This window comes from Bos indicus, chromosome 6 (genome assembly GCF_029378745.1).
Source record: "Bos indicus isolate NIAB-ARS_2022 breed Sahiwal x Tharparkar chromosome 6, NIAB-ARS_B.indTharparkar_mat_pri_1.0, whole genome shotgun sequence".
Classification (NCBI taxonomy): domain Eukaryota; kingdom Metazoa; phylum Chordata; class Mammalia; order Artiodactyla; family Bovidae; genus Bos; species Bos indicus.
In genome coordinates, this window is record NC_091765.1 from 56,803,870 (window position 1) to 56,875,958 (window position 72,089).

Genomic DNA, 72,089 nt, shown 5'->3' on the forward strand with positions numbered 1-72,089 from the left:
TATTATAATACTTTCATACTTTTAAAAAGAATAAAGAAAAAAGCATAAAAAAAAAAACCAATAAATATACCTTTTAAAGTCCTGGATTTAAAAAAAAAAAAAGAGTCTTCTCCAACACACAGTTCAAAAGCATCAATTCTTTGGCACTCAACTTTCTTTGTAATCCAACTCTCACACCCATACATGACTACTGGAAAAACCATTGCTTTGACTAGACAGATCTTTGTTGGTAAAGTGATGTCTCTGCTTTCTAATATGCTGTCTAGCTTGGTCATAACTTTTTTTCCAAGAAGTAAACGTCTTTTAATTTCATGGCTGCAGTCACCATCTGCAGTGATTTTGGAGCCCCCAAAAATAAAGTCAGTCACTATTTCCATTGTTTCCCCATCTATTTGCCATGATTTTAGTTTTCTGAATGTTGAGTTTTAAGCCAAGTTTTTCACTCTCTTTTACTTTCATCAAGAGGCTCTTTAATCGGGTTAATTCAGGCCAGACTGCCTGGGTTCATTGTCTGATCTCTCCACTTTCTAGCTGTATGGCCTGTGGCAAAAAAAGAAATGTTAAATTTGTCATCTATAAAATGAGGCTTATGGATACCTACCTCCATCAGTTCAGTTCAGTTCAGTTCAGTCGCTCAGTCATGTCCGACTCTTTGTGACCCCATGAATTGCAGCACGCCAGGCCTCCCTGTCCATCACCAACACCCAGAGTTCACCCAAACTCATGTCCATTGAGTCAGTGATGCCATCCAGCCATCTCATCCTTGGTTGTCCCCTTCTCCTCCTGCCCCCAAACCCTCCCAGCATCAGAATCTTTTCCAATGAGTAAACTCTTCACATGAGGTGGCCAAAGTATTGGAGTTTCAGCTTTAGCATCATTCCTTCCAAAGAACACCCAGAACTGATCTCCTTTAGAATGGACTGGTTGGATCTCCTTGCAGTCCAAGGAACTCTCAAGAGTCTTCTCCAACACCACAGTTCAAAAACATCAATTCTTCGGTGCTCAGCTTTCTTCACAGTCCAACTCTCACATCCATACATGACTACTGGAAAAAGCATAGCCTTGACTAGACGGACCTTTGTTGGCAAAGTAATGTCTCTGCTTTTGAATATGCTATCTAGGTTGGTCATAACCTTCCTTCCAAGGAGTAAGCATCTTTTAATTTCATGGCTGCAGTCACCATCTGCATGATTTTGGAGCCCAAAAAGATAAAGTCTGACACTGTTTCCACTGTTTCCCCATCTATTTCCCATGAAGTGATGGGACCAGATGCCATGATCTCAACATTCAGTTTTCTGAATGTTGAGCTTTAAGCCAAGTTTTTCACTCTCCACTTTCACTTTCATCAAGAGAGTTTTTAGTTCCTCTTCACTTTTTGCCATAAGGATGGTGTCATCTACATATCTGAGGTTATTGATATTTCTCCCAGCAATCTTGATCCCAGCTTGTGCTTCATCCAGCCCAGCGTTTCTCATGATGTAATCTGCATATAAGTTAAATAAGCAGGGTGACAATATACAGCCTTGATGTACTCCTTTTCCTATTTGGAACCAGTCTGTTGTTCCATGTCCAGTGCTAACTGTTGCTTCCTGACCTGCATATAGGTTTCTCAATAGGCAGGTCATGAAAGGCAATGCAAAAGAATGCTCAGACTACCGCACAATTGCACTCATCTCATATGCTAATAAAGTAATGCTCACAATTCTCCAAGCCTGGCTTCAGCAGTACGTGAACTGTGGAATTCCAGATGTTCAAGCTGGTTTTAGCAAAGGCAGTGGAACCAGAGATCAAATTGCCAACATCCGCTGGATCATCGAAAAAGCAAAGTTCCAGAAAAACATCTATTTCTGCTTTATTGACTATGCCAAAGCCTTTGACTGTGTGGATCACAATAAACTGTGGAAAAATTTTCATTTTAGCCATAAACATATCTAAGGGGCATAAACTGAACTTGTTCAAACAAAATACCAAAGACAGTTTCACCCAGGCTTTTAGTTGAGGTTCACTTGGTTATGAGGAACAACAGAAATTATGATGTTTTACTTAAGAATAGAAATAAAAGAATGTAGGCTGTTCATTGGAAGGAACTGGAATATCTCCCAGAATCTTAATAATAGCTACTACTTGCCGGGCATCCACTATGTTCCAGGCACCATTCTAAGCTCTTTATATAATTACCTCGTTTCATTTTCCCGTGAGCTCTATATGGTATCTACAGCTATTATATGCCTTTTACAGATCAATAAACAGTTGTACTAAGTTATATAATCTTCCCAAGGTCACAGTTAGTAAGTGACAGATCTAGAATTCAAACCTGGACAGCCTGACTCTCGGCCCTGTGCTTTTATCCCTTCTGCCATACTGCATCCCAGATGCTCATGAATAGTGTATGTCTGAGCTGCAGGGAGAGCATGTGCTTAAGTGGCTCCAGGGAGCTCATGCTGTCTAGGGTCCTGACATTAAAATAACTCAATCCAGTGACTGTCAGTTTCAAGTTCTTAGAAAATTTCAGGGTCAATGGTTGTGGTATGAAGCCTTCCTGACAGAAGAGTTATTTACTATAAACCAAGAGCCACTCTAAGAATTATTTAATATATAAGGTATAAAATATTAAGGATATGATCTATAGATTATAGATCTATAGATCATCTATATATGATCTATAGATTCAGACACAGAGAAACATTAATAAAGAGAGAAGAGAAATTCTGTTTAATTTGTGTGGCAATTTTTACTTTTATACATTATTACATTAATTTTACATGTGAGAAAACCAAGGGCAGACAGAGTAATTCACACAAAAATCTAAAGACTTAGTAAATAGCACAGTTGTGCTTTCTATACACATCTATTGGCACCAAATCCATGCTTTCTCTATTAGACTATAATCTTTCCTTTTTTGGTTGGCTAAAATTTTGTTCACAAGAAATAGAAAAAGAGTGTAAAGATGGTATGTGAAAATTTTAATAAATCCTCTTATGTGGTCTATAATGACAATGCACAGAAAATACACAGTAAATTCAGGACTTCCCTCGTATTGTCTAAACATTTCAAAAGACTCTTCAAACAGAAAATTATATAATTTTCAAGATTCTTATTTGCTTGTCTAAAGTCTCATCAATAGCTCTATAGCCAGCTAATAAAGAAGTTAAGGTCTGAATCAAGAAAGATATTATGAAAAAGGAAATGAAACAAATGGATAATGGGAAATGCTCAAGAGACCATGTAACACATACTGTTCATTAAATTATATTTCTACTCTAGATATTGAAATGACAGACTATCACTGCTGAATTTCATTATAGAAAAAAAATTAATTCCTTTGAAATAGCATATTTGCTTGTAAGAAACTTGTTTTAATAAGAGATGGGGGCAATCAATCAACTTTCTCTTTCTCCAAGTATTAAAGCAATTGAAAATAGACATGAGAAAAAGATAAGGTTCAAACTACCAGCTGTATTACCAGTAAAATTGACTTACATAGTAGATTCTTCCTGATATGGAAAATGGCATCTCTACTTCTGCCATTTTACTTGAAATTATTCAGTTTTCAGCAGTTGCTGGACATGGGCATGTCCCCCACCATTTCTACTTCCTTTACCAAAAAAAAAAGAGAGAGAGAAGACACAGGGAAAGTTTATACATGGAGCTTACAAGAGAGAACAAAGGAGAGGCTCACTCATGACAATGATACATGGCATTTCTCATTAATTATATTAGCAAGAGCTACTTCCCCTTGGAGATACACATTAAGGAGGAAGCAAGATGGTTGGAATATTTCTTGTTACTGGTTCTAAGTGAAGAAGAACTATTCTATGTCCCATACAGAGATGATTCAGTAATTTTCCTGTTTATTTATCCACCAATCCATTCATCCACCCATTCACCTATACATGAATTTATGAATCTCTCTCTTCTCTTTCTCTATCATGCAAAGTCACAAGGCCTAAAATAGTGCATAGATATTTTTAAGTATCAAACCTAATCTTCTAATGTAAAACTATTATGACCAAATATTAAAAATACTAACTAGAAATATATGTGTGGAGAGAAATATAAATGAACATTTAAGGCTCTATTGCAGAGACTTCAAGCCTCCATTTGTTGAATATAAATCTATGCTGTAGTCATTCAGAGCAGGCACAAATTATTTTAGGTATTATGTCTTTCAAATATTTAGTGATTTGCAAATTTCATTTAGAAGTGAAAATAGTCTACCCCAGGAAGAAGGGAAGTACATGACAGAATAATTATTATGTAATTAACCTCTTTAGGACCCCAACTCATTTCAAACAAGTATTTTCAATATCACACTAATAAATAAACACAGCTTCACAAATTAAAAAATATGTGATCTATCAGTTAGATGGGGTAGATTCTCTGACAGATGTACGTTTGTCTGTGGAACAGAGAAGATGCTATAGGCATTTGAAGCTTCATTTTCAAAAACAAGGCTGTGAGTCTGCTTAACTCCTAACTGTTCTATGCCTAGTCACTTAATTGTGTCCAACTTTGTGACCCCATAGACTGCAGCCCACCAGGCTCCTTTGTCCATGGGGATTCTCCAGGCAAGAATACTAGAGTGAGTTGCCATGCCCTCCTCCAGGGGATCTTCCCAATACAGGGATCAAACCTGGGTCTCCTGCATTGCAGATGGATTCTTTACCATCTGAGCCATAGGGAAGACCATGATTACTTGAGTGGGTAGTCTATCCCTTCTCCAGGGGATTATCCCAACCCAGGAATTGAATTGGGGTCTTCTACAAGGCAAGCAAATTCTTTACCAACTGAACTACCAGGGAAGCCCCTAACTCATAACTAACATCTCACAATTCACCTTAAACTGAGCATGTGTGAATGAATGGGGAAACGCATAGAGAGACATGTTGAGACTTATTTTGTTGCTATTGCTGCTTAGGATATATCAAATTATCCTTCTGTGGCAATTCTTTTTATTTATCTCCCTCTCAGAACTTCCTCCTGTTAGGAATTGAAGGGTGAAGTTTTTTTGTTTTTGTTTGTTTGTTTGTTTGTTTTGAATCATATAACACTAAATATTTTTTTCCCCTAGACTTCCAGAAACCTTTCATAAAATTGTAGAGGAAAAGCCTCAGTTTCTTGATCCTCAGTGAACAAACAGCAGAAAGATTATATTCACTTATTATTTCAATCAAAATTTTTACTGGACACTCCCCTATGTTACAGCATAGCTGTATTCCATGTTGTTTCTGAGAAGTGTGGTCAGGAATTCACCATCCATAGCATCACAATTGGAGCAGAAAAAGCTAATATTTTGTGCAAGCTTGAATAACCTATGGAGATCTGCTGTACAACATTGTGCCAATAGCTTAAAATGCCATCAGTTCAAGTCAGTTCAGTCGCTTGGTCATGTCTGACTCTTTGCAACCCCATGAACCACAGCAGGCAAGGCCTCACTGTCCATCACCAAGTCCCAGAGTCCACCCAAACCCATGTCCATCGAGTCGGTGATGCCATCCAACCATCTCATCCTCTGTCGTCCCCTTCTTCTCCTGCCCTTAATCTTTCCCAGCATCAGGGTCTTTTCCAATGAATCAGCTCTTTGCATCAGGTGGCCAAAGTATTGGAGTTTCAGCTTCAACATCAGTCCTTCCAATGAACACCCAGGACTGATCTCCCTTAGGATGGACTGGTTGGATCTCCTTACAGTCCAAGAGACTCTCAAGAGTCTTCTCCAACACCACAGTTCAAAAGCATCAATTCTTCGGTGCTCAGCTTTCTTCACAGTCCAACTCTCATATCCATACACAACCACTGGGAAAACCACAGCCTTGATTAGACGGACCTTTGTTGGCAAAGTAATGTCTCTGCTTTTTAATATGCTGTCTAGGTTGGTCATAACTTTCCTTCCAAGGATAAAAGTCTTTTAATTTCATGGCTGCAGTCACCATCTGCAGTGATTTTGGAGCCCAGAAAAATAAAGTCAGCCACTGTTTCCACCGTTTCCCCATCTATCAGCCATGAAGTGATGGGACTGGATGCCATGATCTTAGTTTTCTGAATGTTGAATGCCATATTGTACACTTAAAAATTTGTTTAAGATGGTCTTCAAGTTGAGTTCTTACTAAGTTCTTACTAAGTTCTTACTAAGTTCTTACTAAGTTGAGTTCTTCATATATATATGAAATGCTGTTCATTAATTCCTCTTTATCCAAGGATGTATTTCAGATTTAAGAAACTTTCATTAAAGTACAGAATACACATGCCTAGGCTGAATACCTGAGAACACCGTAAGAACAAAGTTATGTCTAATTTGATAAAAGCTATCCAGTGTAGCTATCATGCTTTTGGTTGGAAACTGTTTTTCTAGAAAGCATGAAATTTATAAAGCCCAGAGAGAAGAATGTAATAAATATTACATTTATTACAGTTATCTTTCTTCCCTGTGCCCCCTGACCACAGAGCATGCACTTGAACTGATCATGTGTCAGAGTTTCACTTTCTTTGAGTAAACTCCTTCTTATGTCTTGCTTCTTTGCTTAACATCAGACTCCTGTCCTCTGCCTCTAGTTAGAGTCACTTTTCAACATCATTTTGAGAGTACATGTTGCTCTTTCCTGCTGAGCATTCTAAAAGGAGAGCATTTTTTAACAAACAAATCTTTCAAAGAGTATTTTCAAAGCCTGAAACTGGTGTGCTCTCAGCTGCCCCCATCTGCTGCTGTTCCCTGGATAGAACGACCTCTGTCACTTCACAGTGAGTTCCATATGCCCAGAGGGCACTTGCTCTCCACCCCATTCCCTGAGATTGCAAAATAGAATCCATGATTCCTTCCTTAAGTGTTTGTCAAAAGAGTGCCATCTGGGGTCGAATCCTTCATTTTGCCACACTTTCTCGCTCACTGCAGCATGGTTAGCCACCGTGCCTCCATCTACTAAATGCCACTACTCAATGTAAAATCCAAACTGTCTCCACCTATTTTTAAAGCCAGTTAGCAGAGCATTCATGCATGCTCAGTTGTGTCTGAATCTGCATTCCTTTGGACTGTAGCCCACCAGGCTTCTCTGTCCATGGATTTCCCAGGGAAGAATACTGGAGTGGGTTGCCATTTCCTTCTTCAGCGGATCTTCCTGATACAGGGATCAAACCCGTTTTCTGCATTGGCAGGTGGATTCTTTACCAGTGAGAAGCCAAGTTAGCAGAGCAGCATCATTCAAATTCAGAACCACTGTTCATGAATCTAAAAGACTTGGAAGTCCCCTAAAATTCTCTTAACATCTCCCTAAAAAGGACTAGAGACACTCATTTGAATTAGACTCTAGAAAAGTCCTGGGTACTATTAGGTACTTTTGATATATGAATCTATTAAGAACATAAGATACATGCAAGGATAAACATTTCTCAATATGCTTTCTCCTTGAACAGTAAGAACTTTCAAAAGAATTTTGTTTTAGGTACAAATCTTCATTATACAGTAATAAAAAATATATAATCTCATGTAGGCTGAACAAAATATTTCTTAAACTGGAAAAATTGTAAAATAGAAATTAGAAGGAAAAAAAAAAAAACACCAACTGTAAAAATAACCTATTTTCAAACCCTTTTTAAAAAGCAAGGAAACAACATTTTTAAAAGTAGGCACTTGTAGTCTTAGTGTGTGTATTACATTCACTACGCTTTCAAAGCTTTGCCTGGGCTATCACAGCTTTGCTTTAAACAATTATTTCATTTCTGTGTTGTAATAACAATGTGAAGCTACTGAAAGAGAATGTAATTAAGTGACTAATACAGGCCTCTGAATGGGCTGTGTCCCAGAGGGCAATTCAGAATGGGTGACTGTTTCTTTATCCCAAGAGGAAAAGACAACAGCATGCTGAGATTATATACATTCCATGAGAAAGAGACCATTTTGGATTATTTCAAGTCATCCTGCTATCATCTTGAAGTGCCAGGAAAAGAACTTGAATGAAAATTGTGATGTGCTCACATGCTCAGTCATGTCCAATTCTTTGTGACCCCATGGACTATAACCCACCAGGCTCCTCTGTCCTTAGGATTTTAAGGACAAACATACTGGAGCTGGTTGCCATTTCCTCTTCCAGGGGATCTTCTTGACCCAGAGGTCCAACCCATGTCTCTTATGTCTCCTGCACTGGCAGGCAGATTCTTTACCACTAGTGCCACCTGGGAACCCCCTAAATGAAAACTGGGCAGTCTTTCATTTCTGGTTCTCAGACTTTGATAAATCATTGAACTTCTCTGCAATTTTTCAAATACAGTGTTTCTCCTTCTCTCTCTCTTTTTTTTTTCATTATTATCCCCTACCCAACTAAGGATAATTTAAAATTTTCTCTAGGTTCCTTCTCTAACCAGTTTACTCAGAGTCAATGAACAAGTACATTCTCATTGAAATTAAAGAAATTCCATAGGAGTTTCTAATATGTACCCTTGGTTCAGAAACACTGTATCCTAAGACAGTGAAACTTACTTATGTCTCAGATTCACCTGGGAGCTTTGATAGATAGGAAATTTCTGGGCACCATCCTGAGTTTCTGATTCTATAATATGGAGTGGGGCTCAAAAATTTGCATTCCTAACCATTCCCATGTGATGTTGATATTGCTTGTCCAAGGACTACACCTGTCCTAAAATCCAAGGTTTAAGAACTTGTAACGCTTCTTACAGAGAAAGCAATGGCACCCCACTCCAGTACTCTTGCCTGGAAAATCCCATGGACTGAGGAGCCTGGTAGGCTGCAGTCCATGGGGTCACAAAGAGCCGGACACGACTGAGTGACTTCACTTTCACTTTTCACTTTCATGCATTGGAGGAGGAAATGGCAACCCACTCCAGTACACTTGCCTGGAAAATCCCATGGGCGGAGGAGCCTGGTAGGCTGCAGTCCATGGGGTCACGAAGAGTTGGACACGACTGAAGCAACTTAGCAGCAGCAGCAGCAACGCTTCTTTAAAAATGCAACCCTTGGCAACCTGTTAGAAAGATATTTTCTGGGAGATTGTTGAAATGTAGTCATGGACCTGCCTCAGACTCACTAAATTAGCCATCCTACTTTTTAAAAAATGTGTTTATTTTAAATAATTATTATTTACATTATTATTATTAATTAATAATTTTAATAATTTATTATTATTTAAATAAATTATTCAATTGAAGGATATAACATCTACTTTTTAATAAGATCCCCAAGTGACTCAGGTGCACATCATGACTGAAGAAGAAAGAACTGGTCTAAGGTTTCTTGAAATTTCTATGATTTGAATTTTGAAAATGAGCTGTCAAGCTTGCTAAACACCAGCACACATTTAATCAATATACTACAAAACAGCAATTAGCTTTTATGTTTTATTTCCTTAAAATCAAATTTAACTTGTATGAAAATATAACAAAATATTTTAATCCTTTCACTTTTCTTTTGCCTCTCCATTATTTCCTGATCTGATATTTTGACATAATTTAGCTTTATCTTGAAGTCCTTAAAAATGGTTTCTTCCACAACATGGCTTTTGGCACACACACAAGGTTCTGCTTAAATGACTCATTCATTCACGTTGCTCCTGCTGTGCCATAGAGTGCATTTATACTTTGTTTTGGTGCTTTTATCCTTTCTCTGTCTACTTCCTGCTGGGGTGTTTAGGGAGATGAGCTCATAAAATTAGTGTATATATAAGATATTACTAAGAAACTCTCCTATAACAAATATTTTGTAACATTTAGCAACAATGAATTCTCTTTCTTCTGCCTTCCACCTCTTTCCAGAACTAAGAACATAATTGTCTAAATTTCCCTAAAAATAGGTGTATATAAAGTTGTGTAGAATATCATGTTTCTTATTTTATCTACTAGTTTTCATTGTTGGCCGATTTCCTAGAGCACTTATTGTAATTTTGGCGGTAGATGCAGGAGATGGGCGGAGAAGGCAACGGCACCCCACTCCAGTACTCTTGCCTGGAAAATCCCATGGACGGAGGAGCCTGGTAGGCTGCAGTCCATGGGGTCGCTAAGAGTCGGACACGACTGAGCGACTTCACTTTCACTTTTCACTTTCATGCATTGGAGAAGGAAATGGCAACCCACTCCAGTGTTCTTGCCTGGAGAATCCCAGGGACGGGGGAGCCTGGTGGGCTGCCGTCTATGGGGTCGCACAGGGTCGGACACCACTGAAGCAACTTAGCAGCAGTAGCAGCAGCAGGAGATGGGCTCAATCAGTGTGTCGGGAAGATCCCCTGGAGAAGGGAATGACAATGCACTCCAGCATTCTTATCTGGAGAATCCCATGGACAGAGGAACCTGGCAGGCTACATTTCATAGCATCACTCAGAGTTGGACACAACTGGAGTGATTAGCATATAGCATACATCAATGGAATTAAACTCTCACAAAATAAATGTAATACATAGTAGTTTAATGGATTTGTAGTCAAAGCTCCGGTGCTTTTTCCTGCAGTCTCACCATCACGCCTCATTTTTAAATGTTACCTCTCCTGCAGAGCTGGACCAGGGTGAGTGAGGAACTTGCACAGCCTGGAGAGCAAGTGCCTCCTTAAAATCCATGTTCTAGTTTCCTCACTCATCTCCCCCTTATCCCACCCTGATGTTCTGTATTAGTTATCTGTCACTGTGTCACAAATTACCCTCAATCTTAATGGTTTAAGACAAGCAATATTTCTTATTGCACAGTTTCTGTGGCTCAGGAATCCAGGTACAGCTTAGCTGGCACTTGCATCTCAAAGTCTCATATTAGGTTGACATCAAGTTGTCAGCCGGCAGCTGTAATTACCTCCCAGCTTGACTGGGACACATGGACTCCAGACTCACTCACATGGTATTCATTCAGTCTTCATGGGTTGAAGAGCTGAGGGCTTCGGTTCCTTGCTAACTGTTAGCAGGGGGCCTCCCTCAGTTCGCTGCCATATGGGATTCTCTATACAAAAGTTTACAACACAGTGGCTTGCTTCTTCAGAGTAAGCAAGCAAGTAGAAGTGGAGAGAGTGAGAGCAAATGAGAGAGAAAGCACAGCCTTATGTAACATAGCATTGACAGTGACGTCATATCACTTTTGTTGTGCTCTAGCTACTAGAAGCAAGGCAGGAGGTCCAGTACCCACAAAGGGAAGGGATTGCAAAAAATGTGAACATCAGGGATCACTGGAGTCAGCTCAGACTTCTCCTTACCTCTCTCTCTCTCGTGCTCCTTAGAAAGAGACTCCTTGATCTTTCTTCTGGTACTTCACATCTTCCTCCTCCCTCACTTCCCATCCCTCTTCCTCCTTTTGCTTCTTCTGATATATCATCGAGCTTTGCAAACTGGGGGGAAAAAATGCTTATTGGTAAATGGATTGTAGTTTCATTATTTTGTTATTTATTTGAAAGATGTTAAGTTCTCTAATATGGTCAAAGAAATGAGAAAGCATTTTTTGTCATTTGGGAGCTGACTTGGCGTTACCAGATAGGCCTTGGTATTGCTGGAGATGGCCCAGGACTCAGAACTAGCACAATGTTCTTTGGTCGAACATAAAAATTTCACATGACATCATCAGACAAGGACATCCAATGACTCTGATAGAACAAGAGTAAAAAGACCATTGTCCAAATTACAAAAATTACCAACTATCCCTCTATTCTGGTTGATTATAAGCTACTGCTGCATTTTTATAAATTGCAGCTTTAGCCATGCTTCAACTTCTCATTTTCTAAATAAAAGTTATTATGATAGCCAATCATCAAATCAGATCAGTCACTCAGTCGTGTCCGACTCTTTGTGACCCCAGGAATCACAACACACCAGGCTTCCCTGTCCATCACCATCTCCCGGAGTTCACTCAAACTCACGTCCATCGAGTCGGTGATGCCATCCAGCCACCTCATCCTCGGTCATCCCCTTTTCCTCCTGCCCCCAATCCCTCCCAGCATCAGAGTCGTTTGCAATGAGTCAACTCTTCACAAGAGGTGGCCAAAGTACTGGTTTCAGCTTTAGCATCATTCCTTCCAAAGAACACCCAGGGCTGATCTCCTTTAGAATGGACTTGTTGGATCTCCTTGCCAATCAAGAATTACCTTAATTTCCTTACGGCATCCAGCCCAGTATAAATCTTCACTTAAACCCCCCTCAAAATCACTTAGCCCAAGCCCAGGCCCTATAATAGTTCAGTTCAGTCACTCAGTTGCGCCCTACTCTTTGCGACTCTGTGAACTGCAGCACACCAGGCTTCCCAATCCTTCACCAACTCCTGGAGCTTGCTCAAACTCATGTCCATCGAGTCAGTGATGCCATCCAATCATCTCATCCTCCATCATCCCCTTCTCCTCCTGCCTTCAATCTTTCCCAGCAGCAGGGTCTTTTCTAATGAGTCAGTTCTTCACATCAGGTGATCAAAATATTAGAGTTTCAGCTTCAGCATCAGTCCTTCCAATGAATATTCAGGACTGATCTCCCTTAGGATGGACTGGTTGGATCTCCTTGCAGTCCAAGGGACTCTCAAGAGTCTTCTCCAGCACCACAGTTCAAAAGCATCAACTCCTTGGCTCTCAGCTTTCTTTATAGTCCAACTCTCACATCTATATATAACTAGTGGAAAAACCATAGCTTTGACTAGACAGACCTTTGTTGGCAAAGTAATGTCTCTGCTTTTTAATATGTTATCTAGGTTTGTGATTGCTTTTCAAAAAGGAGCAAGTGTCTTTTAATTTCATGGCTGCAGTCACCATCTGCAGTGATTTTGGAGGCCCCCAAAATAAAGTCTCTCACTTTTTCCATTGTCTCCCCATCTATTTGCCATGAAGTGATGGACAGGAAGCCATGATCTTAATTTTCTGAATGTTGAGCTTTAAGGCAACTTTTTCACTCTCTGCTTTCACTTTCATCAAGAGGCACTTAAGTTCTTCTTTGCTTTAATAAAGGTCCTATAATAAATTCTTTCTAATATATTCTTACAGGACACTCCATAGTTTTCCATGGTGTGCTTTCACTCTTAGGTTACCAAATCAAGAAATTAATTTCCTTTGATTATAGGTGATTCTGTATTTGTAGAATCCAGAGACCATACTGGCTATAGAGCTTTGGTTATTCTAATCATCCATCTTAAAAATGACATAAATTAGTCACTATATACCATTGGGGAAGGATTTATTTGCTATTATATAACAGTATTTGTTTCTTTTATCAATTTTTTCAAAATAAAGAGAACAAAATAAAAATGACAGAGTCTTATTTATTTGCTGTAAAATTCACAAAGAAATCTTTGATTATGGTCATATGGTACTGAACAGCCATTAAGTCAATACTATATCCAGAGGGAAGGAACTAGCCTCATTCTTCTTTGAGCTCTTAATCCTCCAACCTGCTCCTTCACCCAAACACACATATATAATACTAAGCACAGGACTGATTGCCTGGCAAGAACTGAAATTCATTTCCCTAGGAAGTCAACACAATGTTGTCACTGAAAGTTTGGCCTGTTTTCTCCAAAAGCACTCTATGTGATAGTCTCTGACTGTGCAGGAAATAGTTACTTTGGAGTGTCATTTCCCTGGGCTTTAAGTTTACCCCTGGTAGAAAGTTTAGCACCAGCAGAAGTAGGTTACCTTCCTTGTATTTTCAATATATTTTTGATATAAAATTTTCATAAAAATCTAAGTGTTCTTCAACTAAATTCCATATCTATAATCAGATTTCTCTGAACTTTTAGGTCAGTCATACATAAAGGAAGAAAAGTTGGAGTAAAAAAAGAACACACTGGTGTTAGGCAGACTGTTTTTTATTAATAATGGATTGGATATAAGCTGACTTCACTATAGTTAGGCATATAAATAGTTAAAGGAAACCATAACAATGCCATTGTTTAAGGACACCTCTTATTTATTAATTTTCAATTTCATTAAGTTGTATTAGACTTTTTTAAAAAACCATGTTGTTGAACAACCAGAATGTAAATAGGCAATTCTAGCCATTTGTCTTTATAACAGAGGGGAATTGAATCTATAACTCAATCATTTTAAGTTCATCAGTCATTATAAATTTTTAAATTAAATTTACCTACTTTTTCAAATGTTAAACTTCTTAAATTGTAATGGGAACAAGTTTACATCGGGTAAATATCCCTTGTACTTTCCAATTTGAAACAGAAGTAGATGGTTAAGAAAAAAAAAAAAAAAAAACAACCTATTGAAAGACAGTGGAAAGGAAGAAAAGAAAAACATATGTTCAGTATACAACAGCAAACATTTCTTATACAGAACCAATAGTGATGTTCTATAGATAAATTTAACTTTTTGCTGGGGTGAGGAGTGGGAGTAGCATGTTTGCTTTTCATTTTGTTTTTGCTTTTAAAAACCCAACCATGACTTTATCTTTCATGGACCATATTAGCAGAAGATTACAGCACCAATGAAAACAACCAAAGAGAATGATCAAAAATGTTAGCCATATTATTCTGGGACACCTGATAGACAGTGGAAGAAAAAGCAGATTAAATCTATCCACTAGATTTTAAGAATGATTTCCAAAATGTTCCAGTCAAAAGTAAGCATGTATCCACAGGTTAGAATTTGAAAATGGAAGAAAATCAAAAGATCTCTAAAACATAAATCTAATTAGATGTTGCCAAATGATACCAGTGAAGGGGAAAATGTGGATGTGATATCTTGAAAGTCATCAATAAAACAGTTCTAGCAGGCCCACGTCTAATAGGAGTAAGTAGAAAAAGTCGATGGAGAAAAAGGCACATAATGTAGGATGAATATAGGAGAGGCACAGATGTCTCAGAATAGTTTCTAGAAATAGAAATCCTAGAATAACCCAAGCTTGTGAAAAAAGGTAAAAGCAAAAGAATGGTATTTTTTTCCTTATGCTTGGAGGAATAAAAAAGGAAGGGATATAGCCATTGCTTAGTACAGATGATATCACATACTGGATGACAAAATGAGAAACTTTTCAAATTTTGTTTTTATAATCTTCTTTATTTATCCTTAAATAGATGATTTTCAGACCAAAAAGTTTAGAATGAACTTTGGAGTAAGAGAAAAGTTTCTGAAAATAGTTTGTAGCAGGAGCTCCTGATATTCCTACAGCTGGTGACAAATCCTAAAAAGTCTTTGAAAATGTATTTTATCATTTCATGTGGTACCTCGTATTTAAAATATTTTCTTAGTAATTTAATTCTTGTTGTTTTATTATTCAAAGCAAAAATCTCTATGTTGCATAACTATATTTCAGTGCTTAGTTGCATATATTTTTGTCTCTACTTGTGAATAGGTAATTTATCAATTTAAGGCTATTGCTTGGCTTATGACATCAGTTTTCTTGTTTTGTGTCTGAAATACCATTTGTTATTCCATCTTTTTTTTTGTAAATGGTAATCACCTCATCAATCTACTTTAAGCTTCACATAGATCAATTTTATGAGCCAGTATAATTCACATACACCTTCTCTTAAACAAATACTCTAGAAGTGAAACATCATGTCTGGGATTTAATGTATAAGAATCTTTCAGTAGACTGAATTAAATTTATTTCTGTTACAGCTTTGGTTCCTATGTATAAACTGAAATTAGAATATTATGCATCAAAATATGTTTCATAAACTCCATTCCATGTGACAGAGAGAAACTGTGATCCAAAGACCTTGCCACAGTTTCTTCTTTGAAACTGTCTTGACTGGTAGGGAGGAAAGCATGGAAGTGAAATTAGGGCTACAAGACACAGAGGATGGTTGATTATTCACAGTGCTGATAGGCTGGGTAGGAAAGGTGTGTAACCTGAAATGATGAATGAGGGACTATAATCGGGGTCCTGAGACAATTGAGCAATGTTCGCAGAGAGTCCACTGCTGAGAAGGTTAAGGGAGAAGCCGGCTACCAGGAGGTATTGCCAGAAAAGGAAAGAAGTCCACTGAGGATGTAAGGACAGAGCCCAGAGGAGAGTCTCATGAGGTGGCTCGACTAAGCAGAGCTTTTGATAGACCCATAATGAAAGCACACAGGGCTCCAAACTCAGCTCAGATGATTTTCTAAAAGGAGACACAGACAAGAAATGTGGATGTACAATTTTCTGTATATGAGGATGAGGGAATTCCAGGATGGTCATTATTTTTGCATCAAAAACAAAAATAAGTGAGCAATTTTCAGCACATACCTGCCAAACAGGCCTGCAAGAGTTAAACAAGTGTGGTTATTCTTTAGCTGTTACTTTGGGGAATACACAGCAGGCTAGCACCTCAAGAACTATGCCCCCTCTCCTGGGGAGTTGGGAGCAGTTTTCATGAAGGTCTTGTAGATTTTTTTTTTTTTTTTCTGTAAGTTTACAGTCAAAAGCTGGCCTCAGATGGCTCAGCAGTCCAGTCCTTGAAGTTATTGACCATGAGCTTCTTCCTTTTGAGATGTAAAAATCCTACAAGGGACTTTAGGGGGAGAAGGATGCTAGGTGCAGAGTATAATCTATATGGAGTCAGAGGTAATTAGCTTTGTGAACAACAAGTCCAGTTACAAGTGTTTGTTAATATAACCAAGACTGTTTAACTCTTGCAGGCCTGTTTGGATGGTATGTGCCAAAGGCCGTTCACTCATTCTTGCTTTGGCTGAAACATTATTAAAGCCATGTTGTGTTAACTAGACCTTCTCCTGCACATGGAGGCCTTTTTGAGGTCAGGGACTGGGTATTCATCACTCCACGACATAAAGTGCTTCACATAAAATGGGTATCAAATATGTGTGGGATTGAATCATTTTCTTATTGAAGATTGATGATTTATAAATTTATAAATTGATTATTTATATCATTACATTAATTGTGTGGGATGGAATCTTAAATCTAGTTTGGTAAGGATGGAAACTTTGGAAAATACAGAAATATTCACAGAAGAAAAAGAAAGTAACATTTATCTTTTCTTTCCATGTAATCTTAGCTAAATTTTCAGTGCAATTCTTAGTCTTTTGCTGTGCACTCATGTAATTGTGGTGCTGAAGAAGATTCCTGAGAGTCTTCTAGACAGCAAAGAGATCAAACCAGCCAATCCTAAAGGAAACTGGCCCTGAATATTCATTGAAAGGATTGATGCTGAAGCTGAAGCTCCAATACTTTGGCTACTTGATGTGAAGGGCTGATGCATTGGAAAAGACTCTGATGCTAGGAAAGACTGAAGGCAAAAGGAGAAGGGGACAGCAGAGGATAAGAGGGCTAGAGAGCATTACCGATGCAATGGACAAAATTTGAGTAAACTCCAGGAGATAGTGAAGGAGAGAGGAGTCTGGCATGCTGCAGTCCATGGGGTCACGAAGAGTTGGACATGACTTAGTGACTGAACAACAACATATAATTTTACATTTTTTTTTTAACAGTTTGGGGAATTATAGAAAACTAAGTATTTTTTCAGTAAATATTCTGTGAACATTTATTAGCCATTTAGTCTTCCACTAAGGCAATAATTTAATACTATGCCCTACATATTAGCTTACAAAATAATAATAATGGCAGCTTTGTTATAAGTGGCAGTTGCAATAGTAAAAGGAACAATAGTAGGAATAATAGCAGAGGTTGGTAACAAGTCCAAGTATATTATTGATATGTACCTACAGTGGACAGAGCAAATTTTTTAAAGTACTTTTTATAGATTGTCTCATTTAAGCCTCTAAATGGTGTAATACTGTGTGCATTACATATCATCCATTCTACAGATGAGAAAAGAAACTTTTAGAGGTCAAATAACTTAAAGCTTAGATGTGTATGTAAACCACATAATACCAGAGAGAGAATAAAGAAAACAGAGAGGGAGTAAAAGAGGAGAGCAGGGAAATTAACAGCTTTATTAATAGTACAAAGAAGAATTTGATCAAAGAATAGTATACATTTTATCATTCTCTGAGTTTTCATCCTTAAAGTAACTCTCTTTTTTTTCATTTTGAGGAATGAAAACTTCTGCTAAATTTTTTAAACTTTTCATTTTTAACATGCCATTTAAGGCACACAACAATTTTCATATTAAAAGTAAGATGCATGACAACTAAGACAATAACTAGACACCAACTAGGTAATTTAAGTCTTAAAGTTTCTGAAATATAAATGGTGAAGGACAAAAATTACAGGACATATTAAGCCCTCGAGGGGCATCCACCAATAATGGAATAGAGTTATCTTATGAAAAAGAGTAGGAATAGAAAACTATTTGTAAGGCATTTATGACATAAAGTTTATAGTAAAAGCTATTTTATAAAAATGATACAAAAATAAAATCAATAAGAAGTGGTAATGGCATTCATTTCTACATTTATTTTTGTCTCTCTTTCTAAAACAAGTCATCGATTATTTTGGATATCTTTTTAGCTCTTGTTATTTATTGTCCATATAAAAGTTAAAATGTATCTTAAATTTTATTTGCTTCCAATCTAGGAAACCTTTCTGCTACTCTTAGAATATATTCGTTGTATCTGTCCAGAATATATTAATTAAAATTTGACATAACAGTTTTGTCATATATTTCATTATAAACAATGACACAAATTTTCCTGACCTCTTACAATGCTGAGAAAATGTTAGTCTTCTAATAGAACTACACTCTAAATTGATCTTTTCCTTAGTTTAAACAAATTTCCTTTGTTTAAAAATACATTGAATTTATTCATTTACTTCCTCTTGCATAAATTTTAAAGAAACAAAATTATGTTATTTAGAAATTGTTTCCCAGGGAAATCATTGGCTTTCATAAAATAAAGTTTTAAAATCTCATAATAATATAAATGTAAAGCATAAAATATTCAAGTTAAATTTAACAAATACTTGTCAAGCACCTACTGTGTGCTAGGTACTATTCCAGGCTTTGGAGCTACTTCAGTAAGTTTTGGAAAAAGGAGCTACAGGAGTTTCTGTTGGATTATACATAGTGGGAGAAGGAAACAGAAATCAAGTCCAGCTTCTAAGCTTTGCTTGAAAGGTGGGTGAATGCTCCTGCTCATTTATAAGGTGGTGAAATCTCAAAAAAAAAGATTTGTGGATAAAATCAATAATTATAACTTGGATGCATTGTTTCTGGACACCGGTTACATACAAACAGACATATCTAGTATGTGATTGTGTCTTATTGTCATAAATATAGGGAAAATGTCAAGGCTAGAGAAATTGACTTGAGAGTTCTTAGTATTAAATTGTATCTGAAGTCATGGCACTGGATAAAATTGTCTAAGAAGATAACATAGAGAACAACCAGGAGAAAACTTATTATTCAGCCCTAGATCAGGCCAATATTTAGAGGTCAAACAAAGGAAGGAACTCAACAAATGACCTTTAAATGGAGTGGCCATAGAAAGGGGAAGAAAATCAAGAGAATGTCATTTCATGGGAATGAGGAGAAGAAAATATGTTAGAAGGACTAGTTGGCTAATTATAAACAATATTAAGACTAAGAAATGCAAGGCTATTTGTTTCTTCCATGCAGTGTGTCTTTTCTAACTCAAATGCATACACATACATATATACATGACAATTGTATATTAGATAAGCAGGAAAATAATTAGCCATAAGATTCTGTCAAGACAAAATAAAAAATAAATAGGGACTATATTTCAAAGCAGTGCTTTAGGCATAGAAGGCATTTATTCAATAAATATCAAATCTGAATCTAAAAGTTATAATAGAAAAAGTCTTGGTTACTAATTAGAAAGACCCAGGTTTTATCACTAGCTGTCACTAGCTACTTACTAACCTAAGAAAATATTTTTCATCAGTTGTTTTTTTTTAAGCTAAGGAGTTGAATTAAATTATTTTGAGTTTCCATCTAAGTTTAACATTCTCTCTGCAATATTCTTTTAACCTAGAAAGTGAAAATAGATCTGATTTAACATAATATGAATAACACAGGATTCATGTTCTGCCGTAGTTGTTGTTCAGTCATTCAGTCATGTCTGATTCTTTCTGACCCCGTCAACTGCAGCATGTCAAGCAAGGCCTCCCTGGCCTTCACTGTCTCCTGGAGTTTGCTCAGATTCATGTCCATTGAGTCAGTGATACCATCCAACCATCTCATGTTCTGTTGGTCCCGTCTCCTCCTGCCATCAATCTTTCCCAACATCAGGGTCTTTACCAATGAGTCAGCTCTTCACATCAGTTGGCAAAGGACTGGAGCTCTAGTTTCAGCATCACTCCTTCCAACGAATATTCAGGGTTGACTTCTTTAGGACTGACTGGTTTGATCTGCTTGTTGTCCAAGTGACTCTCAAGAGTCTTCTCCAGCACCACAATTCAAAAGCATCAATTCTTTGGCACTCAGGCTTTTTTATGGTCCAACTCTCACATCCACACATGACTACTGGAAAAATCAGAGCTTTGACTATACAGAAATTTGTCAGCAAAGTAATGTCTTTGCTTTTTAAAATGCTGTCTAGATTTGTCATAGCTTTCCTCCCAAAGAGCAAGCATCTTTTAATTTCATGACTGCAGTCACCATCCACAATGATTTTGGAGCCCCAAAAAAGAAAATTTGTCACTGCTTCTACTTTTTCCCCTTCTATTTGCATGAGGTAATGGGATCAGACGCCATCATCTTAGTTTTTTGAATGTTGAATTTTAAGCCAGCTTATTCCACTCTCCTTTTTCACATTCATCAAGAGGCTCTTTAGTTTGTCTTCACTTTCTGCCATTAGTGTTTTGTCATCTGCATATCTGAGGTTGTTGATATTTCTCTCCCTGTAATCTTGACTCTAGCTTGTGATTCATCCAGCCTGGCATTTCACATAATGTACTCTGCATATAAGTAAAATAAACAAGGTGACAATATATAGTCTTTACCTACTCCTTTCCCAATTTTGAACCAGTCGATTGTTCCATGTAAGATTTTAACTGTTGCTTCTTGACCTGCATACAGGTTTCTCAGGAGACAGGTAAGGCAGTTCTGGTATTCCCACCTCTGCAAGAATTTTCCACTTTGTTGTGATCCGTACAGTCAAAGGCTTTTGTGTCGTCAATGAAGCAAAGGAAGATTTTTTTTCCTGGAATTATTTTTCTGTTTCTATGATCCAATAAATGCTGGCAACTTGATCTCTGGTTCCTCTACATTTTCTAAATCCAGCTTGTGCATCTGGAAGTTTTCCGTTCCCATACTGTTGAAGCCTAGCTTGAAGGTTTTGAGAATAATCTTACTAGCAGGTGAAATGAATGCAATTGTCCAGTCGTTTGAACATTCTTTGGCACTGCCTTCCTTTGGGATTAGAATGAAAATTGACCGTTTCCATTCCTGAGGACACTTTGACTTTTACAAATTTTCTGACATATTGAACATAGCACTTTAATAGCATCATCTTTTAGGATTTGAAATAGCTCAACTGGAATTCTGTTACCTCTCTAGCTTTGTGCGTAGTAATGCTTCCTAAGGCCCACTTCATTTCAAACGAGGATATGTGGCTCTAGGTGAGTGACCACCACACTGTGGTTAACTGAGTCATTAAGACTTTTTTGTATAGTTCTGTGTATTCTTGCCACCTCTTAATTTCTTCTGCCTCTGTTAGATCCTTACTGTCCTTTCTGTTCTTTATCATGCCCTTCTTTGTATGCAATGTTCCCTTGTTATCTCCAATTTTCTTGAAGAGATCTTCTACTGTTGTTTTTCAGTTGCCCCGTTGTGTCTGACTCTTTGTGACCCCATGCACCCCATGGTGCAACACACCAGGTCTCTCTGTTTCTCACCATCTTCCAAAGTTTGCCCAAGTGCATGTCCATTGCATCAGTGATACCATCCAGTTATCGCATCCTCTGACGCCCTCTTCTCCTTCTGCCCTCAATCTTTCTCAGCATCAGGGAATTTTCCAATGAGTCAGCTGTTCACATCAGATGGTCCAAAATACTGGAGCTTCAACTTCAGCATCCGTCCTTCTAATGAGTATTCAGGGTTGATTTCCCTTATGATTGACAGGTTTGACAGAATCCAACAATATATTAAAAACATCATATATCATGACCAAGTGGGCTTTATCCCAGGGATGCAAGGATTCTTCAACATTTGCAAGTCAATCAGTGTGATACACCACTTTAACAAAATGAAAAATAAAAATCGTATAATTATCTCAATAGATGCAGAGAAAGCCTTTGACAAAATTCAACATCCATTTATGATTAAAACACTCCAGAAAGTGGGCATAGAAGGAACATACCTCAGTATAATAAAAGCCATATATGATAAACCCACAGCAAACATTATCTTCAATGGCGACAAATTGAAAGCATTTCCCCTAAAGGCAGGAACAAGACAAGGGTGCCTATTCTCACCACTACTATTCAACATAGCTTTGGAAGTTTTATCCACAGCAATCAGAGAAGAAAAAGGAATAAAAGGAATCAAGATTGGAAAAGAAGAAGTAAAACTCTCACTGTTTGCAGATGACCTGATCCTCCACATAGAAAACCCTAAAGACTCCACCAGAAAATTACTAGAACTAATCAATGAATATAGTAAAGTTGCAGGATATAAAATTAACACACAGAAATCGCTTGCATTCCTATACACTAACAATGAGAGAACAGAAAGAGAAATTAAGGAAAGAATTCCATTCACCACTGCAATGAAAAGAATAAAATACTTAGGAATAAATCTACCTAAAGAAACAAAAGATCTATATATAGAAAACTATAAAACACTAATGAAAGAAATCAAAGATGACACAAATAGATGGAGAAATATACCATGTTCATGGATTTGAAGAATCAATATAGTGAAAATGAGTATACTAACCAAAGCAATCTATAGATTCAATGCAATCCCTATCAAGCTACCAACAGTATTTTTCAGAGAACTAGAATAAATAATTTCACAATTGTATGGAAATAGAAAAAACCTCGAATAGCCAAAGCAATCTTGAGAAAGAAGAATGGAACTGGAGGAATCAACCGGCCTGACTTCAGACTATACTACAAAGGTACAGTCATCAGGACAGTATGGTACTGGCACAAAGACAGAAAAATAGATCAATGGAACAAAATAGAAAGCCCAGAGATAAATCCATGCACCTATGGACACCTTATCTTTAACAAAAGAGGCAAGAATATACAATGGAGAAAAGACAATCTCTTTAACAAGTGGTGCTGGGAAAACTGGTCAACCACTTGTAAAAGAATGAAACTAGAACACTTTCTAACACCATACACAAAAATAAACTCAAAATGGATTAAAGATCTAAATGTAAGATCAGAAACTATAAAACTCCTAGAGGAAAACATAGGCAAAACATTCTCTGACATAAATCACAGCAGGATCCTCTATGACCCATGTCCCAGAGTAATGGAAATAAAAGCAAAAATAAACAAACGGGATCTAATTAAACTTAAAAGCTTTTGCACAATGAAAGAAACTATAAGCAAGGTGAAAAGACAGCCTTCATAGAGGGAGAAAATAATAGCAAATGCAGTAACTGACAAAGAATTAATCTCAAAAATATACAAGCAGCTGATGCAGCTCAAATCCAGAAAAGTAAACAACCCAATCAAAAAATGGGCCAAAGAACTAACCAGACATTTCTCCAAAGAAGACATATAGATGGCTAACAAACACATGAAAAGATGCTCAACATCACTCATTATCAGAGAACTGCAAATCAAAACCACAATGAGGTACCATCTCACCCACGTCATAATGACTGCTATCAAAAAGTCTACAAACAATAAATGCTGGTGAGGGTGCAGAGAAAAGGGAACCCTCTTACACTGTTGGTGGGAATGCAAACTAGTACAGCCCCTATGGAGAGCAGTGTGGAGATTCCTTAAAAAACTGGAAGTAGAACTGCCATATGACCCAGCAATCCCACTGCTGGGCATAAACACTGAGGAAACCAGAATTGAAAGAGACATGTGTACCCCCAATGTTCATCACAGCACTGTTTACAATAGCCAAGACATGGAAGCAACCTAGATGTCCACTGGCAGACAAATGGATAAGAAAGCTGTGGTATATATACACAATGTAATATTACTCAGCTATTAAAAAGAATTCATTTGAATAAGTTCTAATGAAGTGGATGCAACTGGAGCCTATTATACAGAGTGAAGTAAGCCAGAAAGAAAAACACCAATATAGTATATAAATGCATATATATGGAATTTAAAATGATGGTGATGGTGACCCTATATGCAAGATAGGAAAAGAGACATAGATGTAAAGAACAGACTTTTGGACTCTGTGAGAGAAGGTGAGAGTGGGATGATTTGAGAGAATAGCATTGAAACATGTATATTATCATATGTGAAATAGATCACCGGTCCAGGTTTGATGTATGACAGGGTGCTCAGGGCTGGTGCACTGGCATGACCCTGAGGGATGGGATGGGGATGGAGGTGGGACTGGGGTTCAGGATGGGGAGCACATGTTCACCCATGGCTGATTCATGTGAATGTATGGCAAAAACCACTACAATATTGTAAAGTAATTAGCCTCCAATTAAAATAAACAAACTAATAATAAGAATAATAAAAAGTTGGGGGAAAAAAAAGAAGATTGACAGGTTTGATCTCCCTGCTTTTCAAGGGGCTTTCAGGAGTCTTCTCCAGAACCACAGTTTGAAGGCATCAATTTTTTGGCATTCTGCCTTCTTTACAGTTCAGCTCTCACAACCGTATGTGACCACTGGGAAGGCCATAGCCTTGACTATGTTGGCAGAGTAATGTCTCTGCTTTTCAACATACTGCTAGGTTTCTCATTGCTTTCCTACTAAGTAGCAATCATTTTCTGATTTCATGGCTGCAGTCACCATCTACAGTGATTTTAGAGCCCAAGTAGAGGAAATCTGTCACTATTTCTACATTCCGCCCCCCACACCCCCCGCCATGAAGTAATGGGACCAGATGCCATGATCTGAGTGTTGTTTTTTTTTTTTTAGGTCGGCTCTTTCACTCTCCTCCTTCACCCTCATCAAGAAGCTCTTTAGTTTCTCTTTGCTTTCTGCCATTAGAGTGGTATCATCCACATATCTGAGGTTGTTGATGTTTCTCCTGCCTTTCTTGATTCCAGCTTGTAACTCATCCAGATCTTTAGTGTTTCCCATTCTATTGTTTTCCTCTACTTCTTTGTTCATTGTTTATTGAAGAAGGCCTTTTTACCTCTCTTTACTATTCTCTGGAACTCTGAATTCAGTTGGGTATATCTTTCTAATATTGCTCTATGCTTTTAACAGGCTTACATCTCTGAAATATGTACATTTAATTGAATTAAGTTCAGAATTATGGTTTTCACAATAGAAAATAATTACCTATATGTAATTTCATATATATATATATATAAAGATCCCCTGGAGGAGGGCATGGCAATCCACTCCAGTATTCTTGCCTGGAGAATCCCATGGACAGAAGAGCCTGGAGGGATAAAGTCTATGGGGTCACAAAGAGTCAGACACTACTGAATGACTAATCAAATCATATATATATCTTTATACAAAAGATTTCTAAATGAAATGCTTGTGTGATCTTACATTAAAGCGGTCTTATCATAAATCTTTCAAAAGGCAATATTTATAAGACAGTGAAAAATGTTAGAAAGCATCCAAATTTGTCACAAATGCATAGGAATGCTTAAACTGCAGTTTCTGATTTTGTTATGACTTATTGCAACAAAATTGAATAATGGCTTCTTAGGGAATGAGAGTGAAATAAGCATGCGTATATTTTATTAATACCATTTATACAGAGCACTCTAAATTTTTTTTTAGTCAATGGGCTTTTTTAAAGTGAGCTGAAGCTTTCAGTTACATTTATTTATTTGTTGGTATATAATGAGCCATTTTCGGTTTGTTAAATCAATATGTACATTTAAATATAACATTTAGTAAGTAGTATTTAGATAGTTAAACTTTATAATTAAACTTGGTGTCATGGGGAGAAGATCATTGTTTCTTTACACTTAAGCATATTTTTAGGAACCTGAATGAAGCAATCAGAAACCTCCTCAGAAAAATGGACTTTCAATTCAGGCCACGAAAAGGTGTTCCTACCAAAATTTTAGTACCAAAGAGCAAAAGGTCACCTCCCTGCCAAAATATAATTCATGAGGAAACAATGACTAAAAATCATTCTAAACTGAAATGACAAGATCAGATCTCAAACTTTGTAGCTATTAGAATTATCAGAACTACAGATATTAAAGTAAGTATGTTTAATATATGTGAATAAATAAGAAAGGGAGCATAAAAACTCAGGTTGTTTCTTGATTCCCATTTTAGCATAAGGTCTAATGTCTTTCTTGGACACAGGCAAGAGCAGGCCAAGGGTGCCAGTTGAGGAGCTGAGATGAGGGAGGTGAAGGCAAGATGTGAAGCACCTATTTTCCGAGTCTGTAGTTGGGCAGCTGAGGCCTTGCTACGGATTCAGACAGAAGTGGTCCAATCAAGGTAAATTTTGTGAAAAGACATAGAGGAGGGGAACACTGAGTGCTTTACAGGAGCGAGACTTCATCTTCTCATCCTTCAGAGATATACTTGTCCTTTATATAATCCATATGGAATTCACTCCTGACACCCAAGCCAACCTGCCTCACTAGAATCTCCCACCTGTACCCCATACACTGAATCATTGTACTTTTTCGGAGCAGCTCAGTAAATGTTTCATACCTAAATTGTAAACCAGCCAAAGCACATTTTAAAACACTTAAAACCTTTCATAATTTTTTTTTCTAATAAAAAAGTATGAGTTTCTTCTTCAGCTGAAATAAAATTCCACATAATATTAAATGAGATACACTAAAGTCTTCAGTAATAGATTTTAGTATTTATCCTTATGGTCTTAAAGAAGGAAATTAAACACACTTCATGTTCTCTGGATTCAGCCTTTAGGAAGCACTGACATTTAATTCTTGCCCTAAATGGTCTGGAAAATCAGACATTCAGATGAGTTGGGGGCCATATAACCAAAGCTTTTTTGCATTACCTAACATTCAAAATATTTCACTGGCCATAAAGTTGGCCTGAATATTTGAAGATATATTACTCCAGCAAATTTTGCCATGACTTGTATGTTGTAGGTGATAAAATAAAACATAAGAAATGCATAATATTTATGTAATTTAAGATGTGGAAATTGAGTGGTTTAGATGTTCTTTTACAAGATCACAATCTTTTTAAAGATTTTTCTCAGTTTCAGGCTAAATGGCCAAAGATATTTGTCATTTCCCATTTTAATCCTGAGAAAGAAATGTTAATCCAAGTTTCCTTCTCCAGTGATGAAATTTTAGGGCATTGTCTGGAATTCAGAGATTACTAAAACATATAGTGGTAAAGAACCCATGAGCCAATGCAGGAAACCTAAGAAACATGGGTTTGATCCCTGGTTTCGGAAGATCCCTGGTTTGGGAAGATCCCTTGGAGGAGGGCATGGCAACCCACTTCAATATTATTGCCTGGAGAATTCCATGGACCAGAGGAGCCTGGTGCGGTACAGCCCATGGGGTCGCAAAGCATCAGACATGACTGAAGTGACATAGCACGCATGCAACACGTTCGTTACAAGACTGTTGGCTGGACTGTGCTGGAGAGTGCTTCCCCTCTTGTTAAATATGTTTGGAAAGCACTTTTGAGTGGAAGATCTTTGTGCACACAAAAGTATTTATTCAAATTAATAGGATCTGCTTATGATGGCTGTGACAGTGCCAAAAGAAAGGCAAATAATAAAACAAAAAATTTCTCTTGCTACATTAATTCTTTTATTTGATATATTTCTTAGAGAAACAAACAAAAAAGACTGAGAGCAAGTATAACAAAATGTTAACAGTTGCTAATTTAGCACAGAAGAGAATAATAAGTGCTTTTTTGGCATTATTCTCTGCATTTTCAGTTTCTCAAGATAAATTTTTAAAGGCGTTACACATTTGAAAAGAGAAAAGCTGGGCATATGGGTATGGCTAAGTGTCAAAAATTCACTGTAATATCAGGAGAATGCTATTGAGGCAGAGGCAGAGATCTGAATGATGGAAATAAATCATTCAGAGTGGAAAAAATGACTTCCCAGTGAAAATGAAAATTGTGCATTCTCAAGACTCACCTACTAGCAGCTGCCCAAGTCTGCTCAGAGGCCATGCCCTTGGATATCATTTGCAGAATTGTTTTAAATACAACCATCATTAGGGAACCAGTTCACAGAGGTGACAGCATAAGGGAAATTATTGCTCCCTTCTCTCATGTCCTCAATCTCTTCAAATAGAAGAGGTCAGTTTCAGATCCCTTTGCTGGTAGCCTCACCACTTCATCAGACGTGAGCTGCATTCCTGAATGATGAGGGAGAAATAAAGCATCCATCTGCCAAGTCTGATCCTGATCTTTCCTCTAAGAAGTTTACTGTGTATGGTACCTGGCTCCACAGACTGCCATGAACTTGATATAAACAAGGAACAGAATGGTTGTCTAAGGAAAACTTACATTAAGTGTCAGGCCAAGTATATTCTATGCATTTCCTTCTTCAAGAATTCTAGTGTCTTTTTTAAATGCTATGTTGATTTCCCCACATTTAACAAATGAAATTAATATATTCAAACTTTTATTTTGTATCTACTAATACAGAGTTTGTGTTATAACAAAATCCAACTACATTTCACTTATTTCTCATTTTGGAGTTGAATAACTTGATTTGTAAGTAACTGCTTCAATAAAATAATTCCGGGCCACCTGTCAATTTTTTTCTGTTGCCTTCCAGAATTTTTTGGAGAGGAAATCTATCTGTAAGTTAGGCTTTCTTAGTCTTGATCAGCAGCTTGCTGACACTTGCTGCCAAAGGCCTTCTGCTGTCATAGACTAAAGAGGGCTGATAGATAATTCTTCTCAGCATACTAGCAGAAACATTGTAGATGTTCAAGGAAATTCAAAATATATACTTAACAATAATTGCTTATAAAAGTCCTAAGTAAGTAACTAGGTAAATGATAGCTAAATAGATTGATAGAATAGTTACATAAATGGATGATAGGCAAATACATAGATTATAGATACATAATGACAGACATATAGATAAAAGGACTGGTAGACATCTTTCTAGAATAACAGAGTGGAGCTCATCTATTACCTAAACATACTTGATTTATAAAATTTGATTTACAATTTTGTTCTATGAATACATCTATTTCAGAAAACAAAAAGACCTGTACCAAACAGGCTTTCTGCTATAGCCACTCTTACATCTTCAGCAAGCAGCGTTCCTACAGAGAACCAATGCTTTATTTCATAAATAGCCTTTTAGGAATATTAACAAGTTAGGACATGACATTCCACAAAAAGATAATTAACACTTGTATTCAACTCTGAAATTGTTCTGTAGAAGATGAAAAATAATATGACATTGTGTGAGCTGATAGAATTTAAGTCCAAAATGATACTGGGTTTGTTCAGGAAGATATAACTTTATGAAAAACTGTCTTTCTTCTTTTTTTTTTTTTTTGCTAGGGGTATATAGTACTTTGAGTTGAAATACTGTAATACTCAGGCAAATCTTAATAACTTTAGAAATGTTCTCCTTTCCTCAGTGTTGAGTATAACAAGTCTTAAAGTCTTGTGCATTATATGCTGATTTTTGCATTTCTTTCTTCTACAAATTGTTTAATAAGATCACTGATTATATTCACTTCTTGATCATTAATTCCTTAGCTTGTACTTTTGCTAATTGCTTTTCAATGATGATGAAAGTGCTGAATGAGTTCCAAATAAATGTATCACATCCTAAGAAATATTAATAGGAGAGCATATTTCTTTCTGTATCAATCTCTCCATTGCAAAATTGAAAATGAATTTGGTGGTGAACTGGTGGGGAATACTGCACTCTCTATGAACAAAATAGACTTTAATCAAGGAAACAGACCCTTGTTAATGTTGTAAATAGTTAATTACCTGAGGTGCCATGTAATATAAAAGGTTCTCAAGAGAAAAAATGTCAGGAATATGTTTTCTGTCAAATGATACTACCCAGCAATGCCTTGGAGTCGGGTATGTGATATTTTTGGCTAAACTTCTATTTTGGAGTTTCTTTCTTCCCAAAGCACATGATAGGAGACTTTGGGGAAGAAGCACTGGTCTCTAGTGGGATATAGGGAAGAACAAAAATTTTCTCTGAGAGCTGAGGTCTATTGTGAATAGAGACTTTTGGATGCTGTAATATCCTCTTGTCTTTCGACCAAAGAACATGTAGACTTGTTCCTTCCTATTGATTTTAGGGAAATGAGATCCAGCATGTGCTGGACACAGTCCTCTTCAGAGGCAGAGGTCTGGACTAGATGAACTTTCAAGGTCCTTCCTGACTTTTTGATCAAATGCCATGACCTAAAACTTGGTGTCCAATTCTAAGACAAGAAATTAAATATTTATAGATAAGGTTTTAATCTAATCTTGTTTCCTTTCATATTTCATTCTCAGCAGTTGATCTGAAAAAGCTTAAAGCTTCTATTCAAAATTTTATGAATCCCTAGGCTCACCAGCTTGTTAATTGGATGGTGTATTACTACAAAGGAAGTGAGAAATGCCTGGCATAATTGTATAACATTTGTTTTCTCTGCTCTGTGGGAATTCTCAGGGGTTTCATTAGCAGATGGTTACTGAAAGCAGGCATCCTAGAGTCTGGATTGGTGAATATCATTCTTCTTAATTATTCAGCAAGTACCCTGCACAGATCAGATCTAAAACACAGTCATTAAATTCAGAGCATCCTAGAGAATAAATTGTCTGATCTAGAATTAGCTTTTTTTTTTTCTTCAATAAAGTAGCGCTAGGGAAACACACTCCAGTATTCTTGCCTGGAAGATTCTATAGACAGAGGAGCCTGGTGGGATACAGTCCATGGGGTCACAAAGAGTCGGACATGACTAAGCACATACACACACACACACACACACACACACACACACACGGCTGCATAACACTAATTCATTAAAGGCACTGACTGTTATTTACTTGTGAGTCATGATTAGTTTAGATTTATAAATTGGATCCTTTTCAAAAGCCATCTAGTTGCCTCTATATACTTAGTGAATATACTAAAAAGTTAAATTGAGGGTTATGTCCAAAAACCAACTTTCAGAGATAGATTCTTCTGCTAGGGCTGAATGTGATGATTGATTAAATAAACAAAATAAAGCAACAAATATATGGTAGTTATTATGGTAAGTATGTTGGTAATATTCCTAATCCTGGAATTCACCTAAATTGATGGGATTTTTCTAGATCTCAAGTCCTGCTCCAACTTGATCAAGATCATTATGCCTCTAGTTACATTCTGATTCTAACTCTTTACACACAAGAGAAGGATAATTGTATACACAGTATAATAATTGTATAAACAGTATCAGTTATGTGGATGTTGAAACTTGGTGACAGATACATAAGAGCTTATTATTCTGTTGTACAGTTTGTATTTTTTTAAGTTCCTATAATAAGCAAAGAAAAAAGATTTAAAACTTATAATAGTCATGCCATGATTATATAAAGTGGGAAATAATAAATGGAGTAAAGCATAGTAAATATTTCCTGTAAATGTTGAATATCTAAGCTAGGACTCAGCTGTCATGCTAGATAATGACAACTCGATAACTTCTATTCCTGGAGCTTTATCACATTGATGCTGAAGTTGATGTGGATTTCCAATTTGCATCCCCAAATTTCTGGGCTCAAGGGATCCTGCCCTCACAGCCCTCACTCTAGCAAACAGCTGTACTACTACCAGTTTTTATCTAGATTCATCTAATTGTGCCAACTCAGCTACTTGAAACAAAATAGCAATCAATTTGATGATGTATCTTTAAATTATTTTTTTCTTCTCCCCTTCCTCATTCCACTTGCCGCAGACTCCCCCAACTCATGTTCTCTGAAATTAACTCCCTAAGAAAGGGTAGTAGCTAAGATTTGCCTCAGGCACTTCAGTTGCAAATTTAATGCAGATGGAGGTACAAGAGAATATTTAATATTAAAATGTCTTTTGGCATCTTGGACGGATAACTTGGCAATAGGGATACTTTATCACACAGTGGTGGAAAGAAAAATAACAAATATGGAAAATATTGTTTCATTAGGAAATGAGGATGTTATTTCACAGTGTTATGGTAATATAGTACAAAAATTATTTTAAAGAAAACTATCTAGTATCATTTTTCACAATATGATCCTGAACACAGACACATTCTGGGCCATAAAAACACCTTAACAAATTTAAAAGAAGATAAATCATAGAATATATGCTTTCAGAGGACAAAAGAATTAAACTAATATGTACTTTTTGATAATATTAGAATTGCTCTAGAAATAAATAACATAAAGTTAGCTGGTAAAATTCCAAAATAAAGAGCACAATTTTAATAATACATGGGTCAAGTAATAAATCTTAAAATGACTGAAAAAATATTTGAACCTGATGAAAATACAACTTTCTGAAAAGTGTGGTATGCAGTGAGAGCAGTTCTTAGAAGAGTATTTGTAGAATTGAATGCATATATTAGAAAAGAATAAAAATCTAAAATCAATAATTGAAACTCCAATCATAGGAAAGTGGGAAAAGAAAACTAAGTGAAATCCAAAGTAAGCAAAGAAAAGAAATCATAAACATGAGACGAGATCAATGAACTTGAAAACAGAGAAAATCCATGAAACCAACAGCTTACTTTTTGAGCAGATCAATAAAATCAGTAGGCCTCTAAAAAGGATAAGAAAACACACACACACACAGACACGAGAGAAAGAACACAGATTATCAATATCAGAAATGAAAGAGGGGGCATCACTACAGAGTCTATGGAAATTAAAAGGATAATAAAGTAATACTATATGCAAAGTACATCATGCAAAATAAGAGGATGGATGAAGCACAAGCTGGAAAGATTGCCAGCAGGAATATCAATAATTTAAGATATGCAGATGACACCACCCTTATGGCAGAAAGTGAAGAAGAACTAAAGAGACTCTTGATGAAAGTGAAAGAGGAGAGTGAAAAGTTGCCTTAAAATTCAACATTCAGAAAACTAAGATCATGGCATCCCTTGCCATCACTTCATGGCAAATAGATGGGGAAACAGTGGACACAGTGGCTGACTTTATTTTTGGGGGCTCCAAAATCATGCAAATGGTGACTGCAGCCATGAAATTAAAAGATGTTTACTCCTTGGAAGAAAAGTTATGACCAACCTAGACAGCATATTCAAAAGCAGAAACATTACTTTGCCAACAAAGGTCCATCTAGTCAAGGCTATGGTTTTTCCAGTGGTCATGTATGGATGTGAGAGGTGGACTATAAAGAAAGCTGAGAGCCAAAGAATTGATGCTTTTGAACTGTGGTGTTGGAGAAGACTCTTGAGAGTCCCTTGGGCTGCAAGGAGATCCAACCAGGGTATCGTAAATGAGATCAGTCCTGAGTGTTCTTTGGAAGGACTGATGTTGAAGCTGAAATTCCAATACTTTGGCCACCTGATGTGAAGAGGTGATTCATTTGAAAAGACCCTGATGCTGGGAAAGATTGAGGGCAGAAGGAGAAGGGATGACAAAGGATGAGATAGTTGGATGGCATCACTGACTCAGTGGAGCTGAGTTTGGGTAAACTCCGGGAGCTGGTGATGGACAGGGAGGCCTGGCATGCTGTGGTCCATGGGGTCATGAAGAGTTGGACACAAGTGAGCGACTGAACTGAACTGAGCATCATACTCAGTTGTACGATGAGAAACTCAAAGTTCCTTTGCTAAGATCAGGAATAAGCAAGAATTTCTTCTTTCACCACTTCTTTTCAACATTCTTTCTGAAAGTCCTAGCTACTGCAGAAAAGCAAGAAAAGGAAATACACAATATAGAGGTTGGGAATGAAGAAATAAAACTGCCTTTGTTTGCAGATGACATGATTGTGTATGTAGAAATCTGAAAGATTAGACCAAAAAACTCCTAGAACTAATAAGTGATTATAACAAGTTTTCAGGATACAGATGAATCACTTCCTATATACTAGCAACAAATACATGGAATTGGAATTGAAAAACAAGATACATTTACATTAACACCTCCAAAGATTGAAATTTTTACATATAAATATAATAAAATATTTTTAAGATTTATATGAAGAAAACTACAAAATTCTGATAAAAAAATCAAAGAACAGTTAAATAAATCAAGAGAGAATTTGTGTTCACATACAGTACGATTCAATATAGTCAAGATGTCAGTTCTTCCTTAATTGATCTACAGATTCAACATAACTCTAGCCAAGACCTCTTCAAGTTATTTTGTGGATATCAACACATTTATTCTACAGTTTACATAATTTATATGGAAAGGCCAAAGTTCCAGAATAATTGGCAAAGTTTTAAAAGAAAAAGAACAAGTTGCAAGACTTTTTATAAAGTTGCAGTAATTAAGACAATGTGATTTTGGAAAAGAATAGACAAATAGATCAATGGAACAGAAGAGAGAGCTCAGAAATAGACCAATATAAATATAGGTAACTGATTTTTGACAAAAGAACAAAGACAATACAGTGGACCCTTTCAAAAAGTAGTGCTGGAACAAATGAGAATTCACAGGCAAAAATGTGGGTCTATATACAGACCTCACATCATTTACAAAAATTAACTCAGAACAGAGAACTAAATGTAAGCATAAAACTATAAAACTCCTAGAAGATAACATAGAAGAAAGCCTAGATGACATTGGAAATGACAATGACGTTTTAGATACAAATCAAAGGCGGGATTCATGGAGAAATAATAGATAAGCTGAACTTCATTAAAATCAAAAACTTCTACTCTTTGAAAGAAACTGCCAAGAAACAAGAAGATAAGCCATAAACTGGAAGATAACATTTCCAAAAGATACATCTGAAAAAGAAATCTTAGTTTTTACAGAAAACAGCAAAATTCTGTAAAGCAATTACCCTTCAAAAAAAACATAATTAAAAAACAATTCAACAATGAGAAAACAAATGACTTGATTTAAAGATAGGCAAAAGACATTAATGGATACCTTATCAAAGAATATATACAGATTATACACAGATAAAGCACAGGCGGCTGTGACGGGTGCGCTAAGCGCAGCCAAGAGGAGTTACCCCACATCCGAGGTCAGGGGCAGCTGTGGAGAGTGCCAGATTGTGACGGAGCAGGAACAGCCGAGAGGAGCTACCCCACGTCCAAGGTCGGGGGGGCGGCCGAGAGGAGATACCAAGTGTCCGAGGTCAGGGGTGGCGGCCGGGAGGAGATACCCCACGCCCTTAAGCCCAAGGCCAGGGGCGGCGGCCAGGAGGAGCAACCCCACGCCCAAGGCAAGGGGCAGTGGCTGGGAGAACCAACCCCACACCGTGGCTGCGCGGGCATAGGAGGGCCTAGAGGAGCTATCCCACGTTGAAAGTCAGGAAGGGCGGCGGTGAGGAGATACCCCTCGTCCAAGGTAAGGAGCATTGGGTGCACTTTGCTGAAGCAGCCATGAAGAGATACCCCACGACCAAGGTAAGAGAAACCCAAGTAAGACGGTAGGTGTTGCAAGAGGGCATCAGAGGGCAGACACATTGAAACCATATTCACAGAAAACTAGTCAATCTAATCACACTAGGACCACAGCCTTGTCTAACTCAATGAAACTAAGCCATGCCCGTGGGGCAACCCTAGATGGGCGGGTCATGGTGGAGAGATCTGATAAAATGTGGTCCACTGGAGAAGGGAATGGCAAACCACTTCAGTATTCTTGCCTTGAGAACCGCATGAACAGTATGAAAAGGCAAAATGATAGGATACTGAAAGAGAAACTCCCCAGGTCAGTAGGTACCCAATATGCTACTGGAGATCAGTGGAGAAATAACTCCAGGAAGAATGAAGGGATGGAGTCAAAGCAAAAACAATACCCAGCTGTGGATGTGACTGGGTGATAGAAGCAAGGTCTGATGCTGTAAAGAGCAATATGGCATAGGAACCTGGAATGTCAGGTCAATAAATCAAGGCAAATTGGAAGTGGTCAAACAAAAGATGGCAAGAGTGAATGTCGACATTCTAGGATTCAGCAAACTGAAAAGGACTGGAATGGGTGAATTTAACTCAGATGACCATTATATCTACTATTGCGGGCAGGAATCCCTCAGAAGAAATGGAGTAGCCATCATCGTCAACAAAAGAGCTCGAAATGCAGTACTTGGATGCAATCTCAAAAATAACAGAATGATCTCTATTCATTTCCAAAGCAAACCATTCAATATGACAGTAATCCAAGCCTATGTCCCTACCAGTAATGCTGAAGAAGCTGAAGTTGAACGGTTCTATGAAGACCCACAAGACCTTTTAGAACTAACACCAAAAAAAAGATGTCCTTTTCATTATAGGGGACTGGAACGCAAAAGTAGGAAGTCAAGAAACACCTGGAGTAACAGGCAAATTTGGCCTTGGAATACACAATGAAGCAGGGCAAAGACTAATAGAGTTTTGCCAAGAAAATGCACTGGTCATAACAAACACCCTCTTCCAACAACACAAGAGAAGACTCTACACATAGACATCACCAGATGGTCAACACCGAAATCAGATTGATTATATTCTTTGCAGCCAAAGATGGAGAAGCTATATACAGTTAGCAAAAACAAGACCAGGAGCTGACTGTGGCTCAGACCATGAACTCCTTATTGCCAAATTCAGACTTAAATTGAAGAAAGTAGGGAAAACCACTAGACCATTCAGGTATGACCTAAATCAAATCCCTTATGATTATACTGTGGAAGCGAGAAATAGATTTAAAGGACTAGATCTGATAGAGTGCCTGATGAACTATGGAATGAGGTTCGTGACATTGTACATGAGACAGGGATCAACACCATCCCCATGGAAAAGAAATGCAAAAAAGCAAAATGGCTGTCTGGGGAGGCCTTCAAATAGCTGTGAAAAGAAGAGAAGCGAAAAGCAAAGGAGAAAAGGAAAGATATAAACATCTGAATGCAGAGTTCCAAAGACTAGCAAGAAGAGATAAGAAAGCCTTCTTCAGCAATCAATGCAAAGAAATAGAGGAGAAGAACAGAATGGGAAGGACTAGAGATCTCTTCAAGAAAATCAGAGATACCAAAGGAACATTTCATGCAAAGATGAGCTTGATAAAGGACACAAATGGTATGGACCTAACAGAAGCAGAAGATATTAAGAAGAGATGGCAAGAATACACAGAATAACTGTACAAAAAAGATCTTCATGACCCAGATAATCACGATGGTGTGATCACACACCTAGAGCCAGACATCCTAGAATGTGAAGTCAAGTGGGCCTTAGAAAGCATCACTACGAACAAAGCTAGTGGAGGTGATAGAATTCCAGTTGAGCTATTCCAAATCCTGAAAGATGATGCTGTGAAAGTGCTGCACTCAATATGCCAGCAAATTTGGAAAACTCAGCAGTGGCCACAGGACTGGAAAAGCTCAGTTTTCATTCCAATCCCAAGAAAGGCAATGCCAAAGAATGCTCAAACTACTGCACAATTGCACTCATCTCACACGCTAGTAAAGTAATGCTCAAAATTCTCCAAGCCAGGCTTCAGCAATATGTGAACCATGAACTTCCTGATGTTCCAGCTGGTTTTAGAAAAGGCAGAGGAACCAGAGATCAAATTGCCAACATCCGCTGGATCGTGGAAAAAGCAAGAGAGTTCCAAAAAAACATCTATTTCTGCTTTGTTGACTATGCCAAAGCCTTTGACTGTGTGGATCACAATAAACTGTAGAAAATTCTGAAAGAGATGGGAATACCAGACCACCTGATCTGCCTCTTGAGAAATTTGTATGCAGGTTAGGAAGCAACAGTTAGAACTGGACATGGAACAACAGACTGGTTCCAAATAGGAAAAGGAGTTCGTCAAGGCTGTATATTGTCACCCTGTTTGTTTAACTTATATGCAGAGTACATTATGAGAAATGCTGGACTGGAAGAAGCACAAGCTGGAATCAAGATTGCCAGGAGAAATATCAATAACCTCAGATATGCAGATGACACCACCCTTATGGCAGAAAGTGAAGAGGAACTAAAAAGCCTCTTGATGAAGGTAAAAGTGGAGAGTGAAAATGTTGGCTTAAAGCTCAACATTCAGAAAACGAAGATCACGGCATCCAGTCCCATCACTTCATGGGAAATAGATGGGGAAACAGTGGAAACAGTGTCAGACTTTATTTTTCTGGGCTCCAAAATCACTGCAGATGGTGAATGCAGCCATGACATTAAAAGGCGCTTACTCCTTGGAAGGAAAATTATGACCAACCTAGACAGCATATTCAAAAGCAGAGACATTACTTTGCCAACAAAGGTTCGTCTAGTCAAGGCTATGGTTTTTCCTCTGGTCATGTATGGATGTGAGAGTTGGACTGAGAAGAAGGCTGAGCACCGAAGAATTGATGCTTTTGAACTGTGGTGTTGGAGAAGACTCTTGAGAGTCCCTTGGACTGTAGGGAGATCCAACCAGTCCATTCTAAAGAGATCAGCCCTGGGATTTCTTTGGAAAGAATGATGCTAAATCTGAAACTCCAGTACTTTGGCCACCTCATGTAAAGAGTTGACTCATTGGAAAAGACTCTGATGCTGGGAGGGATTGGGGGCAAGAGGAGAAGGGGACGACAGAGGATGAGATGGCTGGATGGAATCACTGACTCGATGGACATGAGTCTGAGTTAACTCTGGGAGTTGGTGATGGACAGGGAGACCTGGCGTGCTGCAAGTCATGGGGTCGTAAGGAGTCGGACACGACTGAGCGATTGATCTGATCTGATCTGATCTGATACACCGATAGCAGTAAGCATTCTAAAAGTTGTTTCACATCATGTCATATGGCAAATGCAAAGAGAAACAAAGAGATACCACTGCCAATGGCCAAAATACAGACCACTGACAACAAATGCTGGTGAGGATGTGAAGCCATACGAATTCTCATTCATTGCTGATAGAAATACAAAACAGTACAGCCACTTTGGAAGACAGTTTGGCAATATCCTATTAAAAAAACATATTCTTATCATACAATCAAATAATCACGTTCCTAAGTATTTACCCAAAAGAGTTGAAAACCTGTGGGCACAGAAAATTGTGCACATAAATGTTTATGGCAGCTTTGTTCAAATGTCCTTCCACAGGTGATTGGATAAACTGCAGTATATCCAAACAATGAATACTACTACTACTACTACTACTACTACTACTACTACTAAGTCGCTTCAGTTGTGTCCGACTCTGTGCGACCCCATTGATGGCAACCCACCGGGCTCCCCCGTCCCTGGGACTCTCCAGGCAAGAACACTGGAGTGGGTTGCCATTTCCTTCTCCAATGCATGAAAGTGAAAAGTGAAAATGAAGTCGCTCAGTGGTGTCCGACCCTCAGCGACCGCATGGACTGCAGCCTTCCAGGCTCCCCCATCCATGGGACTCCCCAGGCAAGAGCACTGGAGTGGGGTGCCATCGCCTTCTCTGATTCAGCACTAAAAGGAGTAAGTTATTAAATCATGAAAAGGCATGGATGAATCTTACATGTATGTTGTTGTTGAGCTGCCCAGGTGTGTCTGACTCTTTGTGACCCCATGTACTGCAGCATGCCAGGCCTCCCTATCCCTCACCGTCTCCCGAAGTTTGCCCAAGTTCTATTACTAAGTAACAGAAGCCAGTCAGGAAAGGTTTCATAGTATGATTTCAAATATATGACATATTCTAGAAAAGGCAAAACAATGGAGTACAAAGATCAATAGATACCAGAGGGTTCAAGGGAGGAAGGGATGAATAAGTGAAACTACTGGGGATGAGGAGCAGTGAAAGTATTCTATATAATACTACAATGGAGGATGCGTGCCATTATACACTTGTCATAACCCATAGGATGTACAACACAAAGCCTGTGTCCTAAACTATGGATTCGGAGTGATAATGATGTATCAATATAGTATCATTACTGCTCTAATGATGATAGTAGGTCCATCAATTGCAGCAAGTTTTATAATTCTTTTGCAGGATGTTCAAAGTGAGAGAGGCCATGATTATTTGTGTAGTGGCAGAGGGTATATGTTAACTCTGTACATTCAGATCAATTTTTCTTTGAAAGTAAAACTCCTCTAAAATATAAATTCTATTTAAAATGAAAAAAATTTAAAAATAGATATGTGTTGTCTGTTAGTCGCTAAGTCGTGTCCAACTCTTTGCCACCCCGTGGACTGTAGTAGGCCAGGATCCTCTGTCCATGGGCTTCTCAAGGCAAGAATACTGGAGTGGGTTGCTGCTGCTTTCTCCAGTAATATATATGATCCTCATCTAAACACAGTACTTAAAATGATTCTTAGACAGACCAAATATTGAGAACCACCTACCTATATTTTAGGATGAATTCCCAAAAGAAATTTTATGCCAACCTTTTCAAAATATAAGATGCCAAGAATGCAAATCAATCTCTCAATTGTTCCTTTTTAAAAGAGCAAAAGGGGTGTAATTTACATGTCCACAGGCCATTGCTACCTAAATTTTGGCTCTGTCACCAAGAGATAAGCTAATATACTAAACCCCTACCCCAACCTGGCTGTGATTGCACAGACAAATATATGTATGAACTAATTAATAGACACTGCCTCCTATTTGGAGACCATTTATAAAATTTCAGCTGTGATACTTGGGAAAAAGAATCCCACCTGTGGGAGCTGGAGTTTCAGTTCCATGTGTGTAAAAATCTCAATAGGATCACTTTATTCTATATATGCCAACTATAACCGGTTACCTCATTGGAGAATATCTCATAAATACCTAACAATCTTTCAACAGTCCATAAATTTAAATTATTTTAGTTTCTGGCATTCCTTGTGTTAGAATTCAATCTGCCATAAGCCTGTTCTTATTGTATTGAAAGATGGTAATTTGGAGTTGTCTTTCAAAATTTGCAAAGTAAAATGTGGTTTTAAGATACAGCTAATTTTGTAGAATGAATCCCTTCCAAAGACTTAGATGGATTTGAAATTTTCTGATTTAATTTTTGTCTCTCTGTTTCCCAAGTCCCAACACATACCACTGGAGGGAAAATTCATCCTACTATGTAAAAGGGGTTCCATTGTGAAGCTTCATGCATCATGACAAATTTATACATTTGGACCTAGTTTTAGATTAACAAGTTCCATTTAGGTCAAGGAAAACTTAGCAATGTGTGCTCCTGATATATGTAAGAGGAACAGAGAAGGTTTAGGGCAAAAGAATACGACATTCAACCAAGCTGTGTTTAGGGAGCTCCTAAACTTATCTGTCATGCCTGACAGAACGTTCACATAAAAGAGATGTACTCTCAAGGTGAACATGTCATAAGGAAGGCTCAGGATACTTTTTCTAATATAAAATCAGCTGTGGGAAGTATTTACTTGACAGCTCACCCCAAGAGACTAATTCACAAGATGCAGAATGAATGATATGTGAAAACTAACTTTACTATTTTTACTAAGCCTTGGCAAAAGAACAAAGGAGAGCAATATATGGATATATCAAGCCAGGAGAAAAGTTAAAAGTTACACTGAAAGAGTTTATGTGTTTACATATGCGCATACACACAATGTGTATATATACTTTGCTATTTATATATACATTTGTTGTTATTTGGGGATTCCGCAATGGCTCAGATCGTAGAGAATCTGCCTGCAATGCAGGACACCTGGGTACAATCCCTGGGTCAGAAAGATCCCCTGGAGGAGGAAATGGCAATCTACTCCAGGATTCTTGCATGGAGAGTTCCATGGGTAGAGAAGCCTGGCAGCTACAGTCCATGGGGTTGCAAAGAGTCAGACATGACTAAGCAACTAACATACTTGTTTAGTCGTTAAGTCATGTCTGACTCTTTTGTGGCTCCATGGACTGTAGCCTGCCAGGTTTCCCTATCCATAGGATTTCCTAGGCAAGAATACTGAAGTGGGTTGCCATTTCCTTCTCCAGGGATCAAACCCATGTCTCCAGCTTGGCAGGTGGTGTACCCTTATTATATATATACACATATGCATTACTTTATATATATATATATATATATATATATATATATATATATAACCTACCATAAATTATTAAATATATAATCATATAAAGTATATATTAAATTGAATAAGGCAGAGAGAAGATCTAAATTTAAAAAAAAATCTTTCTATACAGGGAGGCTGAAGGGGCAGATAGTTCACAAAAACAGCAAAACAAAAATAAAACTGAATGGTTAATAAATATTTGAGAAGACTCTTAAATTCATTAGCAATTAAAAATTCAAATAAAAATGAGAATCATTTTCCTGATAATATTGGTGAAAAGAAAACAATTGTGGGAGCAAGCTTCAGTGAAAGTGCAGGGAAGTTGAAATTCCTAAAAATGCTGCTGGGAGTATAACTGGACTCAACTACTGTAGAAAACAGTTTGGAAAAAACTGGTATCTATACCCTCTGCACAGAAATTGTACTTATAAACAGCCCAGAGGAAACTTATCTGGTGTTATAGTGAAGGTTCATTTTTACAGAGTTATTTTGAATAGTGAGGGTTGTAAATAATCTAAATTCTATCCTTAGAGAGACAAAATAAATGTAAGTACTTTTCTACACTGGACTTTTGATCCAGATCTATTTAACTATTTTAATGTGTCAGAACAATGTTGAGTGAACACAATTGCATTACATGTACACAATAATACCAATATATGCAGATTTTAAAAACTATACAAAACAATATTCCCTGTGTTTATATATTTTACTATAAATAGCATGGAGAGATACATATATATAGTATGAGAAGTGAAAGTGAAGTCGCTCAGTCGTGTCCGACTCTTTGAGACCCCATGGTCTGTAGCCTACGAGGTTCCTCCATCCATGGACTTTTCCAGTCAAGAGTACTGGAGTGGGTCGCCATTTCCTTCTCTAGGGGGTCTTCCCAACCCAGGGATTGAACCTGGGTCTCCAGCAATGCAAGCAGATGATTTTACCATCTGAGCCACTTGAAATATATACACACCCATGGTAGTGGATGACTCTGGGTGGATGGAGGAAAAGGATGAGAATATTACCTGGCTGGGGGACAAAGACTTTTTGATGATTGTCATCCTGGCAGTAATGAGGTGATATTTATCTTTTCACTTTCATTTCTCTAAGAGTAATCAATGTTGAGCATCTTTTCCATTTAAAGATCTAAATGTAAGAACTGAAATCATTAAACTGCTAAAAGAGAACATAGGTGGAACACCCTGACATAAATTGTACATGGAATTTTTTTCACTGTCTTTTCACATGGTAAAAGGAGTAAGATGGATAAGGAAATTGTGGTACATAACAAAATGGAATATTATTCGGCTAAATAAAGGAACACATCTGAGTCAGTTCTAATGAGGTGGATGAAACTGGAGCCTGCTGCTGCTGCTGCTGAGTCACTTCAGTCGTGTCCGACTCTGTGCAACCCCATAGATGGCAGCCCACCAGGCTCCCCCGTCCCTGGGATTCTCCAGACAAGAACACTGGAGTGGGTTGCCATTTCCTTCTCCAATGCATGAAAGTGAAAAGTGAAAGTGAAGTCACTCAGTCATGTCCGACCCTCAGCGACCCCATGGACTGCAGCCTACCAGGCTCCTCCGTCCATGGGATTTTCCAGGCAAGAGTACTGGAGTGGGGTGCCATAAAGTAACTCAGAAAGAGAAACAAATACTGTATATTAATGCGGTGATAAGGGGCAGCTGCGCAGTGCTGGAGCAATGAGTGCCGGAGAAGAGACACCCCGCATCCAAGGTAAGAGAAACCCCAGTAAGACAGAGGGTGCTGAGAGAGGGTATCAGAGGGCAGACAGACTGAAATCACAACCACAGAAAACTAACCAGTCTAATCACATGGACCACATTTTTGTCTAACTCAATGAAACTAAGCCATGCCGAGTAAGGCCACTAAAGACGGATGGGTAATGGTGGAGAGTTCTGACAAAATGTGGTCCACTGGAGAAGGGGATGGCAGACCACATCAGTATTCTTGTCTTGAGAACCCCATGAACAGTATGAAAAGGCAAAAAGATAGGGCACTGAAAGATGAACTCCCCAGGTCAGTACATGCCCAAAATGCTACTGGAGATCAGTGGAGAAACAACTCCAGAAAGAATGGAGATAGAGCCAAAGCAAAAACAACATCCAGCTGTGGATGTGACTGGTGATAGAAGCAAGGTCTTATACCATTCAGTTCAGTTCCATTCAGTTCAGTCGCTCAGTCATGTCCGACTCTTTGCGACCCCATGAATTGCAGCACGCCAGGCCTCCCTGTCCATCATGGACCTAACTTTCTAGGTTCCTATGCAACATTGCTCTTTATTGTCTGATACCATAAAGAGCAATATTGCATAGGAACCTGGAATGTTAGGTCAATGAATAAAGGCAAACTGGAATTGATCAAACAGGAGATGGCAAGAGTGAACATCGACTTTCTAGGAATCAGCAAACTAAAATGGACTGGAATGGGTGAATTTAACTCAGATGACCATTATATCTACTACTGTGGGCTGGAATCCCTTTGAAAATGGAGTAGCCATCATAGTCAACAAAAGAATCCAAAATGCAGTACTTCAATGCAATCTCAAAAATGAAAGAATGACCTCTGTTCATTTCCAAGGCAAATCATTCAACATCACAGTAATCCAAATCTACACCCAGACCAGTAATGTTGAAGAAGCTGAAGTTGAATGGTGCTATGAAGACCTACAAGACCTTTTGGAACTCACACCCCAAAAAGATGTCCTTTTCAATATGGAATGCAAAAGTAGAAAGTTAAGAAACACCTGGAGTAACAGGCAAATTTGGCCTTGGAATACGGAATGAAGCAGGTCAAAGGCTAATAGAGTTCTGCCAAGAGAACACACTGGTCATAGCAAACACCCTCTTCCAACAACACAAGAGAAGACTCTACACATGGACATCATCAGATGGCCAACACCTAAATCAGATTGATTATATTCATAGCAGCCAAAGATAGAGAAACTCTATACAGTAGGGAAAAACAAGACCGGGAACTGACTGTGGCTCAGATCATGAACTCCTTATTGCCAAATTCAGACTTAAATGGAAGAAAGTGGGGAAAACCACTAGACCATTCAAGTATGACATAAATCAAATCCCTTATGATTATACAGTGGAAGTGAGAAATAGATTTAAGGGACTAGATCTGACAGACAGAGTTCCTGATGAACTATGGACAGAGGTTCTTGACATTGTACAGGAGACAGGGATCAACTCCATCCCCAAGAAAAAGAAATGCAAAAAGGCAAAATGGCTGTCTGGGGAGGCTTTACAAATAGCTGTGAAAAGAAGAGAAGCTAAAGGCAAAGGAGAAAAGGAAAGATATACCCATTTGAATGCAGAGTTCCAAAGAAGATCAAGGAGAGATAAGAAAGCCTTCCTCAGTGATCAGTGCAAAGAAATACAGGAAAACAATATAATGGGAAAGACTAGAGATATCTTCAAGAAAATTAGATATACCAAAGGAATATTTTATGCAAAGATGGGCTCAATAAAGGACAGAAATGGTATGGACATAACAGAAGCAGGAGATATTAAGAAGAGGTGGCATGAATAAACAGAAGAACTATGTAAAAAAGATCTTCATGACCCAGATAATCATGATGGTGTGATCACTCACCTAGAGCCAGACATCCTGGAATGTGAAGTCAAGTGGGCCTTAGAAAGCATCACTACGAACAAAGCTAGTGAAGGTGATGGAATTCCAGTTGAACGATTTCAAATCCTAAAAGATGATGCTGTGAAAGTGCTGCACTCATTATGCCAGCAAATTTGGAAAACTCAGCAGGGGCCACAGGACTGGAAAAGGTCAGTTTTCATTCCAATCCCAAAGAAAGGCAATGCCAAAGAATGCTCAGACTACCACACAATTGCACTCATCTCACATGCTAGTAAAGTAATGCTCAAAATTCTCCAAGCCAGGCTTCAGCAATACGTGAACATTGTACTTGCAGATGTTCAAGCTGCTTTGACAAAAGGCAGAGGAACCAGAGATCAAATTGCCAACATCCACTGGATCACTGAAAAACAAGAGAGTTCCAGAAAAACATCTATTTCTGCTTTATTGACTATGCCAAAGCCTTACACTGTGTGGATCACAATAAACTGTGGAAAATTCTGAAAGAGATGGGAATACCAGGCCACATGACCTGCCTCTTGAGAAATCTGTATGCAGGTCAGGAAGCAACAGTTAGAACTGGACATGGAACAACAGACTGATTTCAAATAGAAAAAGGAGTACGTCAAGGCTGTATATTGTCACCCTGCTTATTTACCTTATATGCAGAGTAGATCATGATAAACGCTGGGCTGGCTGAAGCGCAAGATGGAATCAAGATTGCTGGGAGAAATATCAGTAACCCAGATATGTAGACGACACCACCCTTAAGGCAGAAAGTGAAGAAGAACTAAAGAGCCTCTTGATGAAAGTGAAAGAGCAGAGTGCAAAGTTGGCTTAAAGCTAAGAAAACTAACATTAGAAAACATTAAAATATTCAAAACATTAAAACATTCAGAAAACTAAGATCATGGCATCTGGTCCCATCACTTCATGGCAAATGGATGGGGAAACAGTGGAAACAGTGGCTGACTTTACTTTTTTTGGCTCCAAAATCATGCAGGTGGTGACTGCAGCCATGAGATTAAAAGACGCTTACTCCTTGGAAAGAAAGTTATGACCAACCTATACAGCATATTAAGAAGCAGAGACACTACTTTGCCAACAAATGTCTGTCTAGTCAAGGCTATGATTTTTCCAGTAGTCATTATGGATGTGAAATTTGGACTTAAAGAAAGCTGAGCACCAAAGAATTGGTGCTTGTGAACTGTGGTGTTGGAAAAGAATATTGAGAGTCCCTTGGACTGCAAGGAGATCCAAGTCCATCCTAAAGGAGATCAATCCTGAGTGTTCTTTGGAAGTACTAATGTTGAAGCTCAAGCTCCAATACTATGGCCATCTGATGTGAAGAACTGACTCATTTGCAAAGACCCTGATCCTGGGAAAGATTGAAGAAGGGAGGAGAAGGGGATGACAGAGGAGTAGATGGTTGTATGGCATCACTGACTCAATGGACATGAGTTTGGGTAAACTCCAGGAGTTGGTGATGGATAGGGAGGCCTGGCGTGCAGTGGTCCATGGGGTCATGAAGAGTCGGACACAACTAAGTGACTGAACTGAATTAGAACTGAATGTATATATATGGAATTTAGAAAGACAGTAATGACAATCCTATATGCAATGCAGCATAAGAGAACAGATGTAAAGAACAGATTTTTGGACTCTGTGGGAGAAGGCAAGGGTAAGATGATTTGAGAGATTAGCATTGAAACATGTATATTCAGTTCAGTTCAGTCACTCTGTCATGTCTGACTCTTTGTGACCCCATGAATCGCAGCACGCCAGGCCTCCCTGTCCATCACCAACTCCCTGAGTTCACTCAAACTCATGTCCATGAAGTCAGTGATGCCATCCAGCCATCTCATCCTCTGTTGTCCCTTTCTCCTCCTGCCCCCAATCCCTCCCAGCATCAGAGTCTTTTTCAATGAGTCAACTCTTTGCATGAGGTGGCCAAAGTATTGGAGTTTCAGCTTTAGCATCAGTCCTTCCAATGAACACCCAGGACTGATCTCCTTTAGGATGGACTAGTTGGATCTCCTTGCAGTCCAAGGGACTCTCAAGTCTTCTCCAACACCGCAGTTCACAAGCATCAGTTCTTTGGCACTCAGCTTTCTTCACAGTCCAACTCTCACAATCATACATGACCACTGGAAAAACCATAGCCTTGACTAGACGAACCTTTGTTGGCAAAGTAATGTCTCTGCTTTTGAATATGCTATCTAGGTTGGTCAAAACTTTCCTTCCAAGGAGTAAGTGTCTTTTAATTTCATGGCTATAATCTCCATCTGAAGTGATTTTGGAGCCCAAAAATATGAAGTCTGACACTATTTCCACTGTTTCCCCATGTATATTACCATATGTAAAATAGATGACCTGTGCAAGTTCGATGCATGAAGCAGGGTACTCAAAGCTGGTGCTCTGGGACAACACTGAAGGATGGGGTGACGAGGGAGGAGAGAAGCGGTGTTCATGATTGGGGGAACACATGTGCACCCATGGCTGATTCATGTCAATGTATGGCACAAACCATCATAATGTGTAAAGTAATTATCTTCCAATTAAAATAAATTAGTTAATTTCTAAAAAGGTCTCTCTGGGGACTTTTTAAAAAATCTGAGCACTAGTCACTTACCAAAGACCTTGCCTCCTAATACTATCACCTTTGTGGTTAGGATTTCAACATAAGAATTTGTGGGGAGGAGGTGAGTCATAAGCATTCAGTCCACTGTACTTATTTGTTTGTTCACTTATTTATACTTTATTTACAATATACTGGGCTTCCCAGGTGGCTCTAGTGGTAAAGACCTCACCTACCAATGCAGGAGACATAAGAGATGTGGGTTTGCTCTCTGGGTCAGGAAGATCCCCTGGATGAGGGCATGGCAACCCACTCCATTATTCCTGCCTGGAGAATCCCATGGACAGAGTAACCTGGCAGGCTACAGTCTACAGGGTCACAAGAGTTAGACATGACTGAAGCGATTTAGCACACATGTATACAATGTGCTATTGTCAATTTTTATTAAATATTAGAAAAATCTGAATTTCCTTATCTTTATATATAGAAAGCTTAAGTAATATCATCCCAATCATGCCAATGGATCATCTCTCACTGTACTTTGGAGACAACCGGACTGCTGCTGCTGCTGCTGCTAAGTCTCTTCAGTCGTGTCCGACTCTGTGCAACTCCATAGAAGGCAGCCCACCAGGCTCCCCTGTCCCTGGGATTCTCCAGGCAAGAACACTGGAGTGGGTTGCCATTTCCTTCTCCAATGCATGAAAGTGAAAAGTGAAAGTGAAGTCATGCAGTCGTGTCCAACTCTTGGTGACCCCATGGACTGCAGCCTACCAGGCTCCTCCATCCATGGGATTTTCCAGGCAAGAGTACAACCGGACGACAGAACTATAAAGTATAAGTTTATTTTGGTTCATTATGCTTTCTAATCTGGCTCTATGGAAATTGTCTGATAGTATTCCTTTTCTCTTCTGATTTCTATATCTACTGATAGTTAGCACTTACTGCTCTGTACCAAAGCTGAGGTTTTTAGCTGCTAGTTTGCCCATCTTTGCACTAATCCCTGACATATAACCTATGCCATAACCAAACATTTTCCTGTGCCAAACAGCCCACCTTACCTACATATCTAAAGCCTACTAAACCTTTTTCATCCATCCATGGGCTGACTTCCTTGACCTCCCACCTCCTTTCTATAGGAATTCTGGTCATGGTGTTTATTAAGCTGTGATTCTGATCCATATTACCTTGTGTTGACTTTCATTTTTTTGTAGTACTTAAAGTCACAGTGTGTGCATTCTTTGGAAGCTCCTTTAAGAAGTATTACTTCAGTGGAGCTCCTCCAGCACGCAGGCCACCATTTGGCTTAGTACTGACCTAATGGCACATACAGATTAGGTGCGCACCCCTTAAAACTTTCTTTAAAGAATGAATGAACCTTAAATTATATGTTTTAGCGAATATTTTAAAAATATAAATGGGTGAATTTCTTAAATGCATTTTCAGATTTACTACAATATGAGTTTTAGCTTTTGGGCTTCTTTAAGCTGTACAAAAAAGATCTTCATGACCCAGATAATCATGATGGTGTGATCACACACCTAGAGCCAGACATCCTGGAATGTGAAGTCAAGTGGGCCTTAGAAAGCATCACTACGAACAAAGCTAGTGGAGGTGATGGAATTCCAGTTGAGCTATTCCAAATCCTGAAAGATGATGCTGTGAAAGTGCTGCACTCAATATGCCAGCAAATTTGGAAAACTCAGCAGTGGCCACAGGACTGGAAAAGGTCAGTTTTCATTCCAATCCCAAGAAAGGCAATGCCAAAGAATGCTCAAACTACTGCACAATTGCACTCATCTCACACGCTAGTAAAGTAATGCTCAAAATTCTCCAAGCCAGGCTTCAGCAATATGTGAACCATGAACTTCCTGATGTTCCAGCTGGTTTTAGAAAAGGCAGAGGAACCAGAGATCAAATTGCCAACATCCGCTGGATCGTGGAAAAAGCAAGAGAGTTCCAGAAATACATCTATTTCTGCTTTATTGACTATGCCAAAGCCTTTGACTGTGTGGATTACAATCAACTGTGGACAATTCTGAAAGAGATGGGAATACCAGACCACCTGATCTGCCTCTTGAGAAATTTGTATGCAGGTCAGGAAGCAACAGTTAGAACTGGACATGGAACAACAGACTGGTTCTAAGTAGGAAAAGGAGTTCGTCAAGGCTGTATATTGTCACCCTGCTTATTTAACTTCTATGCACAGTACATCATGAGAAATGCTGGACTGGAAGAAACACAAGCTGGAATCAAGATTGCTGGTAGAAATATCAATAACCTCAGATATGCAGATGATACCACCCTTATGGCAGAAAGTGAAAAGGAACTCAAAAGCCTCTTGATGAAAGTGAAAGTGGAGAGTGAAAATGTTGGCTTAAAGCTCAACATTCAGAAAACAAAGATCATGGCATCTGGTCCCACCACTTCATGGGAAATAGATGGGGAAACAGTGGAAACAGTGTCAGACTTTAGTTTTCTGGGCTCCAAAATCACTGCAGATGGTGACTGCAGCCATGAAATTAAAAGTCGCTTACTCCTTGGAAGGAAAGTTATGACCAACCTAGATAGCATATTCAAAAGCAGAGACATTACTTTGCCAACAAAGGTTCGTCTAGTCAAGGCTATGGTTTTTCCTGTGGTCATGTATGGATATGAGAGTTGGACTGTGAAGAAGGCTGAGCACTGAAGAGTTGATGCTTTTGAATTGTGGTGTTGGAGAAGACTCTTGAGAGTCCCTTGGACTGCAAGGAGATCCAACCAGTCCATTCTGAAGGAGATCGGCCCTGGGATTTCTTTGGAAGGAATAATGCTAAAGCTGAAACTCCTGTACTTTGGCCACATCATGCGAAGAGCTGACTCATTGGAAAAGAGTCTGATGCTGGGAGGGGTTGGGGGCAGGAGGAGAAGGGGACGACAGAGGATGAGATGGCTGGATCGTATCACTGACTCGATGGACGTGAGTCTCAGTGAACTCCGGGAGTTGGTGATGGACAGGGAGGCCTGGCGTGCTGCGATTCATGGGGTCGCAAAGAGTCGGACATGACTGAGCAACTGATCTGATCTGAAGCTGTAGTTAAGAATAACAGGAAAATTAGCAATATATTCACTAGTGAAATGTGTCTGGCTCCCAAGCAAACACAGTCCAAAAAACTGGAATCTTGGGTTTAGCTCAGATGAACTAATTCTTTACAACTTCCCAAACCCTGAATTCCTGAATCCAGCAGGAACTTTTCAGACTACAGATGACTTCTAGCTATTCCAGGACCCTTTGAGACCTCTGTGGTGATATGTATGTGCCCATGCCCAAGACTGTGCCAAAGTTAAAACTATATGAAAAAAGCGTGTTTTCTGATGTAGAGTTTCAGAATAGTCATTCCTACAAGAAATATAGCAAGAAAAGAGCACTCAATTTTCTCAATACTCAGTGCCAAGACTGACATGTGAGTTTTTTTCAGTGTGGATGGAGTAAATAAACAGCTGTGAATTCAACTGTCCCTGAGAAAAGTGAATGAAACTAAAAGACAACTATGTAGACTGCTAAGACCAAATCTTCAAGTAAATTTCAGGAGAAGAACCAGGGATGAGTTTATATATTTTTAATGGATTAAAATATAGATTCTTGGAATATTTGTGAGTTTTATCCTCTTTAATCAGTTTATTTGGTTTTAGTACTTTCTTGAACATATTGCAAATGCATTTAATGAAACTTTTCTGTGTGTGACCTTTTATTCCTAAAAACTTGTCAGAAAGAAGCATTCTTCTGAATAAACTGATTATGATTATATGTACAGTGGGCCTTCTACAGCCTCAAATGAATAATCCATGGATACAGATGACTGGCTGTAATGTACTTGAGTATATTCACAGGAGTCCTAGAACCAATCCCTCCACCTTGGATACCAAGGGAAAATTGTAATCTTATGAGAAAGGAGAAAAATGTGTCATCTTGACAATGTCACTAAATGAGTTTTCCCAATTACATTTAACACAGTTTTATTCTTGTTCATCACTGCTGTAGATAATGAATAAAAATATACATTTTATATGTTTTTCTTTCCACCATTTATTTATTTGCTTTGCCACCATCTAGTTAGTACTTTCACATAGCTAATCTAATTCCTGTTTACCCCCTGAAGTAACTGAGAATTGGAGTCTTCAGGCAGGGGAAGGTGGTGGTGAGGGGAAAGACACACGATGCCAGTGGATTGCCCTAGGAGATGCTGCTCTGACCCTAACTTAGAGACTGAAGGGTGGAAAAGTAGGAGCCAAGCACTTTGAAGATAAAGCTAAGAACCTTGTCACACAGCACTGCCTTTCTATATTTCATCCTCCTCAATCCCTTTATCTACTTATTTATTTCACACAGAAATCACTACGAAGTCAAACCCCAAACTTTCATATCACAGTTCTGTGCCTACTGCTTCAGAAAATTCATCCCCTCACATTGGGCAGGATTACTGTATTTAATAGCCGTGTTCACACTGGAATCTGTCTCACCCCCCACTGCCTCAAGATAGGCTGTGGTGATATATAAGAATAGTAAGTGAGTAAACATGTCATTTTCTCAATCAGCTTTCCCCTGAGAGAATCTGGAGTTTGGCAACACACAGGATATTTACCAGATCTATGGGCTTTTGCCTATACTTCATCAGGATAAGAGGTAATTTTTCTTTTCACACTTTGCACTTTGTCCAACAGAAACCAGGCATGAATCCATATGCTCAAGAAAAAAAATTACTGTGTCTAAAATATAATTGTATAAATGCAGAATGTACTTATATGTGTGTGGTCAGTTTCAACACTATAGTTAGGATACTTTTGATTCTACTGTTTATACTTTTATATCTCTAGCCTTGAATTCTTATAAGAACACCAAAAAAGAATAAGATCACAGACTCCTGTACAGTATGCTGCCACAGTATTGACACGTATGAAAGAGCTTTATTACACCAAACTTGGCTTCAGTCAATTCAGTTCCTCAGACGTCTCCAACTCTTTGCGGCCCCATGGACTGGAGCATTCCAGGCTTCCCTGTCCGTTGCTAACTCCCAGAATTTACTCAAACTCATGTCCATTGAGTCGGTGAGGCCATCCAACCATCTCATCCTCTGTCGTCCCCTTCTCCTCCTGCCTTCAATCTTTCCCAGCATCAGGGTCTTTTCAAATGAGTCAGTTCTTCACATCAGGTGGCCAAAGTATTGGAGTTTCAGCTTCAACATCAGTCCTTCCAATGAATGTTCAGGACTGATTTCCTTTAGGATTGACTGGTTGGATCTCCTTGCAGCCCAAGGGACTCTCAAGAGTCTTATCCAATACCATAGTTCAAAAGCATCAATTCTTCGGCACGCAACTTTCTTTGTACTCCAACTCTCACATTCATACATGACTACTGGAAAAACCATAGCTTTGACTAGACGGACCTTTGCTGGCAATGTCTCTGTTTTTTAATATGCTGTCTATAAGTTCACTAGTAATGATTTGAATAGTTTACATGATAGAGCTTCCTGCTAGCCCTAGCCCCTAGGGCTTCTCTTGGGAGAGAATTTTTAAGGGTGGGCGTTTTTTTGAGATGATAGACATCTTGAAAAAGGGAAGCAGGACATACTGGCATTTTCTACATCTGCTGTGTTTGCCTAACATCAACCCAGGCTGACTAATCAGAATATTCTATCTTGCTGGTCACACTAAATAGTTCATGGATAGATAACTAAATTAAAACAAGCAAAGAAGACACATTCACAATCTGGCACTTTTGCCAGACCTATGGGAAATAGACTCTCCCCTTTAAGATATAGGCCAAGAGGTAGTGGTGGTCCACTCATCACCACCCGAGAGAGAGAATCTAGCCTAGAAGAAAGGGCACAGGAAAGAAAATCAGAGACAAAATTAAAAGGAGACATACTTCTTACATCATTTGATTATCTGGAAGAGCCATGTCAGAAGTAAAATAGACAACAGGTGTTTTCATTTACATTGTATAATAAAATCCCCTTTCACTAAAGCAATATTTATGTGAGCTTCCATCACCTGCAACCAAGACCTGATACACACATCACCTACTATCTCCAGAGATCAAAGGGGGCCACCCAAAGATTCCTGATTGCCAGGGAGCCTGGAGTTTGGTCATAACTGAAGATTATCCTCAGAGAGCTTTCCCAGGAATGCTGCTGCTGCTAAGTCGCTTCAGTCGTGTCCGACTCTGCGACTCCATGGACTGCAGCCCACCAGGCTTCTCTGTCCATGGGAATTTCCAGGCAAGAGTACTGGAGTGAGGTGCCATTGCCTTCTCCTTCCCAGGAATAGCCTCCTTCTAACCCACTCTATCAAAGTTCCTCCTATTGGGGGCGGGGGTGGCATGGAAGAAGGGGGAAAAGTATGCATAAATGATCACGTCAGGTATCAATGGAATATTTGAGACTCTCCTAGATCATCATACACAGAAAAGTTATAAGAATAAAAGAATATGTATATTAACAGTGAAAAAAATGACCTGACACTCAATTCCAAATGAATCATCTTCCTACCAGGTGGTCTGAGAAAATACAAATGCATTTCTTACTTATAGTGATAACTAACACTTACTGAGAGCTTATCATGTGTCAGAAATTGTTCAAATTCATTTAATCCTCATATAAATCCTTAGAGGTAGGTTTGATTATTATCCTCAACTTGTAGATGAACAAATTAGGGACTTAAGTAACTTGCTTAATGTTATACAAGTAGTAAGCCATGAGTTGAATCCAGTATAGCACCTGAGTATAAATATGTTCTATGCTGCTATATTAAAATTAATTATTGAAAACGTAAGAGAGATCCAAGTCAATTGAAGAAAAGGAATGAGTCTCAAAAAAAAGAAATACTTAAAATACACACAAAATAAATACTTAAATTATTATAACAAATCTATGTCAATGAACAATACCTGCAAAAAAAGACCTATTGAATGATAATATATTTTTTTAAATTTTATTTTATTTAACTTTACAATATTGTATGATAATATTTTGAATTGTAAAAGAATCTTCTCCTTTTAAAAAAGATTCAATTGGAAGCCCCTCTAAAAAAGATATTTTCAAATTCACTAACTTTTATAAGTCTAATTTAGATATAGCAATTGGCTTTAGCCTTATAACGGGGAAATCTTATATAAATGACATTATAACTGCTTGGTGAGGTATTACATTTTGACCACTGGACTGAGGCTCCTAATAGAAAATAAAAATCAAAGCATATGCAGTTAAAACCATGAAAGGGAAGGTACAGCTCAAATTTTACATGTGTGTTTTAATTTTTTATTTGTAGAAATTAATTCTACCCACTATCATACAATATTTTTGAACTGCTAGTAGCATAAGCAACGCTTTTTCCTTTCTCATTTTTCTTCTCCTTTCTTATTTCTCAGTTGCATTCAGTTTTTCTACAGACTTCTCCCTTAAAATTTGTTTCCTTGCTGAAAATGACCTAATGGTGGGTTCCTAGAAAGAAGGGATCTGGTCCTTATTGTTTATTATGGGTTAAGAATTTTCTTTATGCTTTTTATGTGAAGCATCATTCAGTCTTTGCATTGACCCTACCAAAGGATGGTTCTCATTTTTTAGATGAAGAAACTGTAGTTCATGGAAGCAAAGTAGTATGTTGAAGTGACACAGCAGTGATGCTCCAAACTATATGTAAGATTAAATGGAGAAGATCCATGTAGTACTATTAGCATAAAGCACAGCACATCATCCATCCCCAGTTGCTCAGTCATGTCTGACTCTTTGTGACCCTATGGACTCTAGCCCACCAGGCTCCTCTGTCCGTGGGACTTCCCAGACAAGAATACTGTAGTGGGTTGCCATGCCTTCCTCCAGGGGATCTTCCTTACTCAGGGATCAAACATGCATCTCTTGTGTCGCCTGCATTGGCAGGTGGATTGTTGGCAGAGCACATAATAAGCCTTTAATGACAGCATCCACATAGACATTCTGCCTTCAACAGTTTCCAGTTTCAGGATTGTCATCCTGACACAGGCACAGTCTCATAGGCCAAGGTTCTAACTTGTCAAGTCTCTGCTCAAAACCCTTTAATGTCTTTCTGCTTCTACTCAGACTAAAATCCAGTGTCTTCATCATGGCCTACCAGGCTTTACAAAATATAACTTTTTTCCTAGCACTATTCCCCCGCTTCTCTCTAAACACATCAAATTTATTTGCTTCACTTCCTTAATGTGTCAAAGTCACCCCATTTCAAGTCTTCAGCACTCAAGGTTTCTCCATTGGTCTGGCATCCACCTTAACTCCTTATCTCAACCTATTCAGGACTCTCATCAAATGTCACCTCATCACATAGGCCTTTTCTGGCCATCTTATCTAATGTTATTATTCTCTGCTCCTTTACCTTACTTCATGTTTCTCTATATCATTTATAATACTCAACATAGTAGATGAACTTATTTGCTTTTATGTGTATATTGGCCTCTCCCACCAGAATGTAAATATCATGAGAGACAAGACTTTGTTTTGTTTACTGCTGAATCTCCAACATCTAGTACATGGTCTGGCACAAAACACTGCTCAATGCAACTATGTTGAATGAACAAAGGCATGTGGCACATGGCTTCCCATCTATTAACATATACACCCTATATATAGTTAGAAGCAGGTGACCAAGTTCTACCCAAAATATGTAAATGGAGTGATCTGCAAACATCCACGTCTCTCCACTGCTTCTATTATTCTACAGGCTGGAAATTGGAAATCATGTATAAGTCATCTCTGATTGCACAGATTGTGAAAATGCAATAATAGAGAAAGAGTCGAGTCCACAAATGGCCTCAAAAAGCAGGGTCACTTACCCACCCTGGACCATCAGGCTTCCTTGCATTTGGGAATCTCATTTTACCAAAGTTTATCTAGTATCCTGGAGAAGGCAATGGCACCCCACTCCAGCACTCTTGCCTGGAAAATCCCATGGATGGAGGACCCTGGTGGGCTGCAGTCTATGGGGTCGCTAAGAGTCAGACACGACTGAGCAACTTCATTTTCACTTTTCACTTTCATGCATTGGAGAAGGAAATGGCAACCCACTCCAATGTTCTTCCCTGGAGAATCCCAGGGACGGCGGAGCCTGGTGGGCTGCCATCTATGGGGTCGCACAGAGTCGGACACGACTGAAGCGACTTAGCAGCATCTAGTATCCTACCTAACATGGAGACTAAACTAAGGGAACTTCATCTACATGGAGGAGAGAAGAATAATTTTAGACTTTTGAGGAAATCAAAATACTAAGACTGGATGACTGATGTGTTCTGTCAGGATAGGAAGCTGAGAGAATGGAAAATGACCCTGAGGTTTTCAGCTTTGGGAGTGGGGATGAGGGTAATGTCATTAATCAAGTAAGAGATGTTGATGAGCGAGGAGGGTGAGGCAACGACTCATGTAATGAATATGTTAAGATGAAGCTGCCTTTGTGACATCAGGGTGAAGATTTCCAATAAATTTTCCATTCCCTGCTTCAACTAGAACAGCTACAAGTGGATCTGTGATTTATACATTGGCCTTCAATGTAAGATTTCATGGTTCTGTGCCTAAAAATGACTGCATAGCTCACAGGAAAGGTGAAAAGCTCTCTCATGCAGACAAAATTCATATCTTGTATTATTTAGAGCAGACACTTCTTATTAGTTTACCACATAACTTGAATAAAGGTGCACATTTTAGGAGCTGCAAGCATTCTGAACTATTATTTATTGTCTGTCACTCTGATTCCAAGAAGTACACATTTTCCCCAAAAAGTTTTTTAAAATTAGCATCTCTTCTTTTTAAGCTTTCACGAGAAAAATATCTCAACACATTTTTTACCGTTAAACTATGTCTAAATAAATTTTCTTAAAGTAACAGCTTTTCCTTAAGATAATCTCTCCTAATACAAAGATAGAGAACTATTTCATGCTCCACAATTTTTAACCATAAATTTTTGCAGTTGCATGCAGATGCAAATGCATATGCATGCATGCACACACACACACAAAACACACACACATATCTCATAATATCCCTCGAAGTGAGGTCAGTAGTATCAGGGACTTCAACCTGAATGCAAAACCTTTTAAAGTTTTATTAATTGGAGAATAAAGACCTTTGGGGGAAAAGTGCTTTTACAGCTCTTGAAAATGATATAATTCAGCATAATGTAGCCAAGTTAATTGTGACCCACCAGGCAAGGAACTTAGTCAGACATGTGGGTTAATGATCAAGTGTTTTGTCTGCTGTCACTATCCAGTAAAGGGCAAAAGGGATGAGATGATGAGAGGACAGAAGAAAGTAACATGGAAAAGGCAGTCATCCCAAAGGACATGTCCTTGGGCCACCAAATAATCACAGCTGGAAAGAGAATATTTATTTCACATCTGGGAAATAGGTCATTTACAGCTAAGTCACACTGCATTCTCTGTGAAGAGGGGATAGCTTCTCACTCCAAAAACTGAACACAGGAATGTCTTAAAGTTCTTTAGGGATGCTTTAGAATCCAGTTTCAGTGTTGCAAAGAAAGGGGTAGTTGTGAAAGACAATATAGTATGCTTCTTTTATTATTGCACATGTTATATCTTCCAGTAAAAATGAAATTGGGTAAAGGATAAGGATTTAAGGTGATTTGCCAAAGAAATTCAAGAGAAAGCCACCCCAACATGGTTCATTATTCTCAAGACCTAAAGCCTGCTTTTTGGTTTTTTTTTTTTTTAATGTTACCATAAAGCACAAATGAATTTGGTCATGCCTGACATATCATTAGTAGTGCCCAGAGGAGAAATTTCTTCTATATCATTTTTCCCTAAGTAAATTGTTTCATTTACTCCTTCAAATGTAGAAATCTTTGCATTTATCATTTCTATGGTATATCCTATTTGACCTCCTATCCTATATTATATTCTCCTGGAAAACTAGCTCACTAAGAAATGCTAGGTTTGAGATTTGAAATTTAAAAAATCCAACTTAACAAGGCAAGTAGTTTCTTCTTTAAAGTATAATTATGAAGTGTTTAAATGTATTTGGAATTAGGAACATACAAAGAAGTTTTTCTCTGACTGTTCCATTATTATATGAGAATAGATATGTAATTTTATATACATCCTTCATGTTGTAAGAAATACAACGATTAAAGTTGCAGACAAATCTTCATTTTAAAATAAAATACATAAGAATAATGAAAATTAAATATTTTTTATGTGCGGCAGGCTTATTTCAAACTTTACCATCAATCAGTCAGTAGTTACTAGTTGAGGGTTTTACAATCAACATATAGACAAATGTGAGTGGTAAATTCAGACTGATAAACTAAACATAGATTCCAGCTGGATAAATGTATCAAGGCTTAGTTACTTAAGTGTTATGGTGGAAGTCAGCATACTCATGATACATGGTAGATATTTCCCATTATCAAACTGAGTATAAGAATTCAGGTACTCCCAAAAGGGCCACATACCAGTGGACAAGCATATTTGTGAGTTAAAGTTATCTCAGAACTGCTGGTTGCTCAGTGGTTCTTCTGTGTATCTATCTACATATATAAGGTGGCAGTATTTATGTATACAAGTTAATCTGAATATGTTGATGACCCGTTCTCTTGGACAAGTTCTCCTTATCTATCTTTGGGATTACGAAATATACAATATGACTACGGAGCAGAGTGGCTTCCCAGGTGACTCAGTGGTAAAGAATTCACCTACAATGAAGGAAATGCAGGTTTGATCCCTAAGTCAGGAAGATCTCCAGGAGAAGGAAATGGCAACCTACTCCAGTGTTCTTGCGTGGCAAATCCCATGGACAGAGGAGACTTGTGGGCAACAGTCCAGGTGGTCAAAAAAGAGTCAGACACAAGTTAGAGATTAAACAACAATGGAGCAGAGTACATACATTTTAATATGAACCAATTCTCACTTCCAAGGGAACATTTCATGCAAAGATGAGCACAATAAAGGATGCAAATAGCATGGACATAACAGAAGCAGAAGATATTAAGAAGAGGTGACAAGAATACACAGAAAAACTATACAAAAAGTGTCTTAATGACCTGCATAAACATGATATTGTGATCACTCACCTAGAGCCAGACATCCTGGAGTGTGAAGTCAAGTGGGCCTTAGGAAGCATTACTATGAACAAAGCTAGTGGAGGTGACAGAATTCCAGATGAGCTATTTAAAATCCTAAAAGATACTGCTGCTAAAGTGCTACACTCAATATGCCAGCAGATTCGTAAAACTCAGCAGTGACCACAGGTTGGGAAAAGGTCAGTTTTCATCCCAATCCCAAAGGACAATGCCAAGAAATGTTCAAACTACTGCACAGTTGCATTCATTTCACATGCTAGCAAGGTAATGCTCAAACTCCTTCAAGCTAGGCTTTAACAGTACGTGAACCGAGAACTTCCAGATGTTCAAGATGGATTTAGAAAAGGCAGAGAAATCAGAGATCAAATTGCCAACATCCACTGGATCATAGATAAACAAGGGATTTCCGGAAAAACGTCTACTTCTGCTTCACTGACTATGCTAAAGCCTTTGACCCTGTAGATCACAGCAAACTGTGGAAAATTCTTCACAAGATGGGAATACCAGACCACCTGATCTGCCTCCTGAGAAACCTGTAGTAGGTTAAGATGCAACAATTAGAATTGGACGTGGAACAACATACTGGTTCAAAATTGGGAAAGTGAAAGTCGCTCAGTCATGTCTGACTCTGAAACCCCATGGACTATACACTCCATGGAATTCTCCAGGCTGGAATACTGGAGTGGGTAGCTGCTCCCTTCTCCAGGGGATCTTCCCAACCCAGGGATTAAACCCAAGTCTCCCACATTGCAGGCAGATTTTTTACCCGATGAGCCACCAAGGTAGATCAAAATTGGAAAAGAGTATGTTTAGGCAGCATACTGTCACCCTGCTTATTTAAATTATTCAGCATATGAAATGCCAGGCTGGATGAATCTCTAGCTGGAATCAAGACTTCCAGGAGAAATATCAATAACCTCAGATATGCAGATGACACCACCCTAATGGAAGAAAGCAAAGAGGAACTAAAGAGCCTGTGGATAAAGGTGCAAGAGGAAAGTGAGAAGAGCTTACTGGCTTAAAATTCAACATTCAAAAAAAGTAAGATCATGACATCCGGTCCCATAAATGCATGGCAAATAGATAGGGAAAGAGTGGAAACAGTGAAGACTTTATTTTCTTGGGCTCCAAAATCACTGTGAACATTGACTGCAGCCATGAAATTAAAAGATGCTTGCTTCTTGGAAGAAAAGCTATGACAAATACAGACTGTATTAAAAGCAGAGACATCACTTTGCCAACAAAGGTTCATCTAGTCAAAGCTATGGTTTTTCCAGTAGTCATGTACAGATGTGAAAGTTGGACTATAAAGAAGGCTGAGCACCAAAGAATTGATGCTTTCAAAATGTGGTGTTGGAGAAGACTCTTGAGCGTCCCTTAGACAGCAAGGAGATCCAACCAGTCAATCTTAAAGGAAATCAGTCCTGAATATGCGTTGGGAGGACTGATGCTGAAGCTCAAGCTCCAATACTTTGGCCACCTGATGCGAAGAGCCAACTCACTGGAAAAGACCTTGATCCTGGGAAAGATTGAAGGCGGGAGAAGGGGATGAGATGGTATCACTGTTTCAATGGACATGAGTTTGAGCAAACTCCGGGAGATTGTGAAGGACAGGGAAGCCTGGTGTGCTGCCATCCATGGAGTTGCAAGAGTTGGACACGACTGAGCGACTGAACAACAATTCTCATTTATTACCTGCAGCCTCCTCAGGCTAACAAAGCCTCCTACAAGGACTTCCCTGAGCTAAAAGTTGCAGCATTATAACATAGATGAGGTAGGAGATGCTCTGAAAGCTGTGATAGTGGAGGTCTTTGATTAGCCTGAAAAATAACCTTGTAAGAATTCAGCATATATAAGCTACTACATGGAAAGTTTTGTATGACGGAACAATATGAATTTAGGAACCAGGTCCAAATCTTGGGTCCCCCACTTATATAGCTCTATGACTTAGGGAAACTTTCTTAAGTTTCTGAGGCTCAGTTTTTTTCATACAGTGTGGGTTATAATATTATTTCCCACTCAGTGTTGTTGTGGGTTGAAATTATTTAAAATAGTTAGAAAGCCTAGTGAAAGATAAAATATACCAAAAATGTGTTCGTTTTCGTTCCATTTCCTTACTTACATTAAGGTGAAATTATTACCTGTGTTCTAAAACTATTTAGTATCTGACTGTGGAGAAAAGATTTTAAAAAATGATACTAACTTCAATTGACATCTTTATTTAGGAGGTTACTATATGCTAAGCACTAACCTGAATAATAACCTAAACATGAAATCTCTCATTTAACCTCACAAAACTTAAGAGGTAGGTACTTTTGTTGTCCTGACATTTTACAGATAAAATTTGAATTGGTTAGCTTTGCTGTAGTAACAACCCAATGCATTTTTGTTGTTTACAATTGCTGCTGAAGCTCTACTCCTTGTGTTTTCTCCTTCTAACAAAAGGCTGACACTCAGAGAAAAAAAGAGAAAAAGGAACCTGAACCACTCAATTGCTCTTGAAGCTTCTGCTTGAACTCCCATGCTCATGAACTCGCATGGCAAAGCAAATTTTATGGTCTATTTTGACAATAAGGCAGAGAAACTTACATTTCAGAGACAACTGAAGTAAGAAAAACTAGGGCTTTCAAAACATAGAAGCACACCTTCAACCTTAATATTGTAGAGTTGATCATTTCCTACCTATTTTGCTTCCTCTCATGAAATAATTTTTGATTATGTCTATATTCACTTTGATTCAGGAACTATTTGAAGCTAAAATTCAAACTGTCTTGTTTTCACAGAATCATGCACTATTTAGCTGCAGTTATCTCTGACATGTTGTTGTTGTTTAGTTGGGTCTGACTCTTTGCGACCCCATGGACTGTAGCCCACCAGGCTCCTCTGTCCATGGAAATCTCTAGGCAAGAATACTGGAGTGAGTTGACATTTCCTTCTCCAGGGGATCTTCCCAACCCAGGGACTGAACCCAGATCTCCTGCAGGCACCATTGCCCTAATGAATACACTGAACAATTTCAAACTGCAACTGGTAGTCAGACACCATGATTTGGATAAAGGTTGCACTATGGCTCTGTATTCCACACAAATCCTGTATTCGCTACCTTATAACAAATTGGAGAAGACAGACTACCATAGAGAGGGCTTGAGATTTGTGGTTCCAGAATGAGGGTAATTTGCATTTCAACACAACCCTTTCATTTAATGGCTTAGCAGGAATCTAAGTCCCAGTGTCTCATTTGTATAATTGTGTAGAATTTTGTAGCTTTAAATAAAATAATGCATTTTGCTATGGCAACAATTTCTAATAAGAACCTTTTAACCACATATTTTAAAATAACCACATACATTTTTCCTACTTAGTAAACTTAGAATTTGGGTTCTTTTCTCAACGATAAAGACAGTAAATGTAAACCATTTTCCCCTTTCACTCAAAAACCATGGACTGAGTACAAATGTGCCTGAGACAGCTGCTGGGGAGAAAGGGCTGGGCAAGCTAGCTCCTGGCCCTTGTGGATCTCTCAGTCTAGATGTGGAACTTACAGGCAGAACTATTTCCCAGTATAATGGAAGATGCAATTGTGAGGTATAACTAAGTTTCTTTATTTAATTTCTTACCTTAGGTATATTCATTTTCCTGAGGGAGTCTAAACTTCACAGCTCAGATCTGAACTATAAACTTTCATACTAAATCCCAAAGTCTTCATGAGCTTTCCTATTTTTTGAAGTTCTTCACTTGACATCAAACAGTGCCCAATCAACTAATAGATACTCAGAAAACTCCAATATTTACCTACATTCATATAATCCAGAGAGTCTAGCCACATTGCTTTTGCCATAATCATTTTTGGTCACTATTCAAAGGTTTTGTCTCCTCAAAGCCTGAAACAGACAACATTCAATCCTTTATATTCATTCACTCATTTATTAATTTTATCATTTACGTATTAAACAAATAGTTGAGTGTATCTTGTATGCCAGGGACTGTGCCAAACACTGAACATAAAATAATTTACAATACACAGAAGTTCCCTGACCTTGAGGAACTTATATTCCACTGAAGAAAACATTCTTTTAAAAAAATGACAGACTATTCTATGGGCTTGGTAGAAAAAAAATCCAGACTCGTGTGATAGAAAATGAATCATGGCAGGATTGTGGTAATAATTACATAGGATATGCAAAGGAGAGCCTTTCTGGAGAGAAGGCATTTTTTCAGTTGAGACCCAGAGATGAGAACGAACCATTCACGTGAAGAATGTTCTGCATGGGTAAACTGACAGATACAGTGAATTCAAGATGGGAAATAGCTTGGCTTTTCTGGCAACTTGCAGATGACCAGAGCTACTGGTTAGAATAAGCTAAGGAAGAGAAGCATGAGATGAGTTGAGAAGTAGCAAGGGATGGTGATGTAAGACCACATGGGCCATGGAGAGGAGTTTGGGTGGTATATATATTGAGATGTTCTAAGCCTTGAAGACACACAATTACTTATATGATCATGTAGACGATAGCTAAATTTATATGCACTAACCAAGTACCAAGATTTGTTCTAAACCCTTTTACTTATGTTATTAACTCATTTAATCCTCTTAACAGCCCTTTGAAGTAGGTATTTTTATCATTCCATTTTGAAGAGGAGAAAACTGAGTTATTGTGAGATTAAGAATCTTGCCCAAGATTCCAAGCTAATAAATAGCAGAACTGAGATTCAAACCCTGGTAACCTAGCTCCAGAATCTGGGTTCTATATCTTACTCTGTTGTATAAATTGTATTTTTTTCCCAAACTCAAAATCAGGGATGTTGAGCAAACATATTCTACCCTGGCTCAGTGGGGACAGCATTACAGCTCTTTTTTAGTATAGCTATTAAAGTAACAGAACTTTACCATGTAAGGAGACACCAAAAATTTTTGTGGTGTTCATAAACAGACTCTAAGATAAACAGCTCATCTACAATTGCACCACTATTATACAGCCATTGTAAAAATTAGTGGGAATTTGGTGGGACAAACATAAATAAATTAAACAATGAATATCAGTACATGTTTTACCATTCTAATGCAAATCAACTTGGTGCTATATAAAATACATAGCAGTTTATTGATTTACATAAGAAAATTGAAATATATACTGGTGTTCATCATAATCACATGAGATCTTTTTAATAAGAGATTACTTATTTGAGCTAGGGAAAACAGTCAGATTTCTCTTGAATACTGTAGTGTATAAGTTTACATTTTCAGATCCTAAAATGATGATGAATATCCTGAAATTGGTTAGATATATTAAACAAATGCTAGGGAAAATGCAAGCAAAAATTTTTTTTACTTAATTTTCTTCTAAGATCTACACAATCATAATAAGGAAAATGGTTGCTGCAGGAACAAAAGGTACTGTGATATCTGAGACAACAGGTTTAACAAAGTTAACTGTCAGGATATTGTGACAAATTTCAGAACATATAAGACAACTTCCAATCCTAAAAATACAACAATAGATGAAACACTGCCTAGACAGATCTTGTGCATTTACTGAATCACAAACATTAACTGAACACTTACTCTAAACCAGGTGGCTTTGCAAAATGCATAAGCTCCTGTCCTTACAGAGCACATATTCTAGCCAGAAGAGCCAGCCAAACATAAATCAAATAATACAATGCCAAAAGACGACCAAGATAAATAAAGTTGTTAGTTCATAAATACAAAAATCAACACAAACTTGGCTAGTAAAGAAATCAAATCCACCTACTTAGGCACTTTAGGAATAAAAATCTTCATGGGTCCTAATTTGGTGGCAGCTTAAACATGGAGTCAATATAAACAATTTGTCTGCAACTCAATTCAAAAAGCAGATGGTACATGAAAGATGCATTCATCTGCCGCAATTCAAACCCTACCTTCATTATGATTCAGTGTCTACAGGCACCTCTTTCAACAGGAGGACAGACTGGGTATCTGTCAGCCTGAACTAATACTTTCCCAGTCCTCAAGAGACTTACATAAATGACGTGAAAAACAGAAAAAATTAACAGCTGTGTAAGAATACATAACTGAAAAGTGACCAAGTGAGAAAAAAAGATGAACGTATTTGACACAGGCACTTTCAAAATAGGCTAAAGAAAGTGGGAACACTTTGGAAGGGAGTCTGGAGGAATTTGGAGTGCCTATTCTTGGCAGTTTGCTTCTAAATCCATTTTACTTGCTTTTGCTCTGCTCTGCATCACAGCTCAACTGATCTTTGTAGGCTGTATCTTCCCTAATTATTTATTAGGTGGCTTGATCAGTATTACACAATGGGAGGAAATAGCAGAAGATCAGAGAGTTAGCAGGAGGAAAGGAGAAGCCAGAGTATGCCTCTCTTTGCTTATAGAGGTATTTCTCAGCTGCTGGATGCTCCCCTGACTTCAGCTCCTCCTAGACAGTTCCATCATAATTCCAGGTTTCACCAGGTGATCCCAGCCCCTGGAATTTAGTAACACTGCCTCTTTGCTTAGATCTCTGTTCTAGAAACGGTAAACTTGTCCTGACTTGTGTCTGTGTTGCCTCAATGCCTTGATTGGCTCTCCAGCTTTACCATGACCTGTATCCAATGCTCTATATTAAATTTCATCTATTTTAAAGATGTATAGGTTTGCTTTTTTCCTAACTTGGATTGAAGCAAAAAGAATACGAATAATGTAGAAGAAATCACACATTTTTCAAGTACTTAGTTTAAATCCCAGTATGTCATTTGGGCTGTCTAAACTTGGGAAAGAGATGAGAACATTATATGCCTCAGGTTCTCATTAGTTCTTCCCTTCCCTTCATTTAAAAATCTACAAAATGAAAATAATAATACTTACATTTTAGTGTTATTGTGGGGATAATATGAAGGCATGCACAGGAAGTTCTTAGCATTGTGCCTGATAGTAGATTCTTAGTAAACGATATTTTATTTCCCTCCATGACTTCCTCTTTCTGAAGCCAACACCACCACATTTATACTTCTTATACAGTGAGTCTTACTATGTATAGGGTTCTTAGGTAAGACCTTTGAGTGTGTGTATGGTAGTTTTTTAGTCACTAAGTCATGTCTGACTGTTTGCAACCCCATAGACTGCAACACAGCAGACTCCTCTGTCCTCCACTATCTCCCAGAGTTTTCTCAAATTCATGTCCATTGAGTCAGTGATGCTATCTAACCATCTCATTCTCTGCCTCCCCATTCTTCTTTTGCCTTCAATCTTTCCCCCAAAATCAGGGTCTTTTCCAATGAGCTGGCTCTTCACATGAAGTGGCTAAAGTATCGGAGCTTCAGCTTTAGAATCAGTTCTTCCAATGAATATTCAGGATTTATTTCTTTTAGGATTGACTGGGTTAATCTCCTTGCAGTTCTAGGGACTCTTTACAGTTATGGGGTATGTGTTAAATTAAATTAAATATTTTTATTTAATCATTACAATAAATATCTGTCACTGTTTCCACTGTTTCCCCATCTATTTCCCATGAAGTGATGGGACCAGATGCCATGATCTTCGTTTTCTGAATGTTGAGCTTTAAGCCAACTTTTTCACTCTCCTCCTTCACTTTCATCAAGAGGCTTTTTAGTTCCTCTTCACTTTATGCCATAAAGGTGGTGTCGTCTGCATATCTGAGGTTATTGATATTTCTCCCAGCAATCTTGATTCCAGCTTGTGCTTCAGCCAGCCCAGCGTTTCTCATGATGTATTCTGCATATAAGTTAAATAAGCCAGGTGACAATATACAGCCTTGATGTCCTCCTTTTCCTATTTGGAGCCAGTCTGTTGTTCCATGTCCAGTTCTAACTGTTGCTTCCTGACCTGCATACAGATTTCTCAAGAGACAGGTCAGATGGTCTGGTATTCCCATCTCTTTCAGAATTTTCCACAGTTTATTGTGATCCACATAGTCAAAGGCTTTGGCATAGTCAATAAAGCAGAAATAGATGTTTTTCTGGAACTCTCTTGCTTTATCCATGATCCAGCAGATGTTGGCAATTTGATCTCTAGTTCCTCTGCCTTTTCTAAAACCAGCTTGAACATCTGGAAGTTCACAGTTCACGTATTGCTAAAGCCTGGCTTGGAGAATTGTGAGTATTACTTTACTAGCATGTGAGGTGAATGCAATTGTGTGGTAGTTCAAGCATTCTTTGGCATTGGAATGAAAACTGACCTTTTCCAGTCCTGTGGCCACTGCTGAGTTTTCCAAATTCGCTGGCATATTGAGTGCAGCACTTTCACAGTATCATCTTTCAGGGTTTGAAATAGCTCAACTGGAATTCCATCACCTCCACTAGCTTTGTTTGTAGTGATGCTTTCTAAGGCCCACTTGACTTCACATTCCAGGATGTCTGGCTCTAGGTCAGTGATCACAGCATTGTGATTATCTGGGACGTGAAGATGTTTTTTGTACAGTTCTTCTGTGTATTCTTGCCACCTCTTCTTGATATCTTCTGCTTCTGTTAGGTCCAAACCATTTCTGTCCTTTATCGAGCCCATCTTTGCATGAAATGTTTCCTTGGTATCTCTAATTTTCTTGAAGAGATCTCTAGTCTTTCCCATTCTGTTGTTTTCCTCTATTTCTTTGCACTGATCGCTGAGGAAGGCTTTCTTATTTCCAAACTGGGGCTCTGTGACAACCTAGAGGTGTGGGATGGGGTGGGAAGTGGGAGGAAAGATCAAGAGGGAGAGACATATATACCTATGATGTTGATATATGGCAGAAACCAATACAACATTTTAAAGTAATTATTCTTCACTTAAAAGTAGATAAATTTTAATAAACAAGTATTTCCTTATGACAACAAATTACTGCAAGAAAAATCTCTTTAAGAATTTGTTCATGAAAGACTTGAATCAGCAGTATTAATCAGAAGACACATCTTATTATGTTGTAAGAGCAAGAAACACCAGCAAAATAAAGTTGAAACCGAATGTGTGGATCACTGAACTAAGAAGAAGATCTGTGAAGAAAGAGATAAAATAAGAAGGGGAAAGTTGCAAATACCTTCAACCACAGAAAGGAGAGAATCAAGAATGTAGTGGGTCTTCAGCCTCTGCTTAGGATGTAGATAGTGTGAAATAATATTACTCCAAACTTAGACCAGGAAAATTTGGATCACCTAACAACTCACAACTGTCACTGAACCCATAAGAGTGCTGAGGTTTCAGAACTATCAATTAACTGAAAATCTAAGAAAAGACAGATGCTTTCAGAGAGAGAGGAATATGATTACTTGCTTATCTGGGACAGACACTGGGTGACACATGAGCAGGTAATAAAAATTAGGTTCAATTTTAAAAAATTAATTTCTACATGTCAAGCAATGGCTAGTGTGAGATTGTAGAACAACCGCAGATAAAGAAATTAGCAACTTCTAGGAGCTTCTACAAGGACCTCACTGAATGCCCATCAGTAAGATTCGAGTAGGGTGAGAGATCTGAGAAAACCTCCTCCTGGGTCATTCTGGGGAGGCTGACAACAGCTGTTGTGAAGAAGGATTCTTCTTCCCTCTCCTCCCTTAAGCCTCTGGGGGAAGAGCAGCACACTGCTCCCCTCAGGGCATGGGTGGAGAGTTGATAGATCTGGGGGAAGAGAGGAGACCATAACCATCTAGGAGTAGAAAAATGTACTGGGTCTAGACCATCAGATCCCCTACTCCACAAGGAGGCAGAGAATCGAATAATTAAGTAGGCTGAGACCTTAGCGCCTGTCAAGACTGAAGATCCAAGACAAGAGATAGGGTTCCCCCTCCCACCACCCTCACCAGATGTCTACTGCTGGGAAAGGGAAAGAATGTTGGAAAGAAAGGGGAAGCTGTTATTAATACATAACACAGGGAGTCCAGCCTGGTGCTCTGTGATGACCTAGAGGGGTGAGATGAAGGAACAGGAGGGAAGTTCTAGAGGGAAGGGATATACATACATATATAATTATGACTGATTCACATTGTTGTACTGCAGAAACCAACATAAAATTGTAAAAAAAAATTTTTCAAACAACAACAAAAAAAGAAAGCTTCAAAGCTCAGATTCACTGTGACTTTTTCTGAGCCTCTCCTTGCTTTTGTTCTTGCTTTGAACCCAAATTAGATATACCAAAATAATGCCTATGGCCTTTCTCCACACTTTATTTATTAAAAGTCATATTTGTTCATTGTTTAAATTGAATGTGAACCTCAGTGAGATTCTAGCCTAACTTTTACCCAGCTAAATCCTCATAAAAAAAATTCACAGAAAAAAAAAAAATTCACAGGGCAATGTTTCCAATTTGGGTTTTAGTTGATTTCATATCGAGTCCAGTTCCAATCCTGAACTTGAGCTGGGGAGGTCATTTGACTCTCTCTTAGCCCCGGGGCCCACTCTTCCATACTCTTCCTGCACCACTGGAGAGGGAGTCTGCAAACTACATTCCCTGAGATCTGCCATTAGCTGATTTCCTATTAGAGCTATGTTCTGCCATTAGGAACACTGGTGAGAGATGAAAAGATTGAAAGTAAAGATTTCTGCTTCTGATTCCAATAGTACGGCACTTGATGGCAGTTGATGGGAATTGTGACGTCTGCAGCAAAGATAAGATGATTTTAGATTCAACAACCTGCACAGAAATAGCACCTTTTCAGAAACTCAAGCCCTGGTAGAAGCAACATCTGCTCAGTAAATCCAGAACTACCCATGATAGTGTATCCAAGCTTCAGGCTCCTAGACTCTAGTCCACAGTTAGAATCAGCTTTCTATTTCACACTGTCAGCATTTTTCTTCTGCAACCATTTTCCTGTTTTACAATCTCAGTTCTCAAATATCTTTGCAGCCAATTCCTTGTATTCGATTGCCTATGACTGAAACTCCTAGTGTTTTTTTTATTCCTGTCTAGACGTTTCCTGATATATGTATGTTTTAATTCATAGACCTTTTTAAACTTTTTATTTTATATTAACAATATTGTGATAGTTTCAAGTGTACAGCAAGGTGATTCAGTTATACATATACATGTTTCTATTCTTCTTCAAATTCTTTCCCCATTTAGGTCATTACCTGGTATCAAGGAGAGTTCCATGTGCTATTCAGTAGGTCCTTGTTGGTTATCTAATTTTAATTATAGCAGTGTGTACATGTCAGTCCCAAACTCCCTACCTATGATATAGGTTATATGCAGAATCTAAAAACAAATAATACAACTGAACTTATTTATAAAACAGAAACAGACTCATAGACTTTGAGAATGAACTTATGGTTATGGGGGTGGGGGGGACAGTTAGGGAGTTTGGGATTGACATGTAATTCATAGACATTTAAAATAATGAACAGTGAAGCAAACTTTGGACAGAGTGCCAAGATTCACCTGCCAGCAGAGGCAAAGAGCTTTGTAGCTGAAATATATTATATGACAAAGAAAAGTTCTGATTACTTTTATGCAAGGTTAATTTGAAGTGAAAACACAAGTGTTGATTTAGTGATGCCATTTACTAGACTACTGATGTTCTCTTACTGATCTGTCAACAGTAAAGTTTGATGGAACAGACATTTCCCCCATGTATTTGAAGGAAGATATGGGGACTTCCCAGGTGGTGCAAGTGGTAAAGAACCCGCCTGCCAATGCAGAAGATATAAGAGATGCAGTTTCGATCCGGGGGTTGGGAAGATCCCCTGGAGAAGGGAATGGCAACCCACTCTAGTATCCTTGCCTGAAGAGCCCCATGGACCGAGCAGCCTGGCAGGCTGTAGTCCATAGGATCATAAAGAGTCAGACACAACTAACGCGACTTAGCATGCACACATGCTCTCACTTATATCTGGGCCTTTGCACGTATGACTTTAATCTCTTCCTTCATCTCCACCTATGACACAGAGATTAATACATGCTTCATCCAGGA